At 56.3% G+C, this 67,831-nt stretch overlaps 4 protein-coding genes and 1 non-coding gene across 5 annotated transcripts in view; 1 reads left to right on the plus strand and 4 right to left on the minus strand.

Annotated features, from left to right (window-relative positions):
- The first annotated feature begins 494 nt into the window (after positions 1-494).
- Casp9 (caspase 9) lies at positions 495-21,269 on the plus strand. The gene is made up of 9 exons (XM_047527788.1): positions 495-757; positions 4,115-4,466; positions 10,868-10,902; positions 11,692-11,868; positions 12,278-12,367; positions 13,383-13,530; positions 17,588-17,764; positions 18,208-18,317; positions 19,401-21,269. The coding sequence occupies exons 1-9, from the start codon at positions 626-628 to the stop codon at positions 19,488-19,490; spliced, it is 1,311 nt and encodes a 436-aa protein (XP_047383744.1). The 5' UTR covers positions 495-625; the 3' UTR covers positions 19,491-21,269.
- On the minus strand, positions 8,220-8,305 carry Trnav-uac (transfer RNA valine (anticodon UAC)). The gene has a single exon. It is a non-coding gene; the product is annotated as a tRNA-Val (tRNA).
- Positions 21,270-22,749: 1,480 nt separating the features above from the next.
- Positions 22,750-32,557, minus strand: LOC124966507 (chymotrypsin-like elastase family member 2A). Its single transcript, XM_047527852.1, has 8 exons — positions 32,518-32,557; positions 32,142-32,230; positions 28,029-28,126; positions 26,758-26,886; positions 26,243-26,379; positions 24,208-24,353; positions 23,209-23,361; positions 22,750-22,755 (listed from the first exon to the last, which is right to left on the minus strand). Exons 1-8 carry the CDS (start codon positions 32,555-32,557, stop codon positions 22,750-22,752), a joined length of 798 nt encoding a protein of 265 aa, XP_047383808.1.
- Positions 32,558-44,371: 11,814 nt separating this feature from the next.
- Positions 44,372-48,964, minus strand: Ctrc (chymotrypsin C). The gene is made up of 7 exons (XM_047527978.1): positions 48,925-48,964; positions 48,499-48,590; positions 48,320-48,417; positions 47,329-47,454; positions 46,541-46,677; positions 45,467-45,612; positions 44,372-44,686 (listed from the first exon to the last, which is right to left on the minus strand). Exons 1-7 carry the CDS (start codon positions 48,962-48,964, stop codon positions 44,372-44,374), a joined length of 954 nt encoding a protein of 317 aa, XP_047383934.1.
- A 4,506-nt stretch (positions 48,965-53,470) lies between these two features.
- Efhd2 (EF-hand domain family member D2) overlaps positions 53,471-67,831 on the minus strand; it is a 14,604-nt gene continuing 243 nt past the window's right edge. Inside the window, exons 1-4 of the mRNA XM_047524318.1 lie at positions 67,695-67,831; positions 56,551-56,698; positions 55,334-55,465; positions 53,471-54,723 (exon numbers count right to left, since the gene is read on the minus strand). The exon at positions 67,695-67,831 is cut by the window's right edge and continues 243 nt beyond it. Of these exons, the coding sequence (XP_047380274.1) occupies positions 54,592-54,723; positions 55,334-55,465; positions 56,551-56,698; positions 67,695-67,831 (549 nt within the window). The 3' untranslated portion in view covers positions 53,471-54,591. The remainder of the gene's footprint in view (positions 54,724-55,333; positions 55,466-56,550; positions 56,699-67,694) is intronic.

The raw sequence follows: 67,831 nt of genomic DNA on the forward strand, positions 1-67,831 counted from the left end.
AGGGAAGAATGGGAGGGGAGGGGCATTTAGTTTTATTGGCTGCAGGGCAGGCACTTAGAGGGAAGCCACACGCTGGAGGGGGTGAATGAGTCGGGACAGATAGGGCTCCAGGCGGGGCTGTCCCTTTTGCTACTAATGTGACTCCCCGAGTCTCCACGGTGCCTGAAGCAAGAGGCCTTCGGCAGGCTAGGGGAAGGTGCGAAATCGCTAAAGGTACCTGCATGCGGTGGGGTTGCCGCGGGAGGGCCCCCCCCAGAAGGGAAGCCCGGACTCAGGGGCGGGTTCTAGGGGGCGGAGCTGCGGCGTGGGGCGGGGCCAGGGCTCAAGGGCGGAGAGACGTGGGGGCGGAGCAGCGGCGTGCGGGCGGGGCCAGGGCTCAAGGGCGGAGAGACGTGGGGGCGGAGCAGCGGCGTGGGCCGGGTTGTGGGGCGGGGCGATGGGCTGGGGGCGGAGCCGACCGGCCCGGAAGTGACCGTGGGGCGGTCCGGGGGCGGGCTCCCGGGCGCGGGGCGATGCGCGGGCGGGACCCGGGTGTCGGGGTGGGGCCTGTGGAGGGCACGGGGCGCGGGGCGCGGCCCCGAGGTCCGGAAGACGACGGGCTCCCGGGTCCAGCCTTCTGCCCGCCATGGATGAAGCGGACCGGCAGCTCCTGCGGCGGAGCCGGGTGCGCCTGGTGGGCGAGCTGCAGGTGGCCCCGCTCTGGGACGCTCTGCTGAATCGCGAGCTCTTCACGCCCGACATGATCGAGGACATCCAGGTACGCCCTGCCCCTGCTGGTCTGCGTCCTCTGCTCCCCGTGCGGCGCAGACTTTCACTGCGCAGGTGGGAACCGCGAGGATGTGCCAGGTGGGCTGCGAAGCCGCCACCTGAGGGCCCTGCTCCCGCCTTCCTTTCTCCGCGTCGCACCGTACGGTACCCACCTCCTGTGGCGAGCCCGTTTTTCCTCCCCACATCGAGCCCACAAAATCCTACAGCGGAACCAGAGAATCCCAAACACCTCTTGTTGCGTGTCTGCTAAGCAGTTGGACGCCCTGCACGGCCAGCATGCCTGTTGCTCCTGCGTTTCTTGTGAGGAAGGAGGCGTGTGCATTTCATTCTGCAGCGTGGGGGTTCTGGACACCCACTTTGGCGTCAGACTTCTGGCCCTGAATCCATCCTCCCAGATAGAGTCACTATCCTCTGAGAAATGGGGCAACAGTAATATCGTCCCAAGGACTAAGTAAGATAGAGTTTGTGAAAAAGTGTGCCAGGCACAGAGTGTCCTTGCTCCCTGCGACCAGGCCCTTATGTTTAGTGGATGTCTTGTAAGAGGTTTTTGAAAACGAGATGTTTTAGCTTTGTCTCTACTGTGACTAAAAGACCCCACCAGCACAATTATAGAGGAGGAAAAGTTTATTTGAGGGCTGACAGTTTCAGACACCGCAGGCTCCATTCCTCAGAGCGCCAGGTGAGGCAGAACATCTTGCGTGCAGAGGGAAGCAGCTCACTGGATGATCGGAAAAGACAACTTGTCTCCACTCACCAAATACAAATATATACGAATAGCCACGCCCCCAATGAACCACTTCCTCCTGCCACACCCCCCAGCCTGCAGTTACCACTCAAGTTAATCCCATCAGGAATCTTCACCGATTAGGTTAAGGCTGTACCCAACCATTTCTCCAAACCTTGCATTGTCTCACATGTGAGCTTTTGGCGAGGTGGGCACCACATCCAAATTACAACATGAGAGGACCTGATGCAGGTGATGGAGGGAATAATAAAGTCAAACATTTGAGGTTTTCCAAAAAAGCACTTTCACATCTTTGTCCAATTTGACCCTCACCACAGGCCTGTGAGGGTACAGGAGTATTTCCTGTCATGAGGTGAAGTGGGTGTTGATGGCCCGCATAAAGCCCCTGGCTGGTATCCTGGGCTGCTTTGCCAAGTCTCCATTTTTTGCATCATCCAGGAGTTTGGCCTGGTTCCGGGAAGGTGTCTTTAATAGGAAAAAGTGTCATACAGATAATTACCAATTAATACTAAAAGAAGTTTAGGAGAACTTTCTGTGTGGTCCAAACTGTGCAGTGAAAGGGTTTGAGGTCCTAGCTAGTCCTTGCACATGCACAGGGACAACAAGCTAAAGGGTGGGCAGTAGAGTAACCTCTGCCCTCTGCCTCATCTCTAGCTGAGTGTTGTTACCTCTTTCACATTTTTAAAGAGTCTGGGAACCTCAATTTCTGTCATTTTCCCCCTACTTAAAATGTTAGCAACAAATTCAGAATTTTTCAGGTAACCACGGGTGGCCATTTTGCCATCCTTGGTGTGGCTGAAAGCACACAGGCTTTGGACCCAGTTGAATCTGGATCCACACCCTGCTTTGTTACATGCAGGTTGAGTATCCCTTATCCAACATGCTTAGGACCAAAAGGCTTTGGATTTTGGATTTGGGGGAATTTGGAAATACTTGTATGTACATAATGAAGTACCTTGGGGATGGATCCCAAGTCTAAATGCAAAGTTCATTTATGTGTCATATACACCTTATACACATTGACTGACAGTATTTATTTTCCCAAAGATAATTTTTAAGTTAATATTTTACATAGCCTTGTGTATGAAGTAAAGTTTCTTGATGTGAAATTTTCCACTGTGGCATCATGTTGGTGCTCCAAAAATTTAGAATTCTGGAGCACTTTGGATTTTCAGATTAGGGTTGCTCAACCTGTATTAGTAAATAGCAAAAACAACGAAAACAAAAAACTGTCTGCGACTCCGTTTCCCTCATGAGTGAGGTGGGGAAATTGTAACTTAGCCCTTTGAGGTCGTCGAGGGGAGGAAAATGAAATGGTGCATTTAACATCATCTGCAGTGCTGAGAGCTCTCTCGACACCATGATCTGTTTGCAGGTACCTGTTTTGCAAGAGACACCTACCTTCCCAGAGTCGCGGAGGTCATTAGCCACCTATGGCTATTTAAATGTATATTCGGAGTAATTAAAATGAAATAAATTAAAAGTGGGGCTCCTCAGCTGTGTGCTCCAAGCACTCAGCAGCCACAGGTGCCTGGTCACTGTCATGTGGAACAGCACAGGTGCAGGTTTGCATCACCATGGAAAGTCATCCTGGACAGTGCTGCAGTAGAATATTTGAGGACAAGATGGCGTCATATCCTTGTGGATCTTGAGGCTCCCCCCACTTTTTTTGTCCTTTGGATCCTGAAGAACTTGTCCAGTGCCGGGTCTCCAAGAATGGGCATCAGATAACCAGCATCTTATCTTCCCCAGCTTCCTGTCTTTTTTTTTTTTCCTTTAAATACTTTTTTTAGTTGTCAATGGATCTTTTATTTAATTTATTTATATGCAGTGCTGAGGATCAAACCCGGGGCCTGACACGTGCCAGGCAGGCACTCTACCACTGAGCCACAACCCCAGCCCCTCTCTGTCCGTCTTGACAGTCCACCCAGTCAGTGCCTACATCCTGTGCATTCTCCTCCCACTCTGTCTTCTCATTTCTCTCTGTTCCAGCCATCTTTGGCACCTCCTGGGGTGGCTGTGGATCACTCCTTTCCATTGTCCTCCCTGTCCGCCCTGACTTTTTCAAAGTCAGATCTCACTGCCACTTTCTTGTGAAAACTCTTAGGTCGCTCCCCATATCTCTCAGGATGAGTTTTAGGTCTTATTGTTCACCACTACCTACTCCTCCCCTTAGGTTTCTGTGGGTTCACCGTTCACTTCTTCATTTTCCCTGGGGTCTCAGCTAAGCCTTCCATTCCTGGGGCCTTCCCTGACCCCCAGGGCTGAGTTGGCTGCCCTGGCACCCTGACAGGCCCCTGGGCTCTCCCTTGTTGTGTCATTGGTGCTTTGCCTCCCTGCACCCCCACTAAATGTTTGCACGTCGAGGACTGACCCTGTCCCTGTGCCTTCAGCACTTAGCACAGTACTGGCACATAGCAGGTGTCTCTGAGTTGCTGCGTGACTAGATAAGCAAAGGCTGCGGAGGAGCATGGGCTCACCTGTAGCTCAGTTTCTGCCTGCCTGTCGGACTGTCTAGACTTCCAGGTGGGAAATGGGGACAGGTTGAAGGCCACGTGAAGGTGTCCAGGTAACACATGTCTGATCTTTCTCTATAAACAGCGGGCAGGCTCTGGATCTCGCCGGGACCAGGCCAGGCAGCTGATCACAGATCTCGAGAGCCGAGGGAGGCAGGCCCTTCCTTTGTTCATCTCCTGCTTAGAGGACACGGGCCAGGACACATTGGCTTCATTCCTGCGAACAAGTCGACAAGCGGTTAAGCGAGATCCTGAGGCCATCAGATCCCTGGACCTTGTGCCAGAGGAGCTGCATGCGATGAAGCTGGACCCAGCGAAGCCAGCCCCAGGAAACCTCACCCCAGTGGTGCTGGGGCCCAAGGAGCTCCAGCCAGCTGCGCTCAGTCCAGAAACGCCCAGGCCAGTGGACATTGGTTCTGGAGGATTCAGTGAGGCCTGTGAGTACTGAGCAGATGTTGGTGGGTGGGCGTGATGTGTAGTCATTGGGGAGTGACTGGGTAGCTGGGTTGGCCGAGGTTCAGAATTCAGTTATGGTATTGTCATAGGTGGAACATTCTAGTAGGTCTTCAGGAGATGTAATTTTGGCAGCCAGTTCTCGGAAGAGCAGGTGCTGAGGTGTATTGTGGGCGTCCCGTCCCTGTTTTTGATCAGAGTGTCTAGGTCCAGCTGTTGTTCTGGATTTGCTTTTGGGTCCTGGCGAGTAGCTTGGACTAGCCCGTGGCTGGTGGCAAGAGGAAGGCCTCTGTTTGCTGGGAGTAAGCCCCAGCATGGCGTGTGCGCCGACCTCCTTCCCTCCCTGCAGCCCCGCAGGGCAGTATCATTACACATTGTATGTAGGGAAACAGGCCCAGGGAGGCAGAATAATTTGCCTAAGGTCACAAGGTTACATCCAGTAAGGTGCGTAAATCCCCAGAGTGCAGCTGGGTGACTTTTTTCCTATGTGCACACAGGTAACTGCCTCTCAGCTTGTCATGGTTCAGGATAGGCAGTGTCTTAGGAGACTCTGCTCTGCCAGTCTGTCTCACCCCTCAGCCCGAGGCGGTCGCTGTTCCAGTCTCTGTCATCATTGGTCCCTTTTGCTTGAACTGTGACAAAAGCGCAGTCCTGTGTTGAGCGCCTGAAGTCCGGCTCCTTCCCGTCCTCGTGTCTGTGGGATCCAGCCATGGTGCTGTGCATGCCAGCAGTTCCTTCTCTACTGCCGGGTGGTGGCAGCTCCTGTTCTGAATGGCCCAGTTTATTTAACCATCCTCTTGTTGATGGCCATGCGGGTTGTTGTCAGGGTTTTGCTTCCATGGATATTTCATGTCCCCTGCCACCCCTGCCAGGGAAACTGTTCCATGGAGCTATTTCCCCAGCCTGTTTCATACTTTTGAGACAGGAACTCATTCACCGTCCCAGGTTGGCCTTGAACTTGGGATCCTCTGCCCTGGCCTTCTGCCTCGCTGTGATTACAGTGCGCACCATTGCACCTGGCACGTGCTTCCTCTTTGGTGGTTGCTAGGGGACTCCTGGTGGCACTGAGCCAGTTACAGCAATGGCAGGGCCAGCATGGTGCACACTTGCTGTCTGCCGGGCCCTGTTCGCCGCGCTTGCGTAAGTGATTCAGTCTAATCTGCCAACTCTTGTGAAGCAGGTGCTGCGGTTTTTCCATTTCACTGTTGAACACAGTGAAATTACAGACTCAGAAACGATTGTCCCCAACTCACACAGCTGGTGTGAAGTGGAAGTGGAAGTGAAGTGATTGCTGCCCGGCCTCCTGCACCGCTCTCTAGCCCTGACGGTGGAGACGAGATGATTCCTGAGGGGGAGCTTCCTGGAGGTCACACTGTGTTCTCAGCTCTTGTGTCTTTGCGTGAGAGGATGTCAAGCAAGACACAAGACTTGGTCAAAGTACAGCAGGGTTTATTAGAAGAAGAGGGGGAAGGGGGAAAAGCACCCCAGGGAGAGAGCGAGTCCTCTCGGAGGAGGGCGACAGCTCACTTCTTGGTGTCCCAGCCTTTACTGGGGAAGGAGGGAGCTTGTTAGGTCCCGCCCACATGTCACCTCTGGCCTCTGAATTGGCTACCTTAGCCAACAACCAAGGGCAACTCTTGGTCATCGTGGCCTGACTGACAGGTCCCAATTGGAACTGGTTTTGCAGAATTTATGGGGGGCTCCAGTCTTCAGCACCTGACTTTGTGGTCTGGAATCGCTGCTCGGTGCTGGTCTCAGCTGTCGGCCCCTTCTGACACCTCTGCCTTCCTCCTCGTCTTAGAGGAAGAGTTTACGGGGCTGAGATCAGGCAGGCGTCCTGAAATGGCCGTCTCTTCCGACCTTGGGGTGCCACCGAGGCAGGGCTGTGGATCGATCAGTTTGCTCTGAGCTGACCCACGGCTCGCATCTCACTGCTCTCCCGCAGCCCCATACGGGCCACCGTGTGTCATTTGTCCCTCCCCTCCTGGTGGACACTGGTGCTGTTCCTGCTATGGATGTGCACGTCTCTCCCTCTGACAGGGGATATGTCTCTTCAAGAGAAATCATGGGCTATTCCTTCTGATAGATGCTCCCATCTCCTTTCAAAAACGTGTTTGTAACCTTATGAACTGGGAGTGGAGGTGGCTGTTCCCCAGTTTCCTGCCAATGGTGACTGCCCTTTTGGATGTGTCACTCGTTTTCCTATGAAGTGCGTGAGAAGTGGCATCTGACCTGAGCAATGGTGGTTTTAGACAGCCTGCTGAAGCAGAGCAGCAAACATGGTGAAGGAGGTTCTAGAATTGTTCCTATGCATGTGGCCTTGTCGGAAAGGAGGCAGGCAGAACAGAGTTCCTGGTTGCTGTCTATTTCTGAGCAGTGTCAGTTTGAGTCATTCCGGACCCACCACCTGCACTCGAAGCGTCCTGTTCTTTTGTAAGGCATTTTTGTTTCTTGTTTGTTATGAAGTTGTTCCTAGTAGGCACCTAACCCTAAGGGTAGATGGATGGTAGCAGTGATAGAAAATATGAATATCACTTTGCGGTGCCTGCTGGTTTTTTCCTAGGTACTATGCCATGGCCAGGCGGGTGGTGGGCACCTGTAATCCCACAACTGGGAAGGCTGAGGCAGGAGGATCAGAAGTTGGAGACCAGTCTGGGCAACTTAGTGAGACCTTGTCTCAAGATAAAATTAAAAGGGCTGGGATGGAGCCCAGTGGTAGAGCATGAGGTTCCATCCCCAGTACCAAAAAAACAAACCCCCAAACACTAAAAAACGAACCTCAAGAAACAAACAGATGATGCTGGGTAGCGGCGGGCAGGGCAACCCCTGTTACCTCCCATTTGTAGGGGAGGGAGCTGGGCTCCGACCCGGATGCTGCCAAGCTGTCCTCTTCAGGTGCGGGGCGTGGGGTTCACGGGCACTGTCCAGGAATGTTTCCGGGGGTGGGTTTCATTCTGTGGACGAGTGTGGGAAAACCTGGGCAGTCGGAAGCAGGGCCGCTGGCAGCACTTGGCAGCGCCTTCACCAAGTTGGTATGGGAAGGGCGCTGTCGCTCAGTGCGTCTGACCCCCTCCCCAGGGTGTTTGGCAGTACCTAGAGGTGCATCTGGGCATTACAGCCCAAGGTGGGTCAGGCCAGGGACGCTGCTCTACATCCCGTGACGCATGGGACAGCCGCCCAAAACAGAGTGACCAGGCCCCAAATGTCAGAGTGCTGGTCGGTACCCCTGCTGCTCTGGAGTGTGTGAGTGATTTAAAAGTGGGCATGCGGGCAGGGAGACGGCTCAGTCAGTGGGGTGCCTGCCTCGCGTGCACACGGCCCTGGGTTCGATCCCCAGCACCACAGGGGGTAAAAAAAAATAAAAAAAATAGAAGTGGGCATGCTCAGTTTTATTGAGTTCTCAACTATGTCAGCACCGAGTGCTCATCAGGTGGGAACTCGCCACAACTGTGAGGCTGGTAGCTGCTCCTCTCCTCCTGGATGCAGATGGGGAGAATAGAGGCTCAGACTTTGAGCAGCTTGCCCAGGGTCACACAGCTGATAAATGGCAGAGTTGGGATTTGAACCTTGGCATTCTGGCTCTGTGATCCCACTCATTCCATCTACTGCCTCAAAGAGCTAATGGTTCATCTTCTTTCTTGTCTCTGTATGTCCCGCCATGGAGGACCCACCGGAGAGTGTGGCTTTCTCTCTATAATTTAGGGGGGCAGCTTTCTTTTTCTTTTTTTTTTTTCTTTTTTCCAGTGCTGGGGATTGAACCCAGGGCCTTGTGCTTGTAAGGCAAGCACTCTACCAACTGAGCTATATCCCCAGCCCCCTGGAATGAGCTTTCTTAGCTTCAGATGTGATGGCTCATGTGTAGCTGCTTGTCCCGGCCAGGACCTCCTGCAGCGCGGAGCTGGGAGAGCTGTTGGTGGCTGTATCAGGCAGGGTTCTCCTGAGAATCAGGACCCAGAGTCTCTGGGTACATCCATATCTAGAAAGAAATTTACCATAGGAATTGACTCTTGTGATTATGGAGGCTAAGTCCACGACCTGCTGTCGCCAAGCCGCAGACCCGGCAGAGCTGGTCAGGTAGTTCTGGTTGAGTCCAGAGCCTGAGAACCAGCACAGTGACAGTGTTGGTCCCAGTCTGGCGGCAGAGGAGTGACGTCCCAGCTCCAGCAGGCAGGCAGGGAGAGAGCGAAATTTCCCTTCCTCTGCTCCTTTGTTCCACCCAGGCCCCCAGCGAGTGGGTGACGCCCACCATGCTGGGCAGGGCCGTCCGCTCCACTAAGCCCACTGATCCAGGCTGATTTCCTCCAGAAGCACCATCACCAACACACCCAGAAATAACGTCTGACCAAACACCTGGGCACCTTGTTGCCCATTCAAGTTGATACAGAAAAATAAAACACCACCATGACTTTCTCTGCCGCGTCCTATCTGGGTTGGAATTTTCTTGAAAGTAGAGTTGGCTTTTCAGCACTGCCTGGCTGGTGGCTGTGCCCTCCTCTCATCACCACTCAGGCTCCCCCGGCAGAAGGGATAAACAACAGCCCTTCCTTGCTGGAAGGACAGCTCAAGGGACGAGTGAGGCAGGCCAGGGAAGGGTCTTCACGCAGGAGCCCTGGATCCGGTCGGTCAGCTCGCTTCCTTCTGTGGTTTCTGGATGCCAGGGCTGCTGAGCGGCTAGGTCACTAGTGGCTAGTTCTGGCACCTACCCTTCCTTTCCTGGGTGGCAGAGAGGAGCAGTCACATGTCATTTGAAATCAGAAATGGTAGCTGGGTGTCATGGTGCACACCTGTAATCCCAACCACTCGGAGTCTGAAGCAGGAGGATTGTGAGTTTGAGGCTGCTGGGCAACTTAGCAAGACCCTGTCTCAAAATGAAAAGTGAAAAGTTTGGAATGTAGTGCAGTGTAGAGCAGCCTGCGTTCAGTCCTTAGTATGACAGAGAGAAAGAGAGCATGGCAGGTGGAGGGAGAAGAGAAGAGAGGAAAGGAAAGGAAAGGAGGCTTCATCTGGCCCGGAGGCCCCTCCTTTTGTTGGAGCCACGCACATGCCCAGGGACGTGGGCCGTAAGTGATTCTGTTGTACATACACCTTACACTTAGCCACGGGCATGTGTCGTCCCGTGTCCGCCAAACGCGAGTTTGGAGAAGCTGCTCTTGAGCTGGAGCCTGCTGTCCTGGCCTCCCCTGTGCCGGTGCGGTGCCCACCCTGGAGGACCCCTCCTCTGGTGCCCAGTGTTGACTTGCCCCTCCAGGCGCCTGCAGCCTGTGAGCCTGCTCTGTGCGCCCTTAGTGCGGATTCAGGAACGAGTGAATTCTTCAGTAGTGGATACCGGTCATGTTTTGGGGGTACAGTGGGAATTTGGGGATGAGTACACTTTCTCATAATGAACCCCGAGGACTAACAGGAGTCCTTGGGCTAGGTCAGCCCATCTCTTATTTATTTATTCATTCATTTATTTATACATATATACTGGGGCTTGAACTCAGGGGCACTCGACCACTGAGCCACACCCCCAGCCCTATTTTGTATTTTATTTAGAGACAGGGTCTCACTGAGTTGCTTAGCGCCTTGCTTTTTGCTGAGTCTGGCTTTGAACTCTTGGTCCTCCTGTCTCAGCCTCCAGGGCCACTGGGATTACAGGTGTGCATTACCGTGCCCACCTGGCCATGTCTAATTTAAAGCCCCCAGGACTGCTGTTCAGTGCAGCTGTTAAACCAGGAGGGTGTAGTTCCCAGCAGGGACCCTGGGTCAGAACAGGAACAGGGCACCCCTGCAGCTCCCAGACAGCTCTGTGGCCTCCGTGCTTCGAAAGGGAAGAATGGGAGCTGGGTTGTGGCTCAGTGGTAGAGCGCTCTAATGACAGTAATAATGAAGAGCGAAAGAAGTCTCAGAACCTTACAGGCTGGCGGCCACTTGAACTCTTGCTAATTGAAATCAGAGTCATCTTTACTCATTTATTCTTCTGTAACTATTTCTGGAGGACCCACTGTGTGGCAGGCCCGTGGTCCCTGTAGGCAGTGAGCCTCTGCTGCCTGGACCGTCTCTGACCCCTTTCTGTTGTGGGACTTCATGTAAACCGGACCCCCGTCTACAGCGCACAGCATCTGGCTTACGGTTGCCTGTGGCATCGCGTGCGTGGGTAGCTCGTTCCGTCTTGGGCTGCGTGGCTGTTCTCACAGTTTGTGTGTCCCTCAGCTTGTTGCTGGGTGGTGGCTTTGTTTATGAGTAGACCTCTTGGAGATACACCTGGGGTGCAGAGGGTCAGGATTGTGTGTTAGGCATCGTTGCCGGGGCCCCAGGTCTCTGCTCTCTCTGTTTTGCGGGGGCTCCCTTGGCCTTTCCCTGGTGGACCCCAACATTCACGTTTCCCTCTCTCTCTTCTCTCCAGGTGCTCAGGACAGGTTGAGGGGAAACGTAGATTTGGTGAGTCTTCCTGAGACTGGGGACCTATCCCTCTCATCTGCCTTGTCCCTTCCCTGCAGGGAGCCCCGGGGACCCAGCCCAGCTGGGGAACGGGTGCTGGCCTGCCCTCTGTGGCTCTCTGACCTGGACTTGGCGGATTGAGCGGGTCTGCCTCACCCCTGTGAAGTCAGGTCCCACCTACCTGGACGTGCGTGAGCGTGGGCACGGCACCTGCTCCGTGCCAAGCTCGTGCTCTCGTTGCCGCCTGTCCATTTGTTGTGTGGCTCCTGGGTGCTGCCCCCGGGATGGGGGCCACCAGCCTGGGGAGCCCTCAGTCTGACAGGGGAGAGAAGCCAGGCAAAGGAAGATGCTTCCAAGGAGCAGCAAGTGCCCTGAACAAGAAGAGGCTGCTGGCAGGGGTTACAGGGCCTGAGCCCAGGGGGCATCCTCAGGTGTCCCCAGGCCAGGCCCCTGCCAAGTCTGGGGACACAGCTGCCACATGCCCCCAGGCACCCTGGGCGAGAGCCACGGCTGCGGTGTGAGGCCTGGGTGGGCCCCAGCGGGGTGTGGGCTTTCTAAGCCTGCGTCCCGGTCCCTGAGCACGGAGTTCTGAGCCCATGGCCCTCAGTGGGGGCAGCCGGTGCCCAGCGACTCCCACGGTCCCTCTCTGCCCCGGAGTCCCGGGTGGGGCCTGCAGTGGGAGGGGTGCCCACGGCTTCGCCCATTGCCCCGCCGTCCATCCCGAGGGAGGAGCAGGGTTGCCTCCTCCGGGGAGTGGACGGCGCTCACGGTGGCCCTGTCCGCGGGCAGGCCTACGTGCTGAGCGCCGAGCCCTGCGGCCACTGCCTCATCATCAACAACGTGAGCTTCTCCCCCGCGTCGGGGCTCGGCGCCCGCTCAGGCTCCAACGTGGACTGTGAGAAGATGCAGCGCCGCTTCCGCTCGCTGCATTTCAACGTGGAGGTGAAGTGCGACCTGACCGCCAAGGTACAGTCCCTGGTCACTGTCTGTGGGGACACCGGGGAGAGTGGGCAGCGCCCTGCAGGGACCCCTGGAGCGGACTGGGGACAACCATGGGGAGCGTGGCCCAGGGTTACCCTCAGGAGGGCGTGTGGCCTGCTGGCCTGCCTGCTGTGTGACCTCCGGCCTCAGCTGCCCCGTCCAGGGAGTCCCCGCGCAGGGCCGCCATGTGATTAAGAGAACAGCGCCCAAGCTTGGCACCTTTTCCCTGAGAATGGGGCCATCGCGATGATCATGGTGACCGTTTCCTCAGAACTGGCCCTTGGTTGGCAGGGCAAGCACTGGCCCTGGCCCTCCGCAGGCGCTGGTGCTGCCTGGTGGGTGGGCGGGCGGTCTGGTGGTCAGCACTCGGCCTCACCTCAGCCCTCCCTTGTAGGCCATGGTCCAGGCTTTGGTGCAGCTGGCCCGGCGGGACCACCGTGCCCTGGACTGCTGCGCGGTGGTCATCCTCTCTCACGGCTGCCAGGTAGGAGGCCTCTGTCCCGACCCTGCTCCCCCGTCAGGCACAGGGCAGAGCTGTGCCCTTCTCGGGTCCACAGCACCCTTGGCTCTGCAGAGAAGGGCTGTGGAGCCCTGTCCACCTCCTGCGGTCTTCCCAGCCCTCGGGTCCTCTGAGGAGTTGGATGTGCCCCCGGGTGGGGCGGCCTTCTGAGCGGAGCCCGCCGGACACCAGGGAGGGTCCGACTGTGCTCTGGAAGCTTCCACCCTGGTTCCGCGCGAGGTCTGCTGGGCGGGACTCGGGCCCTGGGACGTGCTCAGGGCTCGGCCAGTGCTGTGCTGGCTCACGTGGCCAAGCCCTATCACCGGCTGGCCTGGGAGTCCTCGTCTGTGGACAGACCGACAGTCACACCTGGAGGCCTCGAGGCCCTCGGTGGCTTCACCGTGTTCTCAGAACTGGCACATTTCACATAAAAGCCAGGATTTCCTCCCGGCCCGGCATCCTCCCAGTCAGAACCCTGTGCTGCCCCAGCCGGCACGGCCCTCGGGCCCTTCGCTCACTGTGGCAGCAAGGGTGTCGCCTGGGTGCTCCTGCGAAGCCTCAGCCCCTCGGATGTGTGTCCCGAGCCTCCTTGGCAGGTCGCCCTGTGGTCCTGTGCACAGGGCGTGGGAGCGGAGCTGGCCGGTCCTCGCGTTCAGCTGCGTCGGAGGGGCTGCAAGGCCAGGCTGCCCGTTGTGGACCACTGGGCGGGGCCGGGGAATCTGCATTTCCTGAAAGTCCCTGAGTGACGTGGACGCTGCCTGTCCAGGGAGCACACTTTGGGAACCTCTGGTCTAGCAGCAGCTGGCCAGCACTCTTAGTAGCTGGCCTTTACAGGGACAGACGCTGCTCAGGGCCCTTCCAGGACCAACCTGCTCTGTCACAATCAGTCTGGAGCCCCAGTGTGACCTTCTGAGTGCGTGGCCCCCACAAAGCCTCTGACAGGCCGTTGGATTCCTAGGCCAGTGTCTTGGTTTTGTAACCAGGGTTCTTGGTCTTCTAGGCCAGCCACTACCAGTTCCCGGGCGCTGTCTATGGCACAGACGGACGCTCTGTGTCCGTCGAGAGAATCGTGAGCATCTTCAACGGGACCGGCTGCCCCAGCCTGGGGGGGAAGCCCAAGCTCTTTTTCATCCAGGCCTGCGGTGGGGGTAAGTGGCGCCTCCCCTGTGGGTGCATCCTCCGCCGGCCCCCTCCCGTCCGGCAGCGCCCTGTGTCCACGGGCCACTCCAGGCACGGTTGCCGTCGCAGAGTGGCAGGGCTTCCACCTTCCCGAGGAGGCCCAGGCTAGTCCGCACTGAAAAGGGCGCCACAGTCACGTCACGGGCTCCGGTGACGTTGGCAACTTCAGAATTTTGGTAAAAACAAGGCAGTGGGGAGGGTGGACACTGTCTTTTTGTTCTCCTGGTCGTCTTTCCTTGACCTTCGTCACCTAGAGAGACCCCATTTCCACTGTCTCAGAGAGAGGCCACAGCTGAGCTACAGGACCAACTGAAGAGCCTGGGGCTGGAATTCCCCAGAACCAAGGTGTGGTGACTTAAGAACCCGGAAGGACGTTTTGCAGTTTCGCTCAGTGCTGTGTCTTGGTCCACCTTCGTTACCTAATCCAGGTGCTCCGTGCCTGGTTCATTGAATAGCTGGATACCAGACTCTCCCAGCCCCCCCAGGACCCAGTGTCACCTATGAGCCCCTTCCTGTCACCGGCACGGTTCCTCAGCCGTGGTAACAGGAGGACAGAGGGCTACTGCTCCTGGGGCCTTGCCCTCACCTGTCCTGTGCTGTGAGTGATGCTGGTAGCCTCCTGTGAATCCTGTGAGGCAAGTAGGGAGTCAGGAGCGGCGCTGAGCCGGGACGCCCGCTCTCGGCAGTGCAGGTGCCACACCACTCTCGCAGCAGGGAGGACCTTTGTCCTGGGCATGTCTGTGGTGTCACCCTTGGGACCCCTTAGTGGGGTCTGCAGGGCCTTTGGTGGCCTGGCCCAGGCCACTGTGCCCTCACCCGACCTGGCATGCGGTGCCTCCTGCCCCCAGCGTGGCTCACCCTTCCTGGGTGTCCCAGGCTCCTGCCGGCCGGGCCCTGTCCCTGGCCGACTGTCCCCGCTCCAGGGTCTTCCCCCACCGGCCCGCCCTCGCCCAGGCCCTGGGCTCGCTGGCCACAGGACTTTCTCATGTGGTCGGCCCTCCCGGGGCAGGCCAGGCCCTACCACTGCGTCCCCGGCCTGCCACAGACCTGTCTGGGTGTATCTCACGTGGATTCTAATTATTTGAGTTTGAAATAGGACTGTATAGAATATTTAAGAGTAAAATTTGAAATACTGCAGACTCCCACCACGAAGACAAATCAGAACTCACTGGAGCAGCAAGAGTTCAGAGCTGAGCGTGGTGAATAACCTGCCCTGGGGAGTTTCTGTCCGCTTTCCCCATCAGGCTGCGCGGCCTGATGTTTAGTGCTGTTGCCACATGGTGGCGCCACGTCAGCCGAGAGCTGAAATACAGAACTGCCCTCGTGCCCAGTGTCCGGCAGGGTGTCCTGTGTCTGTGCATCAGAAACCCTGCCCCAGCTTTTGGTGAATTTCGTGTTGCTATTTTAAAACTCACAGTTATAATTTAAGATAATTTTAAAATCCTGCAACGTTATCCACCCCACCCCTCCATAAAGAGGTAGCTCAGCTCCAGGGCTGAACGGTGGGTATGGAGTCAGCGTGACACAGCCTGACACATGTGACACACTTGACGGAAGCCAGGTGGCTGCCCTGATTAGGCCCGCTGTCAGTTCTGGGGTGACCCTTCTTGAGTTTCAGACAGCATGCCGAGAGGGCGGCAGCAGGCACAGGGTGCCCCAGTGGCTGTGGGTTCTGTGAGTGGAGGGAGCCCTCCTGCTGTGTGTTTATTCTGTGGGGAATTAGTCTTGCTTTATAGGGAGTTTTGAACTAATGAGGCTGCCTAGGAACCAAGCCTTGCATGCAGTGCATAACCCTGTGGGCCAGGCCTGCACATCAGACTTTAGAGTGAAGACAACACCTGAGTGGAGAGGCAGCTGGCATTCCTGTATGACCCTCCCTATCCCTTTTCCCTGACACGCCCCTCTTTGATCCCACTGTCTCCTCTCTTGTTCACACAGTCTCTCTGCTCATCCCTGTCTCCTTTGGCCATCCTATGGTATCTCCCACATGTTAGTCAGTTTTCTGTTACTATAATTGAATACCTGAGGCTGGATATTTCATAGAAAAAAGAGATTTACTTAGCTCATGGTTCTAGATTTTGCCCTACATTTTCTTCTAAGAGTTTTATAGTTTTAGGTCTTGAATTTAGGTCTTTGATCTGATTTAATTTTTTTGTATATGGTATTAAGGAAGGGTCCAACTTCATTCCTTTGCATGTAGCTATCCAGTTTTCCTAGCAATGTTTGCTAATATTGTCCTTCCCCCATTGAAAGATCTTGGCACTCTTGTGAAGTAACATTTGACCATACTGGGGCTCTCTATTCTAGTCCACTGGTCTCTGTGTCTGTCTTTATGCCAACACCACATCTTTTGATCATTGGAACTTTGTAGTAAGTTTTGAACTCCGGAAGTTCTGCAGTTTTATGCACCCCACCCCCTGCCCAAGACTGTTTTGACTTTTTGGGAGCCCTTGAGATTTCTTTTGAATTTTAGGATTTTTTTAAATTTCTCAAAAACATCATTGGGCTTTTGATGGAAATTGCATTTAATCTATAACTGTGTTGAGTCATATTGATGTCCTAACAATATTAAGTTTCCTAACCCATGACCATGGGTTGTATTTCTATTTATTTATGCTGTTTTTAATTTTTTTTAATAATTTTTTTTTTAGGTGTTGATGGACCTTGTGTATTTTTATGTGGTGCTGAGAATTGAACCCAGTGCCTCATGCATGCTGGGCAAGTGCTCTACCCCTGAGCCACAGCCCCAGCCCTGTCTCTAATTTCTTTCAGCAGTGTTTTGTTGTTTTCATTGTACAGGTCTTTTACCTCCTTGGTTAATTCCTAACTTTTTGTTTTGATGCTAGAATTGGTTTCATAATTTCCTTTCCTGATTGTTCATTGTTTGTGTACAGTTTATTTTAAGTGTGTGTGTGTGTGTGTGTGTGTTGACTTTGTATCCTGTTCCTTTGCTGATTCCATCTTGACCAGTTCTAACAGTGTGCGTGGTGTAATCTTTAGGATTGTCTATATAATTAGATCAAACCATCTGTGAACAGAGATAGTTTCTACTTTGGATGCCTTTTCTTTTTCTTGCCTAATTGCTGTGGTCAGAGCTTTAGTACCATGTTGCATAGCGGTGGCAAAAGCGGTCATTCTTGCCTTGATCTTGACCTTGGAGGAACAGCTTTCAGTCTCTCACCATCGAGTATGATGTTCACTGTGGGTTTTTCACGTTGTGGGTTTTTTTTTTCCTTTACACTTTTTTATAATTAGTGCGTTAGAGTTGTGCATAGTGGTGGGATTTGTTTTTCCGCATTCATACATGCACAGAATACAACAATGTCATTTGGCCAGGGTCACTTCCCAGCACTTCCCCCTCTGTCTTCTCATGCTCTGGGTCCCTTTCCTCTCTCTGATCTCACGTGGCTTTTATTATACTCAGGTAGTTTCCTCTGTCCCTAGTTTGCTGTGTTTTTCTCATGAAGGGTTGTTTGTTCTGTCAGATGCTTTTTCTGTGTCCCATGAGAGATCACGTGGTTCCCTTCTTCCTGCTGATGTGGGTCATGTGGATCCGTTCTCAGCGTCCAGCCGTCCTTGCATTCCAGGAGTAGCTCCCGCCTGGCCATGGTGTACCCTCTGTTTCATATGCTGCTCAAGCGTTGAGGAACGTGGCATCCATGTGCTTGGGGACATTAGTCTGCAGTTTATCCTGGGATCTCAGCACCTGGCTTTAGTATCAGGGAATGCTGACCTCGGAGAATGAGTTAGGAAGTCCTTCTTCATTTCTTGGAAAAGTTTGAGGGTTGGTGTCAAGTGTCCTTCGGGTGTTTCGTAGAGTTCACCAGCTTCGACTTCGGGGGCCAGGGCTTTTCTTTTTCAGAAGTTCTGCATGTCGGGGCTGGGGAGATAGCTCATTTGGTAGAGTGCCTGCCTTGCAAGCACAAGGCCTGGGTTCAAATCCCCAGCACCGCAAAAAAAAAAAAAAAAAAAAAAGAAGAAGTTCTGCATATCTTCGTGACAGGTGTTTGTTCCTGCTTCCTGCAGAGCAGAAAGACCACGGGTTTATGGTGGCCCACCCTTCTGGAGACAGGGTCTCTGGCAGCAACCCTGAGCCAGACGCCGTCCCGTTCCGGGAAGGCCCAAGGACGTCTGACCAGCTGGACGCGGTGTCGAGTTTGCCCACACCCAGTGACATCCTTGTGTCCTACTCGACCTTCCCAGGTGAGCGCATCCCTGGGGGAGTATTCCTGTGTAACCCTTAGCAGGTGACTTCACCTCTCTGAGCCTCAGCTCAGGGTGAGATGGGCAAGGTGCCTGGGGCACACAGTCACTGGGTTGGTGTGCCTCTGCCTCGTGCTCCTCTAGCCCTGCCTTGGCCTCCTCACCTTTAAAATAGGAATAGTAACCCTACCTCGGGGCTGGCGTGTCGTGGGGCACAGGAGGAAGGAAGGACCAAGACACTACCTTCCTCCCTGGTGAGTCAATGGACTCTTGGAGCCTCGGTTTCCTTGCTGGGAAACCAGTTGCAGCCAAGCTCAGGAGGTGGTCACAAGGGTGCAGTAAGGTCACCCATGGCACAGGGCCATGGGGACGTGGCTGCTGCTGCCTCACACAGACGGGTCCAGTCTGGAGGTGGCCGTGCCAAGCTCAGCCTTCCCCCGCAGGCTTCGTCTCCTGGAGGGACACCTCCAGCGGCTCCTGGTACATCGAGACCCTGGATGGCGTGCTCGAGCGCTGGGCTCACTCTGAAGACCTGCAGTCCCTGCTGCTCAGGGTGGGTGCCAGCTCCCTCTGGAGGGCAGCGCGCTCTCTGGGGCACGGGTGGCAGCACACCAGGCCCAAACCAAAGACAAAGGACAGGCGGGCCCTGTGTGCTGTGAGCCGGAGGCTTCGATTCTCTTGACAAGGGACGTGCCGGCCTGCAAGGGCCACCTGCCCTGCCTCCTGAGAGCCCCAGGCTGAGAGTCCCCACTGACAGCTGTCTCATTGCCAGGGTGGGATGGCACAGTGGTCAGAGCGTGGCCCCTGAGGGCTGGTTGTGGCCCCACACCCTCCCACCTTGGCATAGTCTTATTCTTGACCTCAAGCATCATGATGTCCCACGGTGCATCAGGTCCCAGGGAGACAGGCGGGAGGGCGGCCTGCTCCATGGTTCCCACCCCACTTGGAGCAGTTGCTTCTTCCAAGGGGCCCAGAGTATGTGGCTGCCTCTGGGGTGCACCTGGGTCCCTCCTGCTCCGCCCGGTGTTCTGAGCCCTGGGCGGGGCTCTAAGGGCCCCTGCTCGCTGCCGAGGGAGGTTCTGGCCCAAGTGCAGCGAGCAGAGCCAGGGAGACAGGCAGCCACCTCCCAAGATGCTGGGTGTAGGCGCCACGGCCCTGGCGGGTCACCCTCTAAGACCACCTAGGGCCCTGTAGGGGACAGCCAGGGCCCAGCAGTGCATGTGATTCCTGGTCCTGGTTTCTTTCAACCTTTCTTCATGCAAAGCTTTTGGTCTGATTTGAACTTTGTGAAGTGTTGAGTTTTGAAATTTTGCATTTTGTGTTCTTAAAACTTGCAGTAGTGCCAGGCGTGGGGGCGGGGCGCATGCCTGTAATCCCAGCGACTTGGGAGGCTGAGGCAGGAAAATGGCTAGTTTGAGGCCAGCCTCTGCACCTGCTCCAAGACTGTGGCAAATCAAAACAACAGGGCTGGGAGCGTAGCTCTGGGCAGCATGAGAGGGGCACCAGGTTCAGTCCACAGCACCGCACCGTGCGTGCGCACACACCCTGGCCGGTTTAGTGCACCCCCAACCCCGCCGGCCCGCTTGCTTCAGGTGGAAACTGAACTCTCAGACTCGCTGTGGTCGTGTTTTTGCAGGTTGCTAACTCTGTTTCGGAGAGAGGAATTTACAAACAGATTCCTGGTTGTTTTAATTTCCTCCGGAAAAAACTTTTCTTTAAGACCTAAAGGGGCTGGGGCCCTGACCCTGCCTCTCGCCACCCAAGACCTGCTGCTGCATCCTGGAGGCAGTGAGGCCTGGCCTCCTGGGTCGAGGATTCTGCCTCCTGTGGGGGGCCTGCTCCTTCCCTCGGGCAGCAGCCAGGCCCCCAGCAGCTTGCAGCCTGGAGACGGAGGCCAGCAGAGACGGAGGCCAGCAGAGACGGAGGCCAGCAGTGGAAGAGGAGGCAGAAGGTCGTGGATCCACGTGACTCTTCATCAGCGGCCAGCCTGGATTAGTGACGGGGCCTGCGACCCCACGTCCTCTGGCCGTTTGTGGGCCGTCCGCCTTCGCCTTCGCCGGGGGCCTTCCCGATGCTTGTCTGTGTTTTGCCCCAGCCCAGGCCCCCCCTCCAGATACAGTGGCATCTCTCCCTGCGTCCTGAGTCATGCCAACCAAAAATATCTTCAGACAGTGCCAGATGTGCCCTGGGGACAGAACCACCCACGCTTGAGAGTCACCCATCTGCAGGGATTTGGGGCTACAAACAAACCAGCATCTCCCTTAGATCAACAAGCTCGGGCTGCTAGACTCTGGGCAGCTGGGACCTGCGTGCAGAGTGGAATTTCAGAAATGGCTCACTCTCTCTCTGCATCATCTAGTCTTAACAACTAACCCTCAGGCGAACGTGGGCTCTCTGGCCTGTCCCCCCTCGCTGTGCTCTGGCGCTTTTTTCTTCCTTATAGACTCTGCTTTGGGGGACATTTCCCTGGGTCTTATTTCACTCGATCCCCACTCCATCCCAGGAGGTGGGGGGAGACTTGTCCAGAGGAACACGTTCACCAGTGGAGATGTCTGGCTAGAGCCAGGTCTTCCGAGTCCCCGCCCTGCCGCCCATGTGCCTTCTTTGCCGAAGGACCCCACCCCAGGTGCAGATGGCCGTGCTGTGCCCTGGGGCAGTGCTGGGCTTGCCCAGAGCCCACCCTGGCCCTGCGGCCTCAGTGGTCCTGACCTTTGCTGCTCCCTGTTTTCAGGGTCGTGCAGGTTTGGATGGTTTGCTAGTAAGTCTCACCAAGATGCGATTCGTGTAATTGCCACTTTATTATTATTTGGCTTCTGCCATCTTTCCAGTTCTGATGTCCAGAGGCTTCTTTGGTTAGTTATTTGCAATGACCTGCAGGACACACACAAGAAAATAAGCAAGTGACCCACCAGCAGAGTGGCACCTCTGCCTGTCCCTCCAGGCCACACGAGGCTCATGCAGGTCACAAGTGGCCCGAACCACAGTATCCCCTGCCTGAGGAATTCTGATGACATTTCCTGTTTTTTTGGTGCTGGGGACTGACCCAGGACCTCTCTACTGGGGTACACCTCCAGCCCTGAACCCTTTAATCTGCCCGTGCAGGACCCACTGACACTCTGGGTCTCTGCGGCCCAGGTCCTCGGGCTGGCGTGCAGGACGTCTGTGCAGGACGCTCCCACAGCAGCATGCGAGTGAGAAAGGGAAGCCAGTTACCGCTCAGAGGGGTGACGTGGGTCTGTGTACCGCGGAGCAAGCTGTGAGGGATCAAGTGGGGAGCTGGGAGTCGGGCCCCGTCTTTGGCGGGAAGGCAGCGTGCGCCCTGTACGCCTGTACGTGTGCAGCCCAGGGCGCAAGCTGCGCTCTTGGCAGCCCTGACCTGCAGTGCAGCCATGGGAAGCGAGGGGCCTTCACCTTTTCTACTTGATGCACTCCTGTATTCTTTTAGTATTTTTATAAAGAAATGTTTTGCCTTCTGAACAAGAAAATAAAGCTAGCGACAGCTGAAGGATCATGTGCTGCTGTCACTCAGTGGTGTCTGTTGGGAGGGTGGGGTCTCCTCCCTGCGCCTGCCTGCAGGCCCTGACCTTGACCCACCACCTGTCTAGGTTCAGCCAGCAGGTGCTCCCAAGCACCCCCAGGGCCTTAGCTGTTCGTGTCTCCTGGCTGCTCGTGGTGTGCCCCTGGCCTGGGACCTGCATGGTGCCGCCAGCCTCTTGCAGCTGCTGGGACAGCCTCTGCCAGGGGACAGCTGGCCACCTGACAGTCCACTCCAGAGCCCATGCCTGGGCATTGGTGCTGTCCTGGCTGCCGTGGTGAATGTGGGCCTCCCCCAGCTGCCACACAAGGCTGGCTTTCCCGTTGAGCCCCCTGCCATCTGGCCTGCTCTGCTGTGCCGCATCTGGGGCTGGGAACAGCTGAGGCTGGGACAACACATCAGGACAGTTGCCCCGGCACCCTACCTGGGGTCCTGAGGTGCTGCCAGGCCCAGCTGCACAATGACTCATGGAGCAGCTGGGGCTGGAACAGGGTCCTAGGACCCGGCTGGGCGGAAGCCCTGAGCATCCTTCCATCCAGGCAGCGAGGCCCCTAAGCAATGCTGGCGGCCCCTCAAAAGCTGGATGCAGATGTCCCTCCGCCAAAACTGAATCATGGCTCTGCCAGTTGACCAAAAATACACCCAACATCAACAACGACCCCACAAATCAATGGCTTCTCTCCTTCCTGCTTTTCCATTTTTTCCGACTAACTTTTTTGGGCTCTCTGGGGCCTGTGGCCGCTTGGCCAAGCAGAGCCAGCAGATGCGCAAATGAGCACAGAGCCGCCAGGCATCATGGGCGAACTCGGAAGCAGCCGCCTGCTTGCTGGGCCGCGTGGTTTTCCTTGGATGGCCACAGGCTCACGCTGCAGTTTCATATTTGGTTTGTAACAGAGTGACAATCTAACTCAATTGTACAGTGCCTTGCAAATTAAACTTAATGAGACCAGATGCCAGCTCCCCGTCCTTGCAGGCTCTGCCTCGGGCACAATCCCCACTTGCCGTGGCTCCTGAAACGTGGAGGGCCCTGGTTGAGTTCAAGTCCCTCTTTACAGAAGAGCAAACCCAGTGGTGGCAATGCCGGGGTGGCTTAAAACCTCCCTCCACAGCAGCGGCTCTCCCGCCTGGCTTCGAGCCCCAGACGCTGCGCCCTCCCACCTGCCCCCAGGCCCCTTTCTTAGGGATGACGCTTCCTGACTCTTCCTGTCTTCCAGCTGCTTCTACCCACAGCTGCCGTTTGATACAGTGCCAGCAATTATTATTAATGAATAATTTTTATGGTTATTGTGAACAAATGGTTTGGTTGCAATACAAAATAGAAATCGGGCTGGTGCGGAAGCTCACAGGACACAGCTCTAGGGGGACGTTCACAGTCACAAGAGGACCAACTCGGCCCTATCTGCCTGGGACCATCCCAACCCAGCACTGAGAGCGCTCATCCCAGGAACGCTCAGTCCTGGGCAAACCGGAATGGTTGGTCACCCTACGGAATAGCTGGGGGACTGATTTCTAATAGTTAAGGTTGTGGGGGGTCTCGGATCATCAGGTTTGGACTTTGAGATAAATATGACCATTCATAGCACCGGATGGTGAGCTCAGGGCCCCCGCACTGATAAGCAAAAGTGAAATGCCCCACTAATCCTAAGAAGCCCACTCTAAATGCCCGAGGGCTGTCCTTGTGTCCAGTCTCCTGGGACAAGCTCACCCTCTATGTAACTTTTCACCCCATTTGACACACGCAGGACTTGTGGACGCCATGCCGGGTCCAGCCAGAGTTGCTCAGGTGAGCAGCTTCCTCCACGGGCCCCTGCCTCCTTTGAGGGAGGGGTTCTAGAGCCCAGGTGGGTGTGGCGTTTGTGGGGCCAGGTGACAGGGCAGGACCCAAGGCTCAGGGCTGGTCAGTCCTTACCTTTTGGATCCAGTCGATGTAGTTGGAGACCCTGGTGAAGACGGAGGGCTTGCGGTAGTAGTTGCAGCCGAGAGAGGAGCCGAAGCTGACCACGCCGTGCACTTGCCACCGGCCGTCAGCCGCCTGGCAGTTCAGTGGCCCTCCAGAATCGCCCTGAGCAAGAGCCAGATGAAGGGGAGGGAAGGGGCTGCCCGGGGCCCTGTCCTCAAGGCGCTCCTGCTGCTGCATCCTGGGCTGCCCGGGCTCTGAAGCCTGGAGACCCAGAGGGCTGCCCCTTCTCCCTGGGGGTCCTGAGCTGAGCCGAGTGCCTCACAGGCCGCCTCTGAGTCCATCCTCACAGCGGCTGTGAGGCGAGCGTCCCGAGTGCCCAGCTCACCCGAAAGGGGAGGCTGGGCTGCTCAGAGGCCGCGCCTTGCCTGAGGTCCAGGCACAAGGGGCCCCCGCAGCTGCACGCCAGCGTCAGACTGCTGAGCCCCGAACCACCACCACCACTTCCTCCCGTGACAGGGGAGTTTCCTGGGGGTCCATGTGGCAGAGTGTAGGGCACACTTGGTCTAAAGGGCACGAGAAGCCCCTTCCCTCTCAGTGCCCGCTGCACTGCAGAGCCCACCATGCCCCAATTTCTTTGGGTTAAGACACCGTCTCCAGGAAGGCTCTGGTGACAGCTATCTTGAGGGGACCCTTGGGCTGTTCATGGAGATTAATTCAACAACTCAGGTAGAAGCCTCCTTAGAAAAACCCTAACCCAGAACACGACTTCCTCTTGGTCCCCTCCCGTGCAGAGGAAGGAGGGATGAGAGACCCTGAAGAGATCCAAGGAAGGACTTCCCAGCAGTGAGCAAGGGTGGACCCTACAAGGAAAATCTCCAACCATCTTTTCTGGAGATTATAAGGACCAATGCCAGGTTCTGGAATGTCCAGAGGGGTGTCCAGTGCTGTGCCAGGAGGAGGGAGGACAGGTGGGGGACCTGCAGGGAGCCCCTGGCCTTGGGTACTCACGTTGCAGCTGGAGATGACACCATCGCCCCCGGCGCAGACCATGTTGGTCTTCACGGAGCTGCCCCACCAGCTGGAGCTGGAGCAGGTGGCATAGTCCACCACCCGCAGCAGGCCCTGCTGCAGGACGTCGGGAAGAGCCCCGTTGGCTGAGACCAGAAAGAAGGTGTCAGAGGGACAGAGGGACACAGGGACCCCCTAGTAAAGAGGAAGGAGTGACACTGGTGGGCATCCTGTCCAGCCCCTCTCTTTGTGGCCCTTGTTACTTTCTCCCAGGGTTGTAATGGGAGCAGCCATGTGTTCTATTCTGTGCCCTCGCAGTTGATTCGTCAGTGCTCTGACTGGTGATTGGTTTAGGGGTGAGCACCTGACTTAGGCTAAGCCAATGAGCTCCTTCTCCTGGGACTTAGGGGTGGAGACTTAAGAATTCCGGCCCAGAGAACTACTGGCAGTGGCTGCCATTTTTTTCCATGAAGAGAAGCATGAGGTGGACCCACCCAGGAAGGAAATTCTGAGGGTGGGCTCATTGAATTTCTTACAGGTGTCCAGTTCCTGGTTCTGGCCTGTTCCTGATGGCTGCTTGTGGCCTCTCTGCCTTTGGGTTGAGACTCTTAAATCCTTACAACAAATCTCCTTTCTGCTGAGCCACTTCCCTGGGTTCTCATTTACCTAAATACGCCAGTAAGCCTGCGGGCATTTCCAGCACTCTAGTTGGGAAAAATAGTTGGTGTGGTCAGGGTAGAGCTTTCCTAATGGCCCCTGATGACACAGCCACTGTCAAGTATCACCCCATCAGGATTACCATCCACTAATGGAAAGGATAAGGATTGTTTCTATTCTTCACTTGCACTTTACTAGGCTTTCCACAGCATGACAGTCCTCACAGAAATATCAGTATGTATTGTTTGATAGATGGGACATTGAAATCAAGAGAAATTAAGTGCCTCGCCTAAGATCACTCTAATCAATATGTAATTAATTCTTGGATAACATCTGGCACTGTACAAAGTACTTTCTTTCACACAATGTCTCTTCTAATCTTCACCAACAGAGTTCCTGTTTTACAGATGAGGAAACTGAGGTCCAGAGTGGCTTGCTGAGGTTACATAGTGATCTACAGCCAAGCATTTGGACACTTGTTGACCCTCGCCATGCCACCCTCTCACCATCTCACCGCCTGGGGTTGTCTGGATAAGCAGGTGATCACACTTGTACCCGATGTCTCCTCCACCCTCCCTGCTTCCTCTTTGTTTTCCTGTGTCCGCGGTTTTGCAGACGAGCTGGTCAGGAGGGCCGGAGGCATTTCTCCGAGTGTAGAGTGTTGATGTACTTATACGTCACTCATAGGTTTGTGTCATTATGAAAAAGAAATCCCTCTTCTGCACAAGCCTCCCTAGAATCTTCCAGACCTCTGGTGATTTTACAAGGGAAGGGTTGGCGCTCTGTCCCTTCTTGGTGGTGTACTGCCATGGGATTTCTGGCCCTTGGGTTTAAGTCAGAAGAAGACTCACGCTCAGCCATGTTCTCAGTAGCAAGAAAAAGTGGTACAGGGTTCAGGTTTGGGTAAGGGAGGGAGGGTCCCCTGAAGGCGCCAGGGGCCTCGGTGGAGCGCCAGAACCTTGAGTTCACAGACTCAGTGCTGTTCCAGGCCCACCTGTGCCATGCAGGTGGTCTCTCTAGCCCTCATTCCATCCCAGTGACCCTAACAACTTGCACGCAGCAGCTACCGTGTGCCTTTGTTATTGGTCTGAGTACCTCCCTCGGACTATCTCCTTCAATCCTCTCTGTGACGTAGGTGCTGTTATTATCTCCATTTCACAGATGAGGAAACTGGCACAGAGAAGCCACGTAATGTACCCAAGGTCACACAGCTTATAGTGGGAGAGCTGGGATTTGGACCCAGGCAGACTTGGAGAAACTATCCTGCTCTGCAAGGCAGCCAAACCCCTTGGGATGACCAGTGGAGGCGAGACCCAGCCAGTCAGGGGACAGTACCCCGCTTCCCTGCCTGACCTGGGTGCTCCCGGGGAGCACTTACTCTGCAGCCTGCCCCAGCCCGTGACGTAGCAGGGGTAGTTGTTGGCTAGGATGGTGCCGGCAGGCGGGAGGCAGGCCAGCTGGATCTGGTCAGTCAGGGAGACGGACGAGGCCAGTTTGAGCAGGGCAATGTCGTTCCTGGGTCAGGAAAGGGCGGAAGGTTAGCCCAGGGCTTTGGAGAGTGCAGGGACCTCTTCCCGGGGATCTCCAGGAGCGCAGCTGGGCGTCTTTGAAAATGTCAAAGACCTTGTTGGGAGGACGGGAAGTAGGGAGGGACCGTGTCCTGCTCCACTGAAAGCTCCGTCTGTGTCCCTTGGCATGGACTGGATACCCGGTCGGTGACGGCCCCGGGCACACAGGAGCCTGCAGGCTCAGCAGGCAGGAGACGCAGCTTGCTCCCCCTGCCCTGTCGCCCCCCACCGGGCAGCTCTGCCCGGTCGCACCCTCCCCTCCTTACAGAGGGGCGAAGCCATGGGGGCGGAGGGGCCACCCCACCCGGAGCCCCAGACAGCTCACCCGTTGGAGAGTTTGTTGGAGTTCCAGTCCTCGTGTATGACAGCCTTGGAGACCTTGACGGCCAGCGAGCCTGGCTCCTCCGTGGACAGGCTGTGGCGGCCCAGCAGCACGCGGTAGGTCCTGGAGGAGCTGGAGGGCCGGGCACCGAGGGTCAGTCCCTCTACCCCCTGGCCCCCTCCCCAGCAGGGACACCCGGGACATGGTTCCTCTTGGGTGACGGCTGCATGAGCCATTCGTGGGCCTTGGGAACTTCCCTTTCCTAGGTGGACTCTGTTGGTCACCATGTAGGTCAACCCGTAACATGGAAACCGTCACCGGGAAGTGATCACAACCACCCCGTGCTAATGCTGAGCTGTCAGACGAGAAAAGTCGTAAGAATATCAATATCGATCTTCTAGTTTAATTCCCTGCCTCTCAGGTTCTCATGGGGACACTGAGGCCCAGCGAAGAGTCCAGTGAGAACCCAGAACTGAAGCCAGGGCGCCTGGTTTCCCAGCCTCGCCACCTCATAAAGCTAATCCATCAGGTGGGGGAAGGTCAGTCTCAGTGACAATCCATGCCAACCCAACTAGAATGCCGAAGAGTTCTGGCCAACGTGAGATGAGCAGAGGACATGCGGGGAGAAGAGGGTGGGACAGTTTCTCTCCTTTGTGGCTTTATAATCATACATATGTTGTAATCAACCTTTATTGAGCACTTATTAAGTGGCAGGCCCTTTAACTCATTTAATCCACACTAAATTCTGTTCTCCCTGCCAGGCGCCAGTGATCCCAGCCACCCAGGAGGCTGAGGCAGGAGGATGGCAAGTTCAAGACCAGCCGGAATAAGTTAGTGAGACCCTGTCTCAAAATAAAAATTAAAAATGCCCCAGGGAAAGGGTCTCAGTGGTAGAAGCACCTTGGGTTCAACCCCCAGTACTGAAAAAAAAAATTCTTTTATCAAGTTTTTGCAAGGGAAAGCTGCAAGCTCAGAGAAGTTATTTAAGTGGTCAAGTGAACCCGATTCCAGAGGGAGAGGCCCACCTGGCACTCCCAGGAGGGCGGAAATGGGGCCTCCCTGTCCTCCACACCCGGCCTCCGTCTAGGCCGTGCACTGATTGTCAGTCAACAGCAGACAGAGTCAGAGGTCATCTAAAGCGTGGGTCAGCCAGGCAAGGGGTTGTTTGCAAAGCTCCTTGAGATAGCGCGGTTCGGGCCTTTGGGTCCCCTCTCCTGGCGATGAGCACTGGCTGGTCAGGCAAGCTTCCAGGGTGACCAGGGTAAGGCAGTTACCTGATGCAGTGGGCAGCGGTCAGGACCCAGTTGTTGGCCACCAGGGACCCTCCGCAGGTGTGGCGCCACTGGCCACTGGAGCTGTACTGCAGGGAGACCTGTGGAGAAGCAGCCGCCGGCTCAGTTCTCCCGCTGAGCAGCTGAGTTGAGCCGGCTCTCGGCCCAGGTCAAACCTAAGAGGGCCCGAACCTCAGAAATCAGGGTAGAAAGCCCTCGGGTGCTTCAGAGAATATAAAAAATCCAAATGAACACAAAAAGGCACGATTAAACAAAAAGTTACAGACTATTAAAAAATAACTTCTGAAAAAATGACAAAACGCAGGAAAATGTTTTGCAAATGAAAAAAAAAAAAAACCCTCTGCACATCTTTTTGGGATCTGCCCCTTCTTGGGAACTATTTCCTTGGGAACCAGCCCTCCAATATAATATGTTCAAATCCAAACTTAATTTCCCCCAAACCTCTTCTGTTCCCAGGTTCCCCGGCACGGTCAATGCCACCTCCTCTTTCCCAGCTGCTCAGGCTAAAATCCTTGGGGCTGCCTTGGGCTCCTTTCCCTCTTACCCCTCACTCTGATCCATCAGCGAGCCAGCTGTGTGGCCCACGCCTGTAATCCCAGAGACTGAGGAGGCTGAGGCAGGAGGATCACAAGGTCGAGGCCAACCTGGGCAACTTAGAGACACCCAGGCTCAAAAAAAGAAAAAGGGCTGGGGGTGTAGCTCAGCGGTAAAGCGCCCCTGGGTTCAATCTCCAGTACTAAACAAACAAGCGCAAACCAAACAAAACCCCATCAGCTATAACTCCATACACAGAGAAAATGCTCCCCTTTGTACTCCACTCTCTGTCCCAGACACCTCATCCCTTGCCCGGATGATATCCTGATCTCTTTTTTTTTGGTGCTGGGGATGGGACCTGGGGCCTCACACCTGCTAAGCACACACTACCTCTGAGCTGCACCCCAGCTCCTGGTCTCCTATCTTTCTTCCAGCTCCCACCTTGGCCTACCCCTCACCCTAAACACACAGCAGCCAGAATGATCCTTTCTACACATAAATCTGATTATATCTCTGTTCAGAACCTTCAGTGGCTCCCCTTCTTGCAGTGTAAAACTCAAAAGTCTAGTGGTCTACTGCGTCCTACATCACCTCTCCAATCTCAGCCTTCCACTCCCCTCCCCTTGGTCATGCTGACCTTCATCAGTTCTGCAAATATTCGAAGCCCACTGCTGCCCCAGGGCCTTTGCACTGACTGTTCCTGCTGCTGGGATATTTTTCTTCCCAGGTATCAACCTATCTCCTGCACTTCCCCTGGGTCTCTGCTCCAGGTTAACTTCTTCCTGAGTCCTGGGTGACTTTGGGCAATTATGTAACATTCTGAGTCCTGGTTACCTTATATGAAGGTCGAGGACCCTAATGATCATCATGCAGACACTTGGGATGATTAATGATCCAACACTACGAATTTCTAGTAAACTGAACACTTACCCTGTGCCCGGCACTGCCCTAAGCTCAGAATGTGAATTAGCTCATGTCTTAATTAAGGTACCTGTGAGCATCTGCATGAGGAGGTCTGTGCCATGAAGACTGTTAAATATTTCTAATGCCACCTGTGCAAAAAGGTCAACTTAATTGTTCCAGGTCATACCAAACCGTGCTTGGCAGAGCACAGAGCTGAGCCTGGTCCCTGCTCCTACATCTGTTTTTGTAAATGGATGGAGCTGGAGACTGTCATGCTAAGTGAAATAAGTCAGTCCCCCCAAATCAAAGCTTGAATGTTTTCTCTGATATGCAGAAGCTAATCCAAAATAAGGGAAGGGGGATAAAAAAAGAATAGAAGAAAGATCAGAGGAGAAGACAAAAGGGAATGAAGGGAAGGGAGGAGGGGAGGGATCGGGAAAGACCGTGGCATGAACCTGACCCGACTTTCCTACGCACGTATATGAATACACCACAGTGAATCCCACCGTCATACATCCACAGGACACTGATCAAGAAAAGACACTGTAAGTAAACAGCAGAAAGATCAGCCAGAGGAGAGGGAAGGGAACAGGGAGAGGGTGGAGGGACAGGGCAGGGGAGGTGCTGGGGACTGAATTAGAGCAAATTATATTCCATGCTTCTATAATTATGCCAGAATGAATCCTATTGTTATGCAGAACTAAGAAGAAACAATAACAAAGTAAAAAAATTCTGCTTTAGTTTTAAAGTGCTTGTCATGTTATTTTTGACCCAAGGGTTGGATAGAAGAGTCCAGGATAGAACGGTGGCTGGGTACAGTGTCCAGTCACTTTAATTAATCCTGGCTTTGTTTGAAGTTCTAACATTCTGTTCATCGTGGATAGTTTTGCATAGTTTGCTTTAAAAAATAGTGCATTAAAACATCACTCATTTTGGGTGCTGAGCTTTGTGGTACCCCTTTAAATCATTCTCCCTAATTGAGGGCTTCGCTTGCCTCACCTGAGTCCCCACCTGGGCTAGATCTGCCCACCCAACCCAATAATAATTAATAATAATAATAATAATAATAATAATAATAATAATAATAAAAACCTCCCCAGGGAAACAGAAGCAGGAAGGGTGGGGAGCTTTCCAAGACTAACAGTTGGTTCCCAAGGCAAGGATACAGTTATACCAGGAAGGATTTTCCTGCAACATCAGTTGGTTTCTCAGCACAAATGCATTCTGGGTTTTGGGATCCCCTAGTGGAGGGGCTGTTGCCCCTCTTCCAACTTCCCACAGAGAACATGGTGTGAGACTGAAAGAGGTGAAAAACTAGCAAAAGTACATAGAGCCAGGAGTATAGATCGTGACTTTTCAGGCACCATTCTGTCCTTGACACTTTTTCTTTTTGGCTGTGCTGGGAGGGAGCCCCCGGGGCCTATTGCATGACAGGCAAGCGCTCTGCCACTAAGCTATGCCCCCTGGACGCCTCCTTAATCCAGGCACAAACGAATGGCTGCTCGCATTCCCTCGGTGAATCAGCCCCTGCGGCAGGGGCTACCCTGGCCACTGGCCTTCCAGCAGGTACTCTGACCACTTGGGTTAGAGATGAGCCCTGATCAGTTGGGTTCCTTCCCAAACCTGTTTCTGTCAGTTGCACTTACAATTAATGTGTTTTGATAAGACGCAGAACTGATGAACTCTGAGTTCAAAAAAGAGAGCCGTGATTTATAGGGAAACTAAATTACATCTTGGAAGACATTGGCTAACGGTGACTCTTAAAAAATGGCAATGACCCCCCAACAAACAAACAGACAAGGCTATTGGGTTAGTGTCTGAGAAAGCAGAAAGATGGGGGGAGGGGGCAGGAGTGACAAAAGTCAGGATCGACTCCTTACTCAGATGGCTTCCGGAGCACCTTAAAGTTACTGCTCCACTTTAAAGAAATGGACTTAGAGGTGCCATATTACCAGGTTGGGTTTTTATGAGAAAGTTTAGAATTCAAAGGATTGGTGAACAGATAAGTGTGTATGAAGCAATTCTAAGTTAAAGAAAAATGTTAAAAGCATATATGTATGATTTAAAATGATTTTTCTATAGCCAACTTTCCAATTGCTCAGTCCTAATTATGTCAGATAAGAGATTTTCCTCATTTGTTTATGAAATTGTAAATTCACTTACCTTTGCATGCTGCTCACGAATGGCCTAGTAATGAGCATTTCATCGTGATTTCCCTCTGATTATGTCAAGGTAAGGAAGCATTTGTTTTCATTGATAACACTGAGTTGAAGATTAATTTGCATAAACAGCACCGATTGGTTTCTTAAGGCATGGAACATTTGCATAGCTGGTGATGAATGGCTCATAAAAATAACAGTACGTGTGTAAGCAAATGTCTGATTGGTTAATAGTAAGACATTTGCAAACTTGAGAGCAGGGGTGGTGGGCGGGCTGCTCCTTATTGAAGCTGGAGAAGGCACCTCTTCCCCAGCCCCAAGGTTGGCCAAGGCCACAAAAATGTATTTTATTGATGAAGTTGTCCGTGCTGCCTACTGAGGTCCCATCAATCCTCATCTCTGCCAGCTTGACAGACCCCGTGGTGGAAGGGCAAACGGGGAGGGGGGCAGGGGGGTGAAAAATGAGTGGGATTGGGGGGGTGCAGAGTGGTGGACTCACCTGCCAGGGCCAGCTGTTGGGTGTCGCCTCTTCACCTCCAACCACCCTACTCAGCTGGGGCAGGTTAGTGGGGAGCCCACAGCTGAGAGCTATGGAAGGAGAGATGGTGGTGAGTATAGGAAGCAGTGACCCAGTCAGTGGGGACCATGCTTGCTGAATTCCAGCACCCGGATAGGAAAGCCTGCTCTGCAAGGACCCCGAGAGGTCACAGTCCAGCCTCTACTTTCCTTCTCTGAAACTCCACTCAATCTTTCCCATAACCACATAGGGCTGAGCGTAGTGCGAGTGGGCCAGGCGGGGACGGGAGGGCAGGAAGGTCCCATTCCCAGTCCCACCAGGGGTTGGGAGAGCGGTGCCTCTGGGCGATGGGGGTTACCTCCAGCCACCAACGCAGAGAGCAGTAGGGTCCTGATCATGGTCAGTCCGTGGGAGTTCTGTAAGCCTGACCGGGCTGAGCCCTTGTTTTATGAGCTGATTATCAGCAGGCGATACAGTAGGAGCCTGCAAGATGGAGATTTTCCCAAAGCTCAATGGAATAAAGCGTTGGCGTCCAAATATTTTTTTTCCAATCTTCTTCCACCCGTCATCCTGAAAACACACTGATAAAAATGCTAAAGGTAGTTATTGAAATGTGGGTTCTATCTACTTTCAAGAGGTTACGTGTGTGTCAAGGGAAGAATAAAATTGTGGGTTATTGGTTCTTGGGTTTGCATTTTCAAAATAAAAGATTAAACTGGCCAATAGCACCCCAGGCCCGTGGTTCTCAACAGGGCTGGCTTAGCTACTGGGGGACATCTGATGATCTGGAGAAGTTTTTGGTTACTGGGGCTGGGGTGGGGGTACTGTCGGCACCTGGAGGGTAGAGAGCAGAGAGGCTGCTAAACACTGCGTCGCACAGGACTTAGGAAACTGTCCCACTCCCAATGCCAATGGTGTCGAGATGGAGACACCCTGTTCCAGGCAACGCCATGGCTTGTGTGTGACCCAGGCTGGGTCATGTGAGTCTCAGGTCCAGGACGTCCTGTGCGTGAAATAGGGAGAGAAACGTGTACCCAGCTTGTCTCGCAGCATTTGAGGATTTGCAAAGCGTGGGCGTACATGCTCAGGGGAAGGTTTAGCAGCCCCAGAGATGGGACGGAGGAGAGTGCAGGCAGAGGAGGTCTTCGCTAGGGTGGGTCAGGGGTATTTTATTGTCTGCTCCGAAGACAACAGTGGTCTGCATTTCTCTAATAACTCTGTCTTCCAAGGGATCAAAACAAGAGCTTTAAAGGGGAGCAGATAAAGGCAGACAACTGATGCTCACCTAGCACCTTAGCTATGTTAGATGCAGTCACGTTTCTTATCTAAACCTTACACAACCCTGTAGGAAAGTCCTTTATCTCAGGTGAGGAAGCTGAAGTTCAGAGAGGTGAAGCGACCAGCCCAAGATCACACAGCTTGCTTCTAAGCAGCAGAATGAAGATTCAAATCCAGAATGGTTTGATTCCAAAGCCACTGAAGATGACATTCCACATGACATCCTAGTGCTGTAGAAGCTCCCTGTTGATAGGGGGAGGCTGGAGGAAAAGAGCAAGTTTTCCTGACGGGTTTTCTTGCTCTTCTTCAGGCCTTTGCTCCCTGCTGTGGGCAGAGCACAGGGCCAGCAGGCAAGGTGCAGGAGAGGTGGCCCAGCTCTCTGATCACAGGCTCTACTTCTTGCGCTAACCACAAAAGCAGAGAGAAGAGGACTTCAGCTCTGTAGACCTGGGTCAAGTCTTTGCCTGCCAGTATTTTGCAGGATTGTGTTATGGGTAAGAATCTGGGGGTCTAAGAACTTGTAATCTCCCAAGGATCACATGGGGTGAGGGAGCCTGGGGTGCAGAATCCCATTGGATTGGATGTCAGAGGCCTGGGTTCTGGTCCCAGCCCTGCCCCTAACTTCTTGTAACAGTTTGGGCCCTTGGACTATGCAACTAACTTCCTGAAACCTCATATTTTATCTTAAAGGTAAATATGACTGTGGCATTCTGTATATGTTTGTATTACTATAAAAACAAAGTTTTTCCTTTGTGAGTCACTGAACAAACATCAGGTGGACACCTGCCAGGGACTTGCTGTGTGACCTTGGACAAATCACAGAGGTGCTCTGACCCACCTACAAAGCAGGTGTTATGGTTTAGAGTGAGGTGTCCCCCAAAAGCTCATTTGTGAGATGATCAAGAAAGCTGGGAGGTGAAATGACTGGTTATGGGAGACTTAACCTAATCAGCGTGTTAATCCCCTGAGAGGGATTTACGGGTAACTGTAGGCGGTGAGGTGTGGCTGGAGGAGGTGGGTCCTTGGGGTTGTGCCTTTGGTTAATATTTTGTTGCGGTGGGAACTCTCTCTCTGCTTCTTGGTGGCCATGTCCTGTCCTACTTTCTTCTACCACACTTTACCGCCACCATGTTCTGTCTCATCTTGGGCCCAGAGCAATGGAGGTGGCCATCTTTGGACTAAGACCTCTGAAACTGAAAGCCCCCAAATAAACTTTTTCTCCTTAAGATTGCTCGTCAGGTCCTTTGGTCACAGCAGTAAAAAAGCTGACTAAAACAGAAATTGGTACCTTGAAGTGGGGTTGTTGCTGTGACTCACCTGGCCACGTGGTTTAGAAGCTTTTGGAGTTTTTTGGGAATTTGTGGGAGGAATTTTGAAAACTTTAGAGATGCAAGCTGGGAAAAATTTTAGATTGTTGTGAGCAGAGTGTAATGGGTGAGCTCTGAAGGCCAGGGTGCCGAGAGGACCGTGCACAGTCCATTCTGGGCTCCTGAGGTTCCAGAGGAGGAGGACTTCACTGGAAATCGGAGTCGGCCATTCATGTCATGTACCGGCCAAGAAGTCGTCACAAGTTGTCAGTTTTGCCCACGTCCTGAGACTTTCTGTGAGACTGTACTTAAAGGGGATGAGCTAATTAACCTGGTGGAAGAAATTTCTAGGCAGCTCAGCATTCAGACAATGGCATGAATATTGCTGGCAGCTTTTGACCAAGTCTACTGTGATAACCAGGAGCAGAAAGCAAAGCATAAATGTTTGAAAAATTTGCAGTATGGCCAGAAAATCGCAAGTAAACCTGTGGGCTACTGGAAGTTGTGTTTGGTGAAGACATTATCTCCACTAAAGAAACGCTAAATACTTGAACCTGAGACAATAGCAAAAGTGGTTGAGGGCATCTCAGGAATTGGCAAGACCACACCCATCTCAGGCTCAGGGGAATAAAAGTAAAACTTCCTTAGAGAAGAGAACAGCGGGGCACCCTGCCTGCCCAGTGGGGCCTGGGAAGTCACCCAGGCACTCAGAGGCTGCTGCAGCCCTGGTCCCTGAAGGCTTGGCTACTGCTCAACCATGTGGTGCTGGTTCTGCAGGAATGCAGGATGCTGGAGTTGGGGGTCATGGAGGCTCCCACTGACATTTCAAGGGAAGGCCTGGGAGGCCCGGCAAAGTACGGCAGGGTTGGATTCCCTGCAGGCAGCTCCTGAGAGGGTAATGGCTGGAAATGTGAGGGGGAAGCTGCAGTGTAGACCCCTGAGATTGAGAAGTGCCAGTGCCGAGGGAGGTCAGCTGAGGAGAGCTACAGAATCAAGAGAGGCCACGTGGGCTGCAGCCAGCAAAGCCACAGGGTCGGAGCCACACAGCCCTTGGCAGAGGACATCACCCTGCCACGTGCTCCAGATGACTTTCGGTCTTGCTTTGGTCCCGTCCCTTCTTCCTATGCCCCTATGTCACCCTTGTGGAAGAGAAATGCTTACTCTGTACCTTTATAGGTTGGGTATGTGTAACTTGCTTTGACTTTTGCAGGGGCTCACGCTGAGAGTTTGCTTGGGTCTCGGAGGAAACTCTGGATTTGACTTTGGGGCAATCTTGGAATTGTGGAGACAGAAGGGTTATGGAAAATAATGTTCCTATAAGAAAATGGAGGGATGGTGTGGCTTGGAAGGAGGGAGGAGAAAATTGGCCAAACATTAAACCTCTCCTGGAGCATTCTTTCCTGATAATGGGCCCTGGGGGAAAGGGGTGGATACTTAATGCTGGGTCCTAAACCTTGACCTCCCCCCATGGCAAATTAATCCTAAATGACAACGGGCAAGATTTGAGTACTCATCCCTCTGAGTCTAGTTTTGCCCCTGGTGGCCAAAACTGCACCATACAGGGCTTCCAACGATGACATCATCCTCATTGTACCCTATAAAACCAAAATCCCCTCTATAACTGACGGCCATTTTCCCATCCAAAAAATGGGTCCCAACAGTGCCCAAGTCTGAGAAGGAATAAAGGCTTCTCTGAATCCGTTGAGGTCTGCATCCTGTCCTTTTGCACTTACAGAGACTATGGGGACTCTTGAAAATGGACTAAATATATTTTGCCTTGTGAGATGGGCATGAGCTTTTGGGGACCAGGGGCAGAATGTTATGGTTTAGATGTGAGGTGCCTGTTTTGGTCAGCTTTTTCACCACTGTGACTAAAAGGACCCGACCAGAACAATTATAGTGGAGTAAAAGTTTATTTGAGGGCTCATGGTTTCAGAGGTCTTAGTCCATAGAAGGCTGGTCCCATTCCTCGGGGCTCAAGGTGATGCAGGACATCATGGCGGGAGAGCGTGGCAGAGGGAAACAGAGAGAGACACACACACATCACTCGCCAGATACAAACATCTACCCCACAGCCAGTCCCCAGTGAGCCACCTTCTCCAGCCACACCCCACCTGCCTCCAGGTACCACTCAGTTAATCCCAGTTAAACCCAGGTTAAGGCTAAAACCCAATCATCTCTTCTCCAAACCTCCTTGCCTCATCTCACACATGGGCTTTCGGGGGACACCTCCCATCCAAACCATAACAGTCCCCTAAAAGTTCATGTGTGAAACAATGCAAGAAAGCTTAGAGGTGAAGTGGCTGGGTAATGAGAGCCTAACCCAATCAGGGTGTTAATCCACCGACAGGGACTAACTGGGTGGTAACTGTAGGCGGGTAGGGTGTGGCTGAAGGAGGTGCGTCCCTGAGGACATGTTTCTTGGTGGCCCTGTCCTGACCTGCTTTCCTCTCCCTCACCCTCTTCCAAGATGTCCTGCCTCCCTCGAGCCCTCAGGAATGGAGCTGGCTGTCTATGGACAAAAAGCTCTGAAACTGTGAGCCCCCAAATAAACTTTTCCTCCTAAAATTGTTCTGTCAGGTCTTTTTGGTCACAGCAGTGAAACAGGTGACTAAAACAACAAGGAAAGGAACATATGTCCTGTCTGTCTCACCACACTGCCATGAGGATTTGAAAGGGACACAAAGCAGCAACCACATGGGCGCAAGCCAACAAGTCACTCATTGGGCCCCAGTGGAAGTCGGGGAGTGGAGCTGATTTCAGGCACAGTTGGATTCAGGACTCTGATACGTCCCCAGGTCTCGGCTTCTCTCTGCTTTTGCTTCTGCTTTCTGCCTTGAGCTCCACTCTCAGGTTCCAAGAAGTGGCCTGTGGCAGCACCAGCTTCTCCCTTCCGTTGGAACAAGATCACTGCAGACTCTCTGGCCCAGCCTTTCTGAACTGCAGCTCTGAATTTGGGGCCAGATGAGTTCTGGTTACGGGACTGTCCTGTGCATTGTAGGATGTTTGGCCTCGTCTCTGGCCCCACCCACCCCATACCAGTACTATCACCCACTGCAGTTTGTGACAACCAGAACCGTTTCCACATATTGCCAAATGTACCGTAGGGAGCAAAATCTCTTCCCGTGTTCTCCCCATTTGGTTGCTGTAGCCCCACATCCCCTCATGGGAAAGAATCAAAGTCTTCTGGTTGCTCCCGCCCCCCCAGAGTCCTGAAAGCTCTCTGATTGGACCTGCCTCTGATCACATGGTCAGACCTGAGCCAATTGTTGTGGCGTGGGGGAGGATGCAGCGCGTTGATTGGCTAGCGCGGGAGCAATGGCACCGCCCAGACCCTGGGTGAAGCTCCCAGCAAGGCTCCAGGCTTCTGGGCTGCGAGGAGAGAAAGCGGAGGCTGCGGAGGCGGTCAGCAAGGGGCCACTGCAGCCCAGTCCCTCTCTGGGGCCAGTTCCCCATTACTACGTTGTTTGACAGTGTGGCAGTCTGTCAAGTTCTAAACTGGGCTGCGACCTTGGGGTCCAGCGGGCAGATGTGGAATTCTCATGGGTTTATGACTCATTCAGAATGAGTCTTCCAGGCCTCATAGCTCGAGCTCAGGGCGTGGGCTTAGACGGAGCTTCTGCGCAGTGACTGGGCTGGACCTTGCTGTCACACCCGCGACGTGGCCCGGTGCACAGGAGCGGGGTGGAGATGCAGAGTCGTGGACTCGACCTTTGCCTCAGCTTCTGCAGTTCATCACATTCTCCTGGTGGCGCTGCTCCTCTCACATTAAGGGCTGAGAAGCTCTGTACCAGGACTCGGTTTGGTGCCTCTGTTCCTCAGTTTTTTTTCACCTGTCAAATAGAAATACCAGTACCACGGATCCCTTACCGTGGTGGTTAGAATTAAACACCAGTTATTCATCTAAAGCGCTTGTAGTAGTAAGTGTACAATAAATGTTCATTTGTTCATTCCTATTCTTATTTTCTTCTTCTTCTTTTATTACTTTTTTTGGTACTGGGGATCTCGCTGAGTTGCTTAGGGCCTCACTAAATTGCTGAGGCTGGCTTTGAACTCTCCATCCTCCTGCCTCAGCCTCTGGAGCTTCTGGGATTACAGGCATGCCCAGCCTAAGTGTTCATTCCCGATTCCTTAGTCATGCAAACCTCAGATATCAGAATAGCACATGATTCTTCAGACTTTTCCAAGAATCCCAGTAGATCAGGGGTGGGCAAACATCTAGTAGAAAGGGCCAGACAGCACATATTTTAGGTTTGCAGGCCACGTGGTCTCTGTTGCAACCAGTTTTGCTGTTCTAGTGCCAAGCGGCCATATGGGCATACACGTGTTCCAATAAAACTTTATTTACAAAACAGGATTGCTCTGCAAGCTCTCTTTTGCAGTAACGGCGATGATCTGGGGTCTAGCACACAGAAATCCCAGCAGGAAAACATTTCGGAAGTCTCATTCTTCATCTGAAAAGCTTAATTTGAATTTGGGGACTTCGTGGTAGAGCTGGGTTTATTCCATTGTAAAGCCATGCTCTGCCTCCGTGTGGCCCCTCAGCCCATTGCTACGGGACACTTTGTAGGCACGTGCTTCAAGCTGCCAAGAGTGAGCTTCTGGGACGGTCCCCAGGGGCATGTTGGAGGCCCAAGTCCTGCTGGAAATGAGGCTCCCTCTCCCAAGGGTCAAAGGCAGAGGGAAGAGGTGAGGCCAGGGTCTAGGTGTGAGGCCAGCAAGGATCCCGTCCACTCACAGCAAGTTATTTCATTGTCCCCCAGAGGGAGGCAGGCGGGAGTCCCCTTTAAGATGAGGGAAGCCGGGGTCAGAAAGGTAAGCGCCCTGGCCGCCGAGCTGCCTGTCCTGGTGGAGTTCAGAGCTCTGGCCCTGCGGCCGCCCTCTCCTCTGCCCTGCTGTCATGGATGCTGTGAGTTTGGGTCAGAGGTGACATGGGAGTGGCTGGTGGCCATGCTGATCCTGCTCTGCCCTCCTATCCACGCCCTTTGCCACGCCCAGCACAGTGGGCTCCAGGGGTAAGTCAGAGAGTCGCGGCGCCCAGCTGCCCAGCCCCAGCGGGCCACGAGGCGAAGTGGAGGAGCGAGGCCAGCCCCAGGGAGCCAGGCCGCCTCCCTGACCCCCAGCTGGACCAACAGGGGCATGCCGCAGGGGGCTTGTGGTTTCACCCCACGGCACTGAGGCGGTGGCTGGAAGCTGTGGGTGAACATCTGGGAGCATTCTCCTCCCAGTCTCCACGTCTCTGGGCTCCCTGCCTGTGTCACAGTGTCCCCCCAGCCTCCACTCCTGCCCTGTAACTAGAGGACTTGAGTGTGGGCAGCTGCACAGGTTCTGCAGTTACACTCCCTGGGTCTAAAACCTGGTGCCCCGCCACCAGCTGTGTGATCTGGGGTGAGGTTTTAAACCTCTCTGACCCTCAGTTTCCTCCTCTAGAAAGGGGGATAACCATCGGGTGGTGGTGAGCATTACATGAGAGTGGGCGCGTGGGGGCTCTGGGTGGTGCCCAGCACGGGTTTCCTAGTGCTGGGCACACACTAGTCACAGTGACCCAAGTTGGACCCGCAGTGGCACTGCAGTGGACCTTTGGCTCGGGCTCTCAGCACCCTGGCCAGACCCTCCTCTCAGGCAGGCGGTGGAGGCGGGGGGCTGGTCTCTGTTCCCAGTTTTCTTCCTTCCAACTGCCAGTTTATGCCTCTTGGACAAAGTCCATGACTCCCTAGTGTCGTGGTGAGTCCTTCCTGAGCCTGCCCTCTCCCTCACCCAGCAGGGTTCTCCCAAAGTCCCTTCCAACACAGGAGGGCGGCTGTGGCCTTAGGATCCTGCTGCTGCTGGGCGGAGTCACCAGGGTGCAGGGTTGAAACCACACCAGTTGATCACCTTCCAGTCCTGAAACTCAGCAGGCCACACTTTATATCACTGGGCCAAAGTCAAGGTGTCCGCAGGGCTGTGCTCCATCTGGAGGTGGGAGGGGAGGCCCGGCCTCCTCCAGCATCTAGAGGCGATGGGCTGCTTGGTTGGGGCCCCTCCCTCCCTTTCTTTTCAAAGCCCGCAGCAAAGTATCTGTGTATCTCCCTGACTCCCACTTTCCTCCTTAGGTCTCTTCCTCCTCCTCTTCCTTCTTCTTTTGGTACTGGAGTTTGAACCAGTGGTGCTTTACTGCTGAACTACACCCCTAAACCCTTTTACTTTTTTATTTTGAGACAGGGTCTCACAAGTGGCTGAGGCTGGCCTCCAACTTGTGATCCTCCTGCCTCAGCCTCCCCAGTTGCTCAAATTACAGGTGTGCACCCCTGTGATCAGTTCACTCTCCTTCTCTGACCCTGACCTTCCTGTCTTCTGGACCCTGGGCCCAGTCAGATAATGCAGGATAATCACTCGTTCTCAAGATACTTGGTCATATCTGAAAAATTCCTTGCCATGTAAGGTCATGTGCAAAGGTTCTGAGGCCAAGGGCATTGATTCTTGGGTGCAAAAGTGAATTTTGTCTCCAAATCTGAGAATTTCACACTCTGGTTAAATGAACAGGACTGTGGCTCACATTTCACTATGGATGAGCTAATAAATGGTAGTTTTGATCATTCAATCACATTCCCAAGTTTATATAGATGTGGGGCCGGGAGGCTTCTCAACACTCCAGTTTGTACCACTTAGATAATTACTGAATCTCTCCCTTTCTCCTTTCTGTGACTGCTTCTGTCCAGGCCCCTTGTTTTCCTTTAGATCATTGCAGCAGCCTCCTAACTTGGCCTCCATGCCTCCACTTTCTCCTCTCTTGCCTGCTCCAAACCACCCTCCACATGGTCATCAGAGGAACACTCTGCTGTATACACGTGACCTCAGCCTTCACCTCTCTCTCTCTCTCTCTTTTGGTGCTGGGGATTGAACCCAGGAGATTTACCACCGAGTTCCACCATCCCCAGTCCTTTTTATTTTTATTTTTTATTTTTTTGGTCCTGGTATTGAACACCCAGGGGCACTTCACCACTGAGCCACATCCCAACCTTTTTTTTTTCCCAAGGAATCTTTATTTTATTTATTTATATGTGGCGCTAAGAATCAAACCCAGTGCCTCACACATGCTAGGCGACCACTCTACCACTGAGTGACAACCCCAGCCCCCAGCCTTTCTTTTATTTTTTATTTTGAGACAGGGTCTCACTAAATTGTTGAGGCTGGCCTTGAACTTGTGATCCTCCTGCCTCAGCCTCCTGGGGTTACAGACACGCACCTTTGTGCCTGGCTCAGTCCTCTTTCTCCATCTAAAACCCCTCCAGGGCTCCCTGTTGCCCTCTGAATAGTCCCAACACCTCTTATGTTCTGGCAAGACCAGCTGCTGGAGTTCTTTCCATGCAGAACCTGTGACTTTACTCGAATTATTCCCTCAGCCAGGAAAGTGACCCCTTTTATTTTCCCTCTGGCATGAATCAGGAGTGTGCTGAACTTCAAGTAACTGAAAATCTACTATAGCGGTGAAAGCAAATGCCGGTTTATTTTCTTCATGTAGCAAGACATTTTGGAGAGAAGGTTTGCTGGCCTTGGATCTGTAACTTGCTGCGGTCTGAGCTGGTGTCTCTGCAGTTTTGCTGCGGTCTGAGCTGGTGTCTCTGCAGTTCTGTCGACCACAGGAAGCTGCCTCAGCTGTGGCCAGCACGACCATATTCAGGACAGGAAGAAGGGGAAGGCATAACATCAGTGATATCAGGTCCCTCTTAGCAGGAACCATTTGCTTTTCTAGCAGACTTCTCCTTACGCTGCAGGACAGAGCCGTGTGGTAGTTAGGTGCATGGGCTTTAGAGCCAAATTACCGAAGTTTGGACCCCGGCTCCACCACTTTCTAGTTAAGTCACCCTGGGAAGTCACCAGCTTTCTCTGACCTCAGTTTTCTGATGTGTAAAATGGGAAATGGTGTTCCTAACCACCTACCTCACAGGGTTGTTTTGGGGGCATTGGGATAGATGTAAAACCTACAGAAGACAGCCTAACACACACTAAGTGCTCACCGGCATAAGAGATTAATATCCTAGGTCAGAGCCGGGGACGCCAATCTTTAGGATTTATAATCTCCAACCCAGAGACGGACATGAGAGAAGGTGGCTGGGAATGCAGTCTGGGTCATGCGATCAGCAGTACCTTCTGTCCACAGGTATCTTCTAATTAAGTTTTAAGACTCAGCTGGGGTGTCACCGCCTCCAGGAAGCCATCCCCGACTCCCCTGCCAGCTGACCCTGGCTCCAGTGTCTCCTGGGTCTTGTTCTGTGTTCGAATGTGCACCGAGGACTTCGGCCACCCGTTCACTGGTCTGTCTCCTCACAGCAGGGATGTTGTCTGAATCACCCTTGGATCCCAGGACCAAGTGGGTCCCCAGCTCTGGTGGAATCCATTCCTTGCTGAGTAAACAGTCTTTCCTGAGAATCTGCTTGGCATCAGGAGGGTGTGGGAGCCAGGCCCTGGGCCCCAGCTCCAGGAGCTGGAGTCTGGTGGGGAGGCGGGACAGTTCTGGATGGAGCAGAGCAGCCGCAGTCACGGGCCCTCCAGTGAGGCCAGAGTCTGGGGCCGGGGCACCTCGCAGACCAGCACATTCACAGGAACACTCCCCGTTTGAAGCCCCGCTGGCCAGAGGAGGGTGCCCGCCTTGGCTGTCCCTCCCTGGACACTGGATCGCTTCCACTGGCCACAGGAGGGCTCCTCACCCCAGCTCCTCAGGCTGTGTGTTCCCGGGACCCGCCCAGCCCTCCTCTCTGGGCCTCAGTTTCCCTCCCTGACTCACTCTTCCTGTACCCCCGCCATGTCCGGGCTCACCAAATGCCTCTCCACGGGGACAGCATCCCAAACTCAGCGGGGAGCTGGTGCTGGGGGACCCGTGGGGAGCTCCCTCCCGAGGGGCCGGTGCCCTCCCTCGGCTGGTGCCTCCTCTGGGGCCTGGCTTCTCTGGGCTGGGGAGGCTGCTCTTGGGGACATCCCACAGTCCCCCTGCAGCTGGGGCCCTGGAGGCCCCTCCAGGCTCACTCTGGAGGCAGGACCAGAGAAGCCATCAGCTATCAGAGCCAGGCTGGTTCACAGCGTGAGTCCGAGGGGACAAGTGTTCCAGGTGTCCTGATCCTGGCCCCAGGTGGCCCAGGACTCCCCTTCCCCCACGAACACCCCCAGTGTTCCCTCCAAGGCCTTGCCAGCCTGGCTGAGGGTTTTTGTCTGTGGACCCCAGTGTAGAGAGGGGCAGCCCCTGGGGAGCTGGCGAGCCAGTAGGGGAGGCGCAAATCAAGGGTCCAGGCGGCTTCGAGGGAAGGAGGTTTATTGCTGTTGTGGGATTGGCTGCCGCGACTCCTGGGGACGAATCACAGCTGCATTTTCTGGAGGAGCAGAGGACAGTGTGAGGCTCTGGGACCTGCCTCCTTCAAGGGCAGCACCAAGCTCTGCTGGTGCGGTTGGCCTGGGGAGGGGGCGTGCATGGCACAGCAGGCAGGCCCCGCCCCAGACAAGCCAGCCTGGTCTCCGCCCGGCCTGGGCTCTGACCTGAGCCCCCCTGGGCACTTGGGCCCCCGCCCCCAAGGTGAAAGGCCCCCCTCCCCCCCGGGGCCCTGCACTCAAGGGGCTCGGCTCCCTCTTGGGGGGAAGGCGCGTCCTGGGCGGGCCCTAAGTGTGCGCTGAAGCCAGGGTGGGTGGACGGAGTTCAGGACTGTCCTTCACAGAGCCCAACTCAAGGTCAGCGCGGTCGCGCGCAGCCCGCGCGTCTCCAATGAGAGTGCGGGGCGGGGAGTGGGCGTGGCCGAGCCCGGGGCCGGGGGCGGGGCGCACCTGGTGGATCCAGTCGATGTAGGCGGACACGCGGGTGAAGACGGTGGGCTTCTTGCGCGTGTTGCAGCTCTGGCCGGAGCCGAAGCTGACGATGCCGTGCACCTCCCAGGCGCCGTTCTCCGCCTGGCAGTTCAGCGGGCCGCCCGAGTCCCCCTGCATGAGACCCGGCAGGCATCAGTCCCCAGGCCTCCTCCAGGGACCGGCTGGAAGCCAGCCGTGGGCAGTGGGGGGCACGTGGGCTGGGCTGTCAGCCTCAGGACCCACTGTGGGCGTCAGCCTGCTCCTCCTGAGGGAGGCACAGACTGTGGAGTTGGGGCTGCCTGGGTTCGATCTGGGAGTCCTGGGGTATCAGACTAGCTCTTGGTGTGCTGTGTGATCTTGGGATGATGGTAGCCCTCTCTGTGCCCTGGTTTCCCTGACTGTTCAGGTCTGCACGTGGAAGCCTCTGTGAGCTGCCCAGAGAACAGCGGGGTCTGGGGGCTGCGTTGGAGCCGGGGGAGGACAGGAGGTGACAGTGGGGAGAGGGCCGTGGGTTTGGAGGTGGGACGGTCCCTGATTATCTTAACCGTTGTGTGGTTCTGGCCAGACTCCGTGACTCACGAGCCTGCCTGGACCACGCAGCTGCTGGAGGCAGGACCTGCGCGGAGACCTCGGTGAAGCTGTTCTGTGGCCGTCTGACTCTTTTAGTCCCCCGGGGACCCTGGGAAGTGTTTGCTACAGCCCTTTCTGTGAACGGGAAGACTGAGGTCCAGAGAGGGTCATCAGCCTGCCCAGGGCCACGGAGCTAGTACGAAGTGGCACAGGGACTTGAGTACTCAGCTCTCGCAGGTGACAGGTTTCCCCTAAGCCCACCCCCGAGGGACGTGCTCCGCCCTCTCCGGTGCTCCATCACGTGGCCGCCTGCGGTGGGCCCGGTTTGGTCCCGACACTCACGTTGCAGGCGGAGGTGACGCCGTCGCCCCCGGCGCAGACCATGTTTCTCGTCACCAGGTAGCTCCACCAGTCCCATCTGGAGCACGTGGCGTGGCTGACCACGGGCTGCAGGCCCTGCTGCAGCTGGTCAGCAATGGGGCCATTGGCTGGGAGGGAGGGAGCGGGCGGTGAGCAGAGAGCAGGCAGGCGGCCGTGCCGGGTCCCCGGGTCCCCGCCCAGGCCTGCCGGGTCCAGCGGCCCACAGCCTGCAACCGAGTCCGTGGGAACCTCGCATGCGCCCTTCGCGACCCTCAGAGGGCGGGGAAAGGGGAGGCGACACTTGGAGCCTCAGGAGGCAGCCGTGCACTGTGGCCTGTTTTATTTTTTATTTTTTTAAAATTTTTTTTATGAAAACACTTTTTTTGGTCCTGAGGATGAAGCCCCGTGTGCTCTACCCCTGAGCTGTAGCTCCAGCCCTTTCTGTTTTTAATTGGCAGACAGGGACTCGCTAGGTTGTTGGGGCTGGCCTGGAACTTGAGATCATCCTGCCTCAGCCCCCTGAGTCGCTGGGATGAGGCTGCCACTGTGCCCGGCTTGAGTTGCCTTTAATTGGGGTTCTGGGGGTTTAATTGTCAGTCATTCCCTGTAGGTCTGACGTTGGGGTGGGATCGTAAAGGATCCTTCTTGCCCCCAAGAGGTCCTAAGTACTGTTCTGAGTCCGTTTCCCATGGATCCATTTATTGGCATTTAACCTTCTAATGCAGCTGGGATCTGTTCAGGCATGTGGAACACCATCAGATCTAATCCCCACCCCCACGGGGCTGATTTTAGCTTATTTACGTGGCACTCACAACATGCCAAGCCTGCGGTAAGCACTTGGCAAATGCTGATCTATTTAATCCTTACAACACCCATTGCATGCCCTCACTAACATCTGTCACATAGTATGTGCTTAATAAACATTAGCTGTTATTATTGCAAAGCTCAGAAAGAGGTGAAAATGTTTAGGCAGAAAGGAAGAGCTGTGGGCAAGCAGAGGTGGCTTGCTGCTTCCTCCAGGAAGGCTCCGGGGCTTTCCCCAGGGACGGTACTCACTCCAGAGGAGACCCCAGCCGGTGACAAAGCAGGGGTAGTCCTGAGACAGCACAGAGCCCTCCTCTGGCAGGCAGGCCACCTGGATGGTGTCACTCAGCTCCACGGGCTCCGCCAGTTTGATGAGGGCAATGTCGTTGCTGGAATCCAGAGCAGAGGAGATGAGTGGGCAGAGAGGCCCTGAGTTCTCCAGCCAGTGCTACAAGACTGGCTGTGAGCTGTGGTCAGGACACGGTGACCAGAGATCCCGCATAAAGGCTCCAACCGTGAAAGGCTGAACAGAAGAGGCAGGGAAGCGGATGGCTTCTGAACCATCGTGGGTTACGTACCCAGAGCAAATGAAGTTGAAAACCTTAACAATGAAAGAGGGGTGCTTATGATGATCAAAGATGCCATTTTAAATATCTGCAGTTGCCAGAATGGAAACTGGCGGCCCCAGACAGGCCTGCTTGATTCCTAGTTTGCCCATGTGCCATGCTGTGCACCCTGGGGCAGATTCCTTAACCTCTCTGAGGTTCCTTGTCCAGGGCTGTTGGGAGTTTAACTGAGAGATGGCATCTCGCAGGCCCGCTGCAGTGCACTTGGTAAAGGAGGGCCAGGGGAGACACCGTGGGGACCTGGGGGTCTTCCTTCCTCAAGCCCCTTCCCAGGGGTCCTTAGCTAAGGACCGGGATGGGAGGGGCCCCTCCTCTGCTTAGCATTTTGCCTCTTGCAGAACAGCATCCCCAGCTGTGTGGGGCGAGGACAGGGTCACCGGGAGCCGCGTGCTGCCCCGGGCAGCGGGGACTCACCGCACCAGGAAGGAGTTCCACTTCTCGTGGACGTAGATGGTGTCCACGCCCACGAACACGGAGCCCGCCTCGTCCTCCACCGTCAGATCGTTCTTCCCCAGGGCCACGCGGTAGGTCAGGGTGTTGCTGGGCGGGGGAAGGAACCCGGTCAAGGTGGCCGCCGGGGCTGAGTCACAGACCACTGCCCGGCTCGTGGGGGAGGGGCCAGAGCCGTGGACCCCAGGGACTGGGGCTCGAGTCGTGGTCCATCCGCCAGGCCTGGACCACAGCAGCCTCCTCTGTGAGGCAGGGAGACCGGAGCTCGCCTCCAGGGCTGCCGTGGAATCAATGAGCCCAAGCTGCCACCACCTCTTGCCACCTGCTGGCCACCAGCCTTCCACCCTGGCCTCCCTCCCACCTGTTCTTGACTCAGCTGCGAGAGTCTCTGGATGCCAGTGCTGGAAGCCCTTCCCGTAGCTCCATCTCACTCGGGGTCCAAGCTCAAGTTCGCACGCAGACCTGCCTGACCTGCGCTGGCTTCCTCTCCAGCTGCCCTTCCTCCCTGGCCACTCACGTTTGGCGCCTGCTGTGTGGGTGTCCTTGTCATTTCTCAAACACACACGCAGACCCCCTCCTCCTGGCCCCCGTGTTGGCTGTTCCCTCCATCCGACACACCCTTCCCCAGACGGCTGATTTCCACCCCGCTTCCTTCATTTCTTTGCTCCAATGTCCCCTAGAACCTCAGACTTTTTATCCTCTTCTGGCCTCTTCTGCTACATTAGGTGTTTCCTTGTCCGTCTGGCTCTCCCTTCCACGAGAATATAAGCAGACGCCATCTTCCCTGCAGTTTCTCGGCACATAGCAAGTGCACAAGAAACGTTTGTTGACTGAATAAATGAACTCAGTGGATGTAAGTCATCTATTGAGCCCAGTGCCTGGAGTGTGCAGGAGGTGCTCAATAAAAGCAGTTTCGCCAGGCCCCCCAGGCGATGGTGGCTGTCACCCCACTCACCTGATGCAGTGAGCAGCTGTGAGGACAAAGTTGCTGGCGATCAAGGTGCCCCCGCACGTGTGTCTCCAGGTGTCATCCCTGAGGTACTGGAGAGAGATCTGCAGGAGGGCGCAGCAGGGCCACCGTCAGCCCCCAGGCCCGGGGGCCCCTGCCCGACCTCCCCGCTGCAGCACACTCACCTGCCAGGGCCAGCTGTGGGGCACGGCGTTCTCCCCTCCCACCACCCTGGCCGACAGGTTGGGTGCGATGCTGGGGACACCGCAGCTGGAGGCTGGGAGGAGCAGGAGGGGGGAGGGGTGAGTGGGGCCGCAGGGGAGGGAGCGCCTCAGGCGGGGGGAGGGGAAGCCTCCTTGTTCTCTGGGCCTCCACACCTCATCTCAGATCCTCACCCAGGGGAGGCAGCTTCTCAGCCCCATCCTGCCCAGGTGGCCCCAGGGTGGCCGAGCGGGAGGTGGCTGGTCCGACCCTTGCTCAGTCGCCGGCCCACCCTGGACCCCAGAGTGACTTTTCTAGGGGACAGAGGGCTCCTGTTCCTGTCCTTATCCCCAGGAGGCCAGTCTGAGCTCACAGCGGGCAGGCTGCAGCTGTCCCTGTGCCCAGCTTACCATGGGCCAGGAGCGCAGCAAGAACCGTGATACCCAGCATGGTGGGTGCTCGGGCGGTCTGGCCCTGGAGCAGGCAGGGCACATATAGGCAGAGCGGGGGCGCACCCCCCTGGTCAAGGCCGAGCCACCCCTTGGAGGGAAGCCTGTTCCGCGAAGGCGCTTTCCCTGACCTTGGGTGGTTATTGTTTAATTTGGGCAGGAGATGGGGCTGGCTTTGGAAGCAGGGATTTTTCCAAAGAATTTTCTAAATATCCTAAGACGCTGTAAATGCTGAGGTGCAGGTTTTTTTTTTTTATATTTTGGGGAGTGGGGGGGACCGGGACCTCCTGCTGTTCCCGCACGTTCTCTCTGCCTCATTCATTTTAGTTATAATTTATCAGCCACCTACTATGTGCTGGGTCGTGCTTCACACTTCTCGCAGTACCTCATTTAATTCTTCCAACCACCCAAGGCCGGGGCAGGCACCTGGCAGGTGCTTGGTTGGCCAGGTTCCTCCCTGGAGCCACTAGAGGTGGCCCTCTCAGTCTGCCTGTCTCTAAAATGGGCGGCTAGGACCAGATGGAGGTGGTCTCCTTTTTGCCCCAAGGTTTTGTGACTTGAATGTCAAGGTTGGTGGCAGATCTCAATTTCTGGCACCTGGTGTGGGTTGAGAAGACTCTGTGCTCAGAGATTCTTTTTATTTTAAAGTTTTTTTTTTTTTTTTATTGTGGATGGATGCAAGGCCTTGATTTATTCGTTTTTAAAGCATCTTTTTGGTGGTAGATGACACAATACCTTATCTGCTTATTGATTGTAAAGCGGGGCTGAGGATGGAACCCAGGGCCTCCCTTTTGCTGCCAGGCCTGACCGCAGCCCACTGGTCAGATTCTGCACCGGCTTCTGCTCACCTGAGAGGGGGACCCCAGAGCAGCCCCAGTTCTGCCTGGAGTTGTCCTCCGAGTTAGGCTGGCTGGTCCCCCATGACTCCCTCTGACAAAGAGGTTCAGAACCCCTGAGCCTGCGGCTGCGCGCCGTCCGGGGCGAAGGACTCTCCCCGCACATCTTCCTGCAGTTTAGGTTCTTCTGGAAACAATCGTGCATTACTTTGGCAAAATGAAGATCAGTAAGTTTGGTTAAAAAAAAAGAGGCACAGAGACAGGAAGTGTGAGTGGGGGTGCGGGCTGTCTCCCTGGGGTCTGTGGCTAGGGTGGGCTTTCAGTTCCACTTGAGAGGCTGGTCCTGATGGAGGGGACAATGGATACTGCCCAGGCCACCCTTGTCCCAGAGCTGTTGGCTGCTAAGCCCTGAGAAAGTTCTCCCCAGTCTGGGACTGGCACAGTGAGCAGAGTCGTGTACTGAACCAGGTGACCTGCGTTTGGACTTGGCAGGGTTTGCAGGCAGGACAGGACATCTGCTTCCTGGCTCAGTCAGGGCGGACCCCAGGTCCTGGGCCACCTCTTTGGGCCTGTTTCTTCCAGGTCCGTGGAGTCACTTGGGGTGACGAGTAACTGACACCTAGGTGCAGGAGCTTGCCGATCTCTGTTCAGAGAGGCAGCGATTTCTTAGCCACGTGCGCGTGCCCACAGACGCGCGAGCGCACAGGGACAGGCGTGCACACACCTCTGTAGCCACAGACACTCACAGACCAGTTCACAGGTACGGTGTCGGGTGTAGACACACACAGAGCCACGCTTCCACACGGAGACGGCGCAGATGCCGTGCGTGGGGTCAGAGGTGCCACACATGACTTTGAATGTGATTGGAGAAACTGACTTTCTCCGGGGCGCGCTGGCTGCTCTCCAAGGTGTGGACAGCGTCAGATTTGGGGTAACCTCCTTGATGGCTCCTCTCCCCGGTGGGCCCTTTATGTAAGGCAACACCAAGTACAGTCCCGGAGAAACCTGAAGTGGCCTTCATCGGCTTCAGATGCTGAAGTCAGACTGCGAGTGCTGTGTTTAGGGGTGAGCTGTGCCCACAAAAGAAGGAAAATCCAGCACCATCATTTCCTGGCTGTGCCACCTTGTACCTCTGACTCAACCTCTCTGTGCTTTCACTCCTTCATCTATAGCGTGGGGGTAAAAACGGGACCTGCCTCTGAGGGCTGTTTCTAGGAGTGCCATATGGTAGGTACTATATGAGCGTTTGCCGTTATTGTGAGTGTTGTCCTCTGGCCTCCTCTGGTCATCTGATCTCTCATCTGGTCCTGTTGGGATTCAGCTGAGTCTGGGGTGCCAACGAGCCCCTTTCTCTAGCAAAACACGTCGCAGATTGCTTTATGACTCATGAGTATAAAAGCGAGCGTAACTCAACTTGGATCCTATTCACTTTTTCCTACTGATTTTAAAGAAATAGGAACACCCTCGTGACCCCTAAGGGTACCAGGACTCCAGGTGCTGTGCTCCCTGTACGTGCTGGGGACATGCAGGTCCTTGCCACAGCATCTGCTCACGGAGGTTCTCTGTGCCAGGGCAGCTGGGCGGTTTGGGGGCGTGTTCTGTGGGTGGCTTTGCCACCTGCTCTGGTCCCAGAGATGCCTTCCCCACGCCCTGGCAGCCGGGACAGAGCCCTTCTTGCCTGGAGCGACTGGGTGGAGGTGGGGCTGCGTTTGGGCAGGTGGGTGGCTGGTGCTAATCCTGCCGGCAGGACCCCGTTATCCCCGTGGCTCAAACTGTGACGCCAGTTTAACTGGCCTGAGTTTTCTGGCCCTGACAACAAAAACTGAGCAAGCGGCTCCAGGTGGCTGGTGGTACCTTAAGGGGGAGCCCTGGGGTGGGCGTCCTGGGATGGAGGGTGGGGCGCGGAGCTGGATTAGTGTGCGTGTGTGAAGAGGTGGTTACTGTGAGGCCCTGTCAGGCTGTATGTGCAGAAACCATTAATAAAGTCACTCATTCTTCCCACGTGTCCTAAATGCATAGCCCTGGGGGAGCTCCCCGGCAGCCAGGGTGATAAGTGTTCCTTGGAGACGGGGGCCATGGTGGGAGGTCTGTCTGGTGTGAGACTGGTTCCGGGTGGGAGCTGAGTGGGGTACAGTCAGGAGAAGGCTCCTTCTCTACAAAACCCAAGTCCAAAATGAATTTGAGGACTGGAGGGAGTGAGGATACTGGGGTCCCACCCCCACCCTGTCCGACTGGCATTTCCAGGGCCTGGAGTTTCCAAGCGGCCAGGGCCAATCTGTGCTGGAAAAATAACCATGGGTGACGTGGTGGGGACAGGCGAAGGGGGCGGCGGACCTGCCCAGGTGATGCCCTGGGGAAGCAGTGCCAGGCTGGGCGGAAGTACTGGGGTGAGAGCTTGGGAAAGGGCAGGTGCCACTGACGGGTCCCGAGTCTTATGGCCACTGGGACGGGCTCTCTGCACAGCTGTGGACTCTCAGTGAGACCCATGAAGGTGGAGCGTTGAGGGGCTGGCAGGTCCCCTCAAAGCCAGGTGGGAGTGCTGGGTTTGAGAGAGATTCTGGGGGCTCAGAGGGGTGCGATTTCAGGAGGGAGATAGTTTCAGTGGGGCCGGGTCCATGAGGGGTTCGGTCTGGGCTGGCACTAGGGCCTTGTGCAGCCTGAGGCTGGGTCCTGATGGCCTTTTGGTGGAGGGTCCTGGCACGGGACAGCTGACCCGTCTCAGATTCCCAGGGCTGGAGGCCAAGTGCATCACCAGAGCAGCTGGGCTCCGACTCTGGGGCATGAATTTAAGCTCTTCCTCTTCAGGATCCTTTTCTCCACCTTCCTGAGACCCTTCCCACCAGGATGCCAGGGATTCTGGTGTGCTTCCCTCGGGCAAGAAGCACTTGCCCTAAAATCTAGCATTGAGGCTGGTGGCATCTCAGGCATCTGACAGCGTGGGGTTGGCGAGGCTGGGAAAGGCACCTACCCAGGGCCCCTTCAGCCCGGGAAGCCGTGTCACCTGCCTGCTGCAGTACCACCCATGGCCACCTGGGGGCAGCGGTGCCCCACCTAAACCCAAGCTTCTGTCGCCCCCACCGCCGCCCCCGCCCCAGGTTGTGCTGAAAGAGCCGGGCACCCCTCTGGAACCCCAGGGCTAAGATCCTAGAACCTGGTCTACCCCTGCACTGTACAAATGGGGAGACAGGGCCCCGTGGGCCCCTGATCAGTCCAGTTCCACCCCTGCCGTCCCCCCATGTCCCTTGGGTGTTGTCCCAGCCTACTGAAGACTTTTGAGCTTCAGTCTGTGTGGCCAGGGGTACATCCACCCAGAATCCCTGCAGCCTCAGAGGCACAGAGCCCTACAGTGGCCCAGGGTCGGGCAGAGGCTGTGAACTTGCAGCCTGGGCTGGGTCCTGCTGCCCACGGCCTCTGGGACCTTCCAGGCCCACTGTCCTCATCTACAAAAAGGGGCATAAAGGCAGCGCACCTCCTCACGGCTGGTTGGGGCATAAGATGCATGGGCACCGATGGTCTCAGAGGGTGCCCGGCGGCGTTGCGTGGCCTCAAAGGCAGATAGACGGTCCTCTCTCCCCCAGACTCGGGCATGGCCCTTCAGCACAGGCCACTTCGTTGTCCCCTCCCTTCCCAGGGCCCCCAACCATCAAGAACCACACGCACACATAAGAATATATAATTTTATCTTATTTTAGTTAAAAAAAATAATCGTACCACCGAATGAAGAAGTAGCCTTTTTTTTAGGGGGAGGTGTGAGAAGGGAGAAAAAGAATAAAAAGCAAAAAGCCCAAAGGAAAAAAATCATCTTTATCCGTATAAACATCCGCTAAGGCAACGCGAGGGGCGGCTCGGGTGCCTCCAGCTCCTGCGGTTCTAAGGCCAAAAAATAAAACCTCTGCAAGTCTCGCGGGGCCGCGACCGCGGCGTCGTACCAAAATAAAGTTACCGAGTTGAAAAAGCAGTGACAGGTCAGGACACGCGGGGAGCTGCACAGCCGCGGCCCGGCGGCCTCCACGGGTTGGGACTGGGCGACGGTCACAGCTTCACGACACAGCAAGGGACACACACGGACACACACGGAGCGGGCGGCCAGGGGCGCGGCTGGTGGCCCGTCCGCTCCCAGTCTTCTGTCGCCTCCTGGGGACCGCCCGGCACCGGCCTTTCTCCCTCTGCCCGCCCTGCGCCCCCAGGTGGCTGGGCGGGGGTGCAGGGAGCCCCTCGGGGCCCTCCTGCCGTGACCCCAGGGCACGCCCGGCAGAGTGTGGGACCGTGAGGTAGATTGGCACACAGCGGCCCCCTCACCCTGCCCCGAGGGGTCCCATCTCCATGTCTGCACCGGGCGCCGAGGCCCGGGTTCCTTCACCAAAATAGAAGTCCTCCCCTTCCAGCAGAGGGGGCGGAGCCGGAGGAAAATCTGGGGGAGGGGCCCCCAGGCCCTGGTCCGCCCAGCGGTCCCTCCTGCTCCAGCCTAGGAAGGGCCGTCCAGGCCCGGGGCAGGTGGCCGGGGAGCAGGTGTGCGAGGAGAGCAGGCACAGGGGCAGGGAGGGATCTCGAGCCGGGAGCTGGGCCCGGAGCAGCTGGCAGGCAGCAGGGCAGCTAGGGGAGAGCCGCAGAGGGCTGGGCCAGGCAGAGGCAGCCGCAGGGACAGAGGGCGGGACTGGCAGTGGCCAGGGCACTCAGGAGACCCCTCGAGTGGCTCGATTTTAGTAGTGGTCCCAGGGGCAGAGGCCAGGACTGGCGCCCTCCCTGGCCCACCCGCCTGCCCCTGGCCGCCTGGCAGGGAGGGCGGCGGCCGCTACTTGAAGGTGGACTGCAGCTCTCGGAACGCCGCTCTCCGCTGCTTCATTTCCTCCGCCTGTTTCTTCCGCTCCTCCTGCTCCGCCTTGATCTCCTCCTCAAAGCGGCTGGACACGTTGATGGCCTGCACCTGCGGGGGGAGGCGTCAGCTGGGGGCTTCTCCCGCCACTCTGGGCTGCCTGCACCTCGCTGAGCCTTTCTCCAGCTAGAACTGGTGCCCACGAGGTCGCAGCCCGTGGGTTTCTTGGGAGGCCGGCGAGATAATGTCTAATCAGTGGCTGAGCAGAGTTGCTGATGTCATCCTTGATGTCCTGTCCTGGAAACCCGCTGCACCCCAACTCCACTGGTGAACCCCAAATGTGCAGAGGGAAGGGGGGAGGGCTTTGAAAGGAAGAGTCTTAGCTCAGCCCAGGGAGAGGAAGATGGAAGGGAAGACAGGGGGCCTGGGGCCCTGGTGGGACCAGGAGCCACTGACCAAACTTGTCCTCTCCAGAGAGCATGGCTGAAGGGGAGGGGCTGGGCATGCCGCTGGTCCCGGCCCCTCCTGCTTCCTCCAGGCTGGCTGGCAGGGCATCCCGGGGAGCCCCTGCTGGATTTCTGGCTGCTCTGCCACCTCCGGCCCCTCCTCTTTAAGGACCCTGAGGCCCCGCCCACCCTGTCTCCTCTGCAGCGGCAGCGGGACCGGGGGCTGTGCGGACCCCCAGCTAAGCTGGGCTCAGGGCCAGTCCTGGGCTCCTCACCTTGGCCTCGAAGAAGCTCTTGGCCCCCTTGACGCCCTCGGTGGAGACGTCGATCTCGGAGAGCCGCGCCAGCACGTGGAGCCCGCTTTCCTGCAGTTCCCCGGCCGCTGCCTTGCGGAAGATCAGGAGGAACTGCGGCAGGACAGGCACCAGGATCAGGTGGGGACACACCCAGGTCCCAGCCTCAGGCATCCCGCGCCTGGCTCCGCATCCGTCTCTGGGTCTTGTCACCCATGTGCAGGATGGAGGGCAGGTGACTTCCTGCGTTCCGGGACTCTGGTGACTGTGGCCCTGCTCTACCCACACCTAGCTCCCGCAACCCACCTTTCATCCCTGTCTCCCATGTTCCCCCAAAACAGTTCTATCCCACTTATGCAGCTGGAAAGGCACAGAAGCCTCAGAGATGGCAAAGACTTGCTTGGTGTCCCAGTGCCAGGAAGTGCCACACGGATTTGACCCTGTGTCCTGACTTCAAACTGTCCTTTGGGCTGCCCGCCACCTGACCCACGGGCAGCTCGTCCTCACCCAGTGGCCCTCGCCACCTCTCTCCCCTGCCTCCTTTAACCCACCAATTTTCAATTCTGTGAACGTCTCACATTATTTCAAAGTCATCGTAAGTGGTCTGTTGCACAGTGCGAATTTTCACAGGTGCATCTCATCTGGACAAGGGTACAAAACGAGTTAAGCTTCCTGCCAGCTCTCGGGGCCCCAGGACTCCTGCAGAGGCCACCAGCCCTGCATCTAACCCTGTGCCCCTGGGGTCTAGTACCATTCCTAGGTGGCTCTGAGCCTGTTTCCTCTGCCATCAAGCAGCCTTGCCCACAGCACCCGTCTCAGTGTGAGGAAGGAGACCCTTAGTGTCAAGTTCCGCGGCACTGTGGCCCTCTCGGGTCCTGTCTGGCTCCTCTGCTTTCCTGAGTTACAGCACTGAGCTACTGTCCTCTTGGCACCTCCTCCTCTATACTGCAGGAGACTTGGAGGACAGGGACTTTCTCTGTACCCTCAGGGCCTGGTCAAGTTTAGGTATACATAAGTCACTCGATATATGTTCAGCGCATGAAGGGCTGGATGTCCGTCCTCATCCAGGGCACCTCAGATCCCCCTGGTACCTGCCGTCAAGTGCCAGTCATTCAACAAGGCGGGTGGGGCTTGGGTCAGAGTGGCCCTGGGCACCAGCCCCCAGGGGTAGCTCTGAGGAAGGGCTGGGCCGCACTTACCTCCCGGAAGCTGAGTTTGCTGTCCAAGTCCTCGTCCACCTCCTTGATCATGTTTTTCAGGCCCAAGTGGGTCTGGGGGGCCCCAAGTTTCTCCATCATGAGCTTTAGTTCCATCAGGTCGATGAAGCCGTCCCGCCCGGCATCATACCTGTGGGTGCAGAGAGCGAGGCCTGAGGACAACTTGGCACCCCTTACACCTGGCTGGCGAGTGGTGGCAAGCCTGAGTAGGGATCCTGGGGTCCAGAGGGCACCTTCCTCTATCATGTCATCCTTTATGACTGGAAGGGATCTCAGCCCAGACGGGTCCTGACCTGTGGCTCAGCTTCCGCTTGGTTACCTGTGGTGATGGGCCGCTCACCACAGGGCCTGGCAGCCTCCTGAATGTTGAACGATGCTTTTTTTTTTCCCCTTTTGGGTACCAGGGATTGATCCCAGGGGCACTGAACTACAGAGCCACATCCCCAGCCCATTTTATTTCACCTTTAAATTTAGAGGCAGGGCCTTGCTAAGTTGCTGAGGCTGGCTTTGAACTTTCCGTCCTCCTGCCTCAGCCTCCCGAGCCTCTGCGGTTGCAGGTGTGGCCACGCGCGGGCTAACCATGCTCTTTCTGACGAGCCTGGGTGTGAGGAGGCTGGAACCAGCTGTACTGAATGTGATGTGAACAACCGGGGAAGAGCTCACCTACCGCAGGGGCCAGCACCTCGGGACTTGAGGGGCGGTGCTGGGCCTCCCTCTCCCCTATTCCCTGGCTCCACTCTAGGTGGCGGGGTCTGGGGGGCAGGGGCAGGGAGTCCCGACCTCAGACTGTGGGCAGGTGGGGAGGACACTTCCTTGCTGAGAGGGCTGTTCTGGGCACTGTGGGGTGTTTACAGTTGCGTCCCTCCAAACGTGTCTCCAAGACACTGCCCAGCATCCCCTGGGGGCAGAAACCACTGCAGGTTAAGAAGTACAGGTTACAGGAAGTGGCTGGGGCTCAAGCCCAGGGCCTGGCTCCTAGGAAGTGCGCTACCGCTGAGCCCCACGCCGGCCCTCCAGCCCCTTTCCACAGAACGACTGGCTCTTCCCACTCAGTGCTTCCTGGACTGCAGATTCGACTTCCTGTCCCCCAGCTTTGCCAGGTCCTGGGAGCAGGTAGAAATATAACAGGTGCTCAAACATGCTGCATGCGTGGCGCTCGGATGAATGAGAAGGCAGGTCTCTGCCCGTCCAGCGCAGCATCCGGGACGGGGCAGGACTAGCTTCCGAGGCGGAGGTGCAGGCCTGGGGTGTGCTCAGGGAGGAGCTGGCCAAGAGCCTGCGAGGAGTGGCGGGGCTGGCACAGTGGCCTCTGCCCACGCCTTTCCTTTCTTTTTTCTGCCACCAACTGCCTGGCAGTGCCAGGGACAGGTGGCAGGCAGGGTCCCAATGTCCATCTCCACAAGTCTCCTTGTAGTATGAGTCAGAAGGCCTCCAGGCCTGTCCCGCTGGGAGGTACTGCTAGAGTCTGGAGCACCAGGCCTGGGGGACGGAGGCTTGTTAGAAAGGTCCAGCCAGGTCGTGCCTGTGTCCTGGGACGGCCGGGGAGAGAGGTCTCGGGAGGGGCCAATGAGTTTTTCTACACCTAACAAAACCTGTATTGTCCCCAAGCCTCCAACTGGCTGGCGAACAGTGCTGGTAAGAGCAGTGTGACACAGAGGAGCTGAGTACCAGACTATGTCCTGGGGACCTGGAGATCCTGCAAGAACGCACGTTCCATTCTGGTGCTGCTGTGGGCTCTCAGCTCCCTTTGTCTTTCTCTCGTTATACATATCCTTTGGATATCTAATAGCAGCCACTTACTGGACTCTGTCTTTGTGCCAAGAACTTTACCTATTTATTTTACTTTATTTTGGTAATAATCTCATTTTATAATGGAGGTTCAGAGAGGGTAAGTCACCCACCCAAGGTCACACAGCAGTGAAGGTGGAGCTGGACTGTCAGGCTCAAACCTGCATTTCTGCTCTGTGCCCAGTCCCTTCTATGTGTCCCAGGGTTGCCTGCAGAGCACAGACTGTCTGCTTGGAGTGTGGAGGGGAGCATTTGTGCGAGGGGTATAAATAGTTCACAAGTGAGTCAGTGGCTGGAAGTAATGCAGTAGGGGGAAGATGGCGCCCTGGAAGGAATGCAGGGCCTTCCTCCCTCCCGAGGCGGTCAGGCCAGAGAGCCCTGTGGGCAGTGGCTGTTGCTGGGCGGAAGCAGGTGTGGTTTGGGGGTGAGGGTCAGGCAGCTCCCACGGCCCAGCCTCCGCCTCAAGCAGGAGAGGCCGTGTCGGGGGACTGAGGTCCCTCTTTGCTGCTCTCCAGCGTGCATGCGGGTGGCAGAGGGCCAGCCCTAGCAGAAGGGCCTGCCGGGGCAGCTGGTCCCTCCTGTGGCAAGTCGCTAGGACTCCTCAGTGGTCCTCAAGAATGCAGGCCTGCTTTCTGACCGTGGGCGCCCACGCCCAGGCTCTGCAGCCAGACTCCCCGGGCTCCTCTATGCATGATCCGATTGTTCAGGGCCGAGGGTCCCCAGAGGGCACCTGGCCATATCCGGAGCCGTTCTGGGTTCTCTTGACTGGGGAGGGGGTGCTATGGCATCTGGGGGGCCAAGGCCCGGATGCTGAACACCCCCCAGAGCACAGGGCGTACGGGACGATCTGGCCTCGCATGTCAGCAGCGTTGAGGACGCTGACAGGTGGGTGGCTCTCGCTCACTGAGGACTGACTGGACCCACACAGGCCAGGCTCAGTAAAGACCCGGCTGGTGGACGGCCGTTCCCCCCACTCCCGGGGGACTGAGCCACTAAGCCCCCACGTGGCCACCTCTGTGCTCAGCTCCTCTGGAGGTCAGGGCATGCAGGGGTCCCACGTCCTTCTCTCTGAGTCCCGGCCGTATTTATGACTCAAGCGTATGAGTTTCTTCCAAAGCCAGGGGCAGCCTGGTCTCCGAGGAAGTGCAGACAGAGCGTCCAAAGCCGGAAGGAGACCTGGGTTCTGGACTGTGGCTGGACCCACACTGTGAGCCGCTGCCTGCATCAATCAAGAGTCAATCGATTACCAGGGCTGGGCTCTGTCCCGGGCAGGCTCCGACCCCCAAGGGGACGATGCAGGAGTGGCAGCCATGCCAACCAATCGATCACCAAGGCGAGGTGACAAGAGGGCTGAGCCAGAAGAGGTGCTGTCTAGCGGGGCTTTTCCAGGAGACTCCTGTGAACAGACGTGGCCCGCGTGCCTTGGCCCTGACCTGCCTCAGCCGGGGACTAGCCAGGTCTTCAGGGTCAACCTTCAGGGTTAACAGAGACTGACCTGGATTCAGACCCCAGTTCTGCCACCTGCTGGCTGGGGGACCCTGGTGAAGTCACCTAACCCCGCAAACTTGTTTTCCCATCTGGGTCATCTTCCTGGAATGAGGATTCAGGGAGGTTCCAGGGACTCGTACCGCAGAGCCGGGCCGTGACGAGCACCCACTATCTCGCAGTAACTGAAACAGCCAGTCACCACCACTGTGACCGTCTACCCTCAGGGTCATTGAAGAGCGACGCAGTCATGGATATAAAATGGCCAGCACACAGTAGGTGCTCAGCACTTGCTCATTCCATCGTGACGGTGGCTGTTGCACGGGGAACCTTCCGTGTGCACCCTTTCCTTCTCCCTGCCTCCCTTTCGGGCCCCCGAGGTCCCCACTCCCGAGTTTGCAGGGCAGGGAGGCTGGGCTCTGCCCGGCTGGGAGGGCCATGCCATGGGGTGGGACCGACGGCCAGGCCCCTGGCTGGAGCTCAGCATTTTCTGCAGTACCAGAGGGAGGCTGCCGGCCTGGCACTGTGCCCACATTCCTGCCTGCCTCCCCCTGAATAGCTCTCACCAGGGAGGGCTCTGCAGCTGCTGTCCTGGATGCTGGTGACAAAATCTCCTCCCATCCCCCCTGAAAGGGACACGGCCACCACCCAGGCAGACCCTGCCTTTGGGCTGAGCATGGTCACACCCTGCCAGCTGCTTCCCTCCCCCAACCCAGTTTTGATCCCCAGGAGTCCCAGGGGCCGCGGTGACTGTCTCCAGTGGCTGGCTCCGGTGGCGTGATATCAGTGCCCAGGCCACACCCAGGCCCGTCCCCGTCAGAACATTATCTGTACTGGCTGCTCTGCTGAGCGCCTTCTCTGCGCCTGGCATTATGCTCAGGCTGTTCCTTACAAGAACTCCACGGAGCGGGTGCAAACAGCCCTATTTGACAGGCGGGGAGACTGAGGCTCAGAGACGAAGAGAAACGGCCAAGGCCAGGGTCCAGCTGGGATCCAGCCAGGTCTCATGGGAAACACGCCACCTCTGCACCTGCCTCAGAGTGACCCAGGGTGGAGGGGGCACTGATCTAGCGCAGAGTGAGGGGCACCTTCCCAATGCAGGTTTCCTGCCTGCTGCCTCCAGTACCTCTGGGGACAGGAAGCTCACTGCTTTGCTCCGGTGGCCACTCCTGGCTTTGGAACTACTTTTTGGAACTGCCTGCAGCTGTGCTGTGCAGAAATGAAGTGGTCACCACAGCCACTGCCCAGGCAGGGGGCAGGAGCACAGTTCTGTCCTTCCTGACCCCCTGCCAGGCCTTTGCTGATGGCCCCCTTCATGCGGAGTCCCAGGAGGGACAGACCAGTGGAGAGAGAGTTGTTTTACAGACTCAGGTCCCCCCAGGGCTACCTGGCTTTGAATTCAGCAATTATTACTGTTAGTATCTTCCATTAGGATTATTATTGAGGAGTAAATAAAACAGCTGGCACCGAGTAGGTGCTTCAAACCTACTAATTCCATTGGAGTAATAGTCTTCCCCCTTCTCTAGGGAGGCCCTGGGCCTCCAAGCTGTTCCTGAGAAATGGGAAGTCAGGTTCCTTGGGGGACAAAGTTCTAGAAAAGTCTGACCTTGCTGGCTGCTGTGGCCAGCTTGGCCCCGCCCAAGCACAGGGACACACAGGCGGGCACCTGGTGCCGGGAGCGACTAGTTCTGCACACTGCCCCCGCTCCCCGTCCTACTTGGGGAAAGGCCAGTCGGGGCCACTTCCTCTAGTCCTATCTGCAGAATCTAACCTTGATCTGTTGTCCTGCCTCAGCCAAGAGGGGAGCGGGCGAGAAAGGGAGGGAGCCAGTGTGGTGCATTTTGGTGAGTCTGAGGATCCAGCGGGAGCCTCTAGGCTGACAGCAATTTGTAGGGGCTGCCAAGCTTCCAGGACGAGGATATCTTTACCCAGAGGTTCTTTACCACTGAGCCGCATCCCTGGCTCTTTTTATTTTTTAATTTGAGACAGGGTCTCACTAAGTTGCTGAGGCTGGCCTTCAACTTGAGATCCTCCTGCCTTAGCCTCCCGAGCTGCTGGAGCATCTGAAGCTCGTTTCCCACTTCCTGCCCGCTCGTTGTCGGGCTGGGGATGCAGCTGGAGGCCAGAGCGCTTGCTGGGTTCCATCCCCAGCACCGCAAAAAGGAAACAATGTCATGGCAGCATTTACTGAATGCCTGATAAACCTAGTCTCTATTATTTAGCTTACTCTCGACTCCATCCACCTTGTCCTCCCTGAGCAGCTGGGACAGATGACGTAGTCTGCGGAAGGTCACCCTCAGGTCTGCCTGAGGCGGGTGGAGAGGCTGTGTTCCAGCGAGCACACCCGGGAGTCGGGTAAAATGCAGATTCTGGTCTGGCAGGTCTCACCGGCTCCGGGCTGCTGCTGCCGCTGTGGGTCCACAGACCCACAGAGTAAGGGGCCCGGGGGCCTGGAGTTGGCCAGACCCGGTTCGAATCCCGCCTCTGCCTCTTATCATCTGTGTGACGGGACAAGCCACAGAACCCTCTGAGACCAGTCTCCTTATCTGTGAAGCGGGTGATGGAGACCTCGGAGGACTCAGCAGGCCAGATGCCCGCTCCGGAGTGGAGCGGGGCCACATGGCCCTCTGGGTGGGGTGAGCAGCAGGCGCTGGGGAGGGCCCTCCAGGCTCAGGAGGCCAGGCCCGGCTCCTGCTAGTCACACCTCCCTGGCCTGAGCCCTGCTGGGCTTTCCTCGAAAAGCAGAAGTCTGCCTGCCCCGGGAAGGCTGCGGGCAGCCGGGGCAGCTGAGCTGCCAGAGGGCGGGGGCTGTCCTTACGAGGGTGAGGGCGGCAGGAAGGGCCTCCCACCAGCCCCGGCGGGAGGGCCTGGGTCCCTGAGCCTGCTGTGACCCCAGATGGCAAACAGGAGAGTGGAGAAGAGGCAGAAGAGACAAGGCAGCAGGAAGGTGCCCATCAAGGGGAGCCAGAAGTCCCCTGTGGAGGAGGGGGAGGTGCACGGAGGTGCCCAGGCCCCAGGAGGCCCTCCTCACCCCAGCGTACACACAGGGCTCCTGCAGGGACAGCGGGTTCTGATCTGGCCAGCACCACTCTTACAGCCCTGAACAAGGGGCTCAACCTCCTTGAGCCTGCATCTCCTCATCTGTCGTGGATGGGAAATGGCCGCGTTCACCTCACGGAGATTTCCGAGGCCCTAAGGACCAACTCCTCTGCAGCAGGTGTACCTGGCGGCCCATCCAACACAGCGCGGGAGGCAGGGCTGGCTGCAGGGAGCACATGCCAGGGCACTCTGCTTATGGTGGAAATTCAGCCACTTCCATTGGTACCCCTGCTGGCCCCCCTCGACCCCAAAGGACCCCTGCACCTCACGGTTCTCTATAAGATGCGAAGCCTCTTGAAGGCAGGTGCTGATTCCTCACTTGAGTCTCTGGAACGTGCACCCAGAAGAAACTTGGTCATTATCTGTGGGTAAACGACCACAGCAGACCAAAGCGTCCCCGTCACGTAAACAGCCCACCCGAGTCCTTGCTTTACCAGCTAATTCCTGCAGCCCCAGGGCCACCCAGGTGCAAAGAAGCCGAGTGCCCTGCCCAGGGAGACCCAGTAGGGCCGGGGCGGGGGCAGGTGGGCACCGAGGCTCAGCTCTGTGTCCCTCCAGCACTGCTGTCTGCTCCTCTATCTCCTGCCACCTGCCTGCCATGTAATTAAGTGATAATGAATTCATCCCTCCATTTTTGTTATTTATCAAAGCCACATGTAGCTGTCAATCAAAGTGTCTGTTCAGCAGGAAGAAAGGTGGACTCTGACGCCAGGTCCCTGCCACTCACGCCCAAAGCAAAGGGTTGTTGTCAGCTGGGTAGCTCCCTTGAGGGTAAGTGGAGGCAGCCAGGGGTGGCGTGGGCTACTGATGTCAGGTCTGATGGCCACGACCAGGCCCCACCCAGGGCTGGGGCAAGGGGTGCTGACTTGGGGACGATGGTGACAATAGCTCAGAAGTGCCTGGGCCAGTGTGGGAACTATTTCGCCCCTGCCCCAGGGAGAGGAACAGAGGCTCAGAAAGGTTTAAGTGACTGGCTCCAGGGTCCACACCTGGGCTTTGAACCCAGGGCGACAGATTCCAAAGGCCCTGCTCCTAACCACTGCAGGGGAGGGCAGGGTGGCCTCAGGGTGAAGGGAAGAGCTGGCCAGAAGAAAGGGAAGCCTGTATCTCTGACGTAAGGGGTCATGGGATGAGGAAGCTGAGGGACAGGGCCGGCGCGGCTGGGTGAGACCGGGAACTAGGGCTTCTTCCTCAGGCTCCACGGTGGGTCCAGAATGACACAGTTGCCTACCAATCTGGCAGGTCTCAGCCTACAGACCCCTCCAGAGCCCCACTGAGGCTGTGGCCAGCCCAGAGGTGGGCATCCCTGAGGGTCTCTGGGGCTGTCCCACATGCCCATCCCACATGCCCTCCCCACCGGAAGGTTCTAGAAACAGCCCTGATGGATGGGTAGAAAGAGGAAGGGAGAAGGGAGGGGGTTGGAGGCTACGGATGCAGCCTGTGGCCACAGGAGAGTCCAGGCTCCGGGACGTAGGCCTCTGTGCCCAGCACCACGCTAGAACTCTAGTGTGTCTCTCCAGCCCCAGTCTGAGGAGAGGGCCCAGTCTTCCCACCGTGCAGACAAGGACGCTCGGGTCAGCCGCTGGAAACCTCCGGGTGACCCTGAGCAAGTCATTACCCCTTTCTGGGTTGCAGTTTCCTCATCTGTAAGAATGAGCAGCGGGGCTGGAGTCAGGCCTCAGGTCTCTCCCAGGAGGGGCCTGTGTGGCCGTGTGGAGATCAGCCTGTCTGACTTCCCTCTGAGCCCTCCCTTCTCCCTCCATCGCCATCCTCAGGACGCATCTGCTGAATCCACACGGAATGGACGAACCAGAAACCTCCGGGAGTCAATTCTGACATTCAGAAGCTCCCAGGACCCCTCAGAAATAAGGTCAGGGCTGAAGGAGGCTGGGAATCAACAGATACAGCCTGCCCTTTGAAGAGATGGGTAGACTGAGGCAAGCAGATAGGACACAAGCCTGGCTTCCTCGCTCCTGGTCACCAGGGAAAGGCCAGCCCCAGGTCTCCATCTGCCAGCCCCTGTCCTGCACTGGGCTCTGGGGGTGGCTTCCCAGGAGGGCAGACTCCCTCCTCCCTCCCTCTCCTCTCAGCACAGCCCTCCGTGCGATGCCCTGGCTGTGGTCCCTGGGTCCTGCTGGGACCCAGGAGGCCACAGTCCCACTTGGACAGTGGAAGCAGAACAGGGGTTTTGTCCTCCGCGAGAGCCTGTCTGCTGGCTGTTCACAGCCGGGACTCGGCTGGGTTGGGTTCGGCTGGCACAGTGAAGCCTTGTTTCCTTGAATACAAAATCTGCAGCTTTCCATCTTTGCCAGGGCCCCTGGCGGGTGCCACTTCCTTCCCTCGAGGTCTGGCTTCCTGGCCCCCCTCGTCCCTCCTTGCAAAGGGGGCTGGTGCCAGGAAATGGCTTGGAAGGGTCCAGCCCCCCTACTCTCCATCGGGGCACCCCTCATCAGACTGGTCCCCGAGCACCCTGTGAGCAAGGCAGCAAGGGTGATTTGCGAACACACCAAGACTTGCCCCGCTGCACCCTTGGAACAAACTACTGCCTCCCAAGCCCTGCTCCCTGAGGGGTCTGCGTTCTCCCCAAACAGTTCCATCTCTTTTGGGGACAGGAATGCTGTGGAAGCCCAAGAGGAGGCTTCTGAAGGAAAGGAGAAGCCGGGGCCGGCAGTGGGTACCAAGTGGGAAATCATCTGTGTGCACGGAAGTGGGTGCTGGGGTACGTTCTCTGATGTGGCCGCAGAGGTCTCTAGCAGGAAACTGAGGAGGGAAGCACTCGGGTTTTGGAGTCACAGACCTGGGTTCAAATCTTGCCCTGCCCCATCTTTCTACCTGTAGGGTTTTAAGCAAGTTATTTAACTTATCTGATAAAGAAGGAGCACAGACTCCCCGCCGGCGCAAGGGTGACGAAACAGTCCCATGTCAGGGGGCTGCTGGAGGGTCCCAGCTCACCCCTGCCTCAGGACCACTAGGAGCCTCCGGACTTCCCCAAGGCAAGCCCCCAAGGGAGTCAGCCACACAGCCACCTGGGGGCTGGAGAAGTTCTCCAGCCGCTCTTCCTGAAATGTGGGGAAACCTGGCCAGTCTGGCTGGGGGAAAACTTCAAAACTCCAAGGAAGGCCGGCAGCCAGGGGTGGGCTCCGAGGCCCTGGGCTTCCACGCAGAGGTCTGGGGGTGGGGTCGAGGACTTGACCCCTGGAAAAGTGTGGGGTTTCCAGCTACCAAGACTGGGAACCAAAACGCTCTTCCCCTGATTGGGGCCAAATGCAGAAGCCGCGGGTGCAGCAGAGAAGTGGGAAAAGCTTTTCTCAAGCTGTGGGCTTGCGACACGGCTCTTCCTGCTTGGTGTCTGGGCTGTGAGCTGCTGTGGCTGCGGCTGACACCCCTCTGCCTGCCCAGCCCAGGTGGCACCAGCCTGGTTACACCTCTCCCTTGGCCTTGGCCTGCCTGTGCCGGGTGGCTAGACCTCTCGTCCCCTGCCCAAGACTCAGACTCCTGATGGTTCCACTCACTTCTGATCCACTCCAATCTAGTAGCTGTGGGCTGTTCCCTGTCCAGGAGCTGGGGCCAGGGGACCGGCAACAGAAGTGGGGAAGGCTAGAAGGCAGGGCACTGGGCACCTTCACCACTCCCTGTGGGGAGAGGGACTGAGACCTGGAGGTGGACGCAGGGACAGACCCGAAGAGGAACTGGGGTGCTTCTCTCTAGTCTCCCTAGAGGCATTAAGTTTCCTTCTGTGGGGGCGAATGGCCCAGGCCACAGGCCCTGGGAGTGCCCACCCAACCTGGTGCAGTGCAGCGTGTGGGATCATGGAATAAAGGGCAGGGGCACACCAGAGAGGAAGGGCCCCTTGCTGAATGGGATGGGTGTGGGGCACGGGGACTGCATGTGGGGAGGGGCGATGGCGTGGGGGGCCTTGTCACAGAAAGCAGCTGCTGGGTGCAGAGGGTGAGGAGGCCAGGGCTGGATGGATGGGAGTGTGTGGAAGGAGGACTCGCCCAGAGGGGATGTCCAGGGGCAGTTCACATGCCAGCAGAGTTGGGGACAGGGAATACGGGTCCCTCCCCAGGAAGACCACTTGACCACCAAAGATTTGGGACCTGGCTAACACATGGAGAGTGGGGCAGGGGTGGAAGGGCTGAGGAGTCTTTGCTCACAGTTTTCTAGAAAGATGCTGAATAACCAGAGGGGAGGGGGCATCCCTTCCAGAACCCAGGTTGAGGCAGATCTGAATACGCAAGGCAAACGACAGGACCCCAACAAAAGGGAGGTGCCTGGCGTAGGTGCGGGACCGGTCTTCCTGGAGAGGCACGGTACGCATCTCTGACCAGCCTCTACGGGGTGGGGGTGGGGACCGCGAGTAGCTGGGATGTGGGGGGAGAAGGGAGGTCGCCAGGTCCTCCATCTCAGTGGGCGCAGCTGTGGGTGGCGGGGGAAGCGTCGGTAACAGGGCGAAGGTTCCTGAGCCCCAGACCCGGGGTCCCGGGCCCATGTGTGGTGGCGGGAGCGGGGATCGTGATCATCTGGGGGGCCTTGGGGCGCTCGGGGAGGCATCACTAGGAGGAGGGGTCACGCGCCAGGGGCCCGGGGGTCCCCAGCCCCGCTTGCGTGGTGGGTGGCGGGTCTGGGAGCCTCGTGAGTGTCTGGAAGGGCTGGAGTCCCCAAGCCCGGCGTGCCGGGCCGGGCGCGCTCGGCGGGCGGCGCGGGCTGGGTCGGGTCCGGCCGAGGCCGGGCGCGGGGGCCGGGGCACTCACTGCTTGAACATCTTCTCCATGTCCTTGATCTGCTTCCTGGAGAACTCCTTGAACTCGGTGTAGGGGTTGAAGACGCGGCGGCTGGGCGACTGGGGCTCGCCGATGCCCTGGTTCAGGTCCGCGCGCCGCAGCAGCTT

Source organism: Sciurus carolinensis, chromosome 1 (assembly GCF_902686445.1).
Source record: "Sciurus carolinensis chromosome 1, mSciCar1.2, whole genome shotgun sequence".
Taxonomy (NCBI): domain Eukaryota; kingdom Metazoa; phylum Chordata; class Mammalia; order Rodentia; family Sciuridae; genus Sciurus; species Sciurus carolinensis.

Coding starts and splice junctions, on each gene's coding strand:
- Casp9 (XM_047527788.1), top strand. CDS start 626: ATGGATGAAGCGGACCGGCAGCTCCTGCGGCGGAGCCGGGTGCGCCTG. Junction 11,869..12,277: donor AGTGCGACCTGACCGCCAAG/GTACAGTCCCTG, acceptor CCTCCCTTGTAG/GCCATGGTCCAGGCTTTGGT. Junction 13,531..17,587: donor CATCCAGGCCTGCGGTGGGG/GTAAGTGGCGCC, acceptor TGCTTCCTGCAG/AGCAGAAAGACCACGGGTTT.
- LOC124966507 (XM_047527852.1), bottom strand. CDS start 32,557: ATGATCAGGACCCTACTGCTCTCTGCGTTGGTGGCTGGAG. Junction 26,380..26,757: donor TCCAACAAACTCTCCAACGG/GTGAGCTGTCTG, acceptor TTCCTGACCCAG/GAACGACATTGCCCTGCTCA. Junction 23,362..24,207: donor GTGTCATCTCCAGCTGCAAC/GTGAGTACCCAA, acceptor GCTCTTGCTCAG/GGCGATTCTGGAGGGCCACT.
- Ctrc (XM_047527978.1), bottom strand. CDS start 48,964: ATGCTGGGTATCACGGTTCTTGCTGCGCTCCTGGCCCATG. Junction 48,591..48,924: donor TGCTGCGCTCCTGGCCCATG/GTAAGCTGGGCA, acceptor TGCTCCTCCCAG/CCTCCAGCTGCGGTGTCCCC. Junction 44,687..45,466: donor GCGTCACCTCCGCCTGCAAC/GTGAGTGTCGGG, acceptor GGTCTCATGCAG/GGGGACTCGGGCGGCCCGCT.